Genomic DNA, 72,089 nt, shown 5'->3' with positions numbered 1-72,089 from the left:
GGTGCGCGCTGTGCTGAGCTGGAGAACCTCTATGTACGAGACCCTTCCGATGTGAATAGGTATGTGTGGCTCAGTGCTGGTAGACAGTACCTTCACTGTTTGCAGGAGAAATCTGCCCGCAGATTGTTTTTTAATCAACAGGTGGCCTTTAAGCTGGGAAACCAGTCTAGCAAACTACTGGCCCATCTTATTCATCAGAACTCGGCATCCCCGACGGTCTTACAGGTCCGTTCGGTGGACGGTTCTGTATTAACTATTACCCCCCTGATTTATGACAGATTTGTCACTTTCTACTCTGAGTTGTACACCTCTCAGGCCACCTATTCCCATCATAGCCTTTCTACATACCTGGACTCTATTGTTTTCCCGACCCTTGCGCCTGAAAGTGCTGCCTCCCTGGAGGCTGGTTTTACGGTGGAGGATATAGAGGAGGCTTTGGGTGCCCTGGCGAGAGGCAAGTCGCCGGGCCCCGATGGTCTTCCATTGGAAGTTTATCAACAGTACAAGGAGCAGCTGGCTCCTGTGCTGCTGACTATGTACAATGCCGCATTTGCAGCTAATGTCTTGCCTGACTCCTTCTATGACCCTCCATCGTTGTTATATTGAAACCGGACAAAGATCCCCTTGAATGTACCTCGTACAGACCTATCTCCTTGTTGAATCTAGACTATAAGCTGGTTACGAAAATGTTGGCGCTTAGACTTAATCGGGTGATTTTGGAGATTATTCATAATGATCAATCCGGATTTATGCCGGGCCGTTCCACCACCGACAATATTCGCAGGGCACAGGTACTTACGCAGATGGGGACGACGGGGGGTCGGGATTGGGCGTTTGCTTCCCTAGACACTGCCAAAGCCTTTGACTCGGTCGAATGGCCATTCCTCTTGGAGGTACTTGCTCGCTTTGGTTTTGGCCCTAATTTTATTAAGTGCATTTCCCTCCTTTACAGGTCCGCTAAAGCTTGCATGTCCATTAATGGAGTTCTTTCCCCATACTTCTCCCTGGGTAGGGGTACGCGTCAGGGCTGCCCTGTCTCTCCCCTTTTATTTGCCATTGCTATTGAGCCGTTGGCCCTGCAGATCCAACAACATCCGGACTATGCTGGTATTTGCATTGGCTCCCGGGAGGATAGGGTGGGCCTGTACGTGGACGATATGATACTCTTTATGTCCAACCCCTCTAGCACTTTACCCCTGGGGATTGATCTTATTGAAAGATTTGGAGGATTCTCCGGTCTTAAGATCAACTGGGGGAAGTTTGTGTTTATGCCGGTTCGGGTTGCTCAGTGGGGCTCATGCCTCCACGGCCTCAGGGTGGTAGACCAGTTTAAGTACCTTGGGGTGCTGGTGCATAAACAGTTTGGGAATGATTTCCTTTCTAATATTCAACCTCTGATTCCATACATTCGTGACAAGTTCAGAGTGTGGGCGACCCTGCCGCTTTCTGTGGCGGGTCGTATCAACCTCATCAGGATGATGATCCTTCCCAAATGTCTTTATTTACTATGCCTCTGCAGCAGTTCCCCTATCCTTTTTTAAGCAGCTGCACTCCCTGTTTCCCCCGTTCATATGGGGGAACAATAGGTCCAAGCTTAAGCTAATTACTTTGCAACGCTCTAGGGGGGAGGGGGTATGTCACTCCCTGATTTACACATGTACTATTTAGCGGGTCAACTGCGATATATATGTTACTGGGTCTCAGCACCTTCTCTACCGAATAGCGAACACCACTTGGCCCACTATTTACAGCTGACTCACTTATGGCTTGTGCTGGAGGGCAGATCGGGACTGGGGGGTCCGTGGCTACCGTTGCATAAACTGGCGCTCCAGGTTTGGTCTACTGCTAAACGTATTTTTGGTTATGTCGACATTATATTGGACCGCCAGCTGTGGCATGACCCTCTCCTGCCGCAGTTCTCTGCCCAACTAGATCCCTGGTTCTGGAGATCCCACGGGGTCTCCACTATTGGGGATGTGCATGATGGTGTAGCTTTTAGGGAGTTTCAGTACTTTGTGGATGAGAGGGCTGTGCCTAGACAGTCCTTCTATCGGTTTCTCCAGCTCCGGCACGCGTTCTCTGTACAATTTTCTAGACCCTCAGTACCCTTCTCTCGCTTTCCTGTAATAGGTGTGTTTAACACGCAAGGTCCCAGAGGCTTGATCTCTGCTCTCTACACTGTACTACTGAACGCTAGGATGCGTGGGGAACCTTTGCTAGTTGAAGCGAGATGGAAAGCTTGCATCCCTGACCTGACCGAGGAGGAGTGGAAGGCTGCCCTATCCTCCCACCTTTATGTCTTGCCCTCTATTAATAACCGCCTTATACAACTGTATATGTTTCATCAGTCATATCTTACACCAATTCGATTGGCCAGGATGGGTAGACATCCAGACTCGACCTGTCACCGCTGTGGTGACATTGACGTTGACTATATGCATGTGATGTGGTCCTGTAGACTGATATCTTCTTTCTCGACAGATGTTTTGCAGTTTGTGTGCTCTTTGGTGCAATGCCAGATCCCTTTGACCCCTAAATTCTGCCTCTTGGGACTTTTTGATGAAGAGCATTGGACCCCTGCTGAAATGACTTTTCTTAGAGAGGTCTTCTTTTTAGCCCGCAAGGCTATAGCCTTGCATTGGATGGACCCCAGATCGCCCCCCCTGTTGGGCTGGAAGGCCCTTGTGAACACTGCAGTGAACTTTGAATACTTAGTCTATAAACACCGCAAACAGCGCGCCAAATTTCATAAGATCTGGTCTGCCTGGTGTGCCTCTCCGTATGCTAACTATTCTATATCCCGGTTCTTGACAGCCAGGGACCACCTCACCTCGGCATCTTAGTTCCGCTCCATTTCCCGGTCCCTGCCCTCCTTTCTGCTCACCTTTGCCCATGTTCTTCCGACTCTCGTCCTCTTATTTTTCTTTCTCTTTTCTTTCTCCCCCTCTTTAATTTCTCCCTCTTCCCTATTTTCCCCTTCTTTCCCTTCCCCCCTTCCCCCTTACTCTTCCCCTTTTTCTCCTGCAGCTCTGTGGATGTGCGGGCTATGTCTGTTTGTTCGTCCCATGTCTGTCGTTTGTGTCGTCTTGTCTTTGTCTCTCCCCGCCCTTTGTAAAGTTCCCACTGATAGTGGAAGGTTGTTCAAGGTTCTATATGCGTTGTTTGGTTTAATGTCAATGTAAATGCTACCCACCTGGATTGTACACTGTGGCCTTTCCTGATATGCTTATCGCGACATTATTACTGCTATGACTTGAGTTCTGTATGCTCCTTTAATGTTTAACTCTCCTTGGTACACTTACATTGCAAAAAAAACAGTTTAAAAAAAAATGTAGGAGTGGAATTACGTCGTTCATGGCGTAATTCGAGCGACTAACAAAAATGTGGCTTCCTCAAAGGGCCTCAGCAAACGGCAGGTGTCACGTATGAGCTGCCACTCGTTAACATTGAAGTTACACAGGGGAGTACTCCTATCTGCTTGTATCATCAAAAAATATGTGTTGGCTTTTCTTTGTTCGTATAGTCTGTCCAACATATGGAGGGTGGAATTCCAACTTGTGGCAACATCACAAATGAGACTATGTTGTGGGATACCGTTCTGACGCTGCAGCTCAAGCAAAGTGTGCTTGGCGGTGTACGAGTGGCTGAGGTGCATGCACAGTTTCCTTGCCATTGTCAGGACGTCTTGCAAATGGGGTGAAGACTTGATGAACTTCTTGACAACAGATTCAACATGTGTGCCATGCAGGGCGAATGGTTCACACTTCCTTGTCGCAGCACGGCCACAATGTTCTTCCCATTGTCGGTCACCATGGTTCCCATTTCAAGATTTTGTGGAGTAAGTCATACTCAGATTTCTTCCCTAATGAACTTCAGCAGTTCCTCCCCGGTGTGACTCCGTTCGCCAAGGCAAACCATGTGAAGGACGGCTTGACACCGCTGTGCTCTACACACGTGGTACGATGAAGGGCCACCGAGATTTGGACGTGCAGTGGAGGCCGAGGACACTGGGGAGGAGGATGCGCACACTGTAAAAGGACCAACGGCCTGGGAGCGAGAGCGTGGAGGAGGAAGCGGTGTGACCTGTCCAAGTTACTGTTGTGGCTGTGCAGGTACAACATTTACCCAGTGGGCCGTAAAAGACATGTATTGTCAATGCCCGTAGTAACAGCTCCACACGTCGGCGCTGCCGTGCACTTTTAAACACACCGACAGGCTCAAGGACTGGCCCACCTTCTCTTGTACAAACTTATGCAGGGCTGGTACTGCCTTCTTCGCAAAGAAAGGCACAAGCCATCAATTCCCTGAATGCTGCAGAGTCCACCAGTTGGAAAGGGAGGGACTGCAACACCAGCAACTTGGACAGGAGCACATTCAGCTCATCCGTTGGATGAGTGGGCGCATACTGTTGTCTCTTGGACATGGCTTCGCCGATCGATTGTTGGCGGAATGGCTGACTACGAGCGGAAGAAGGAGGAGCGCAAGAAAGAGGGTTTGACACAATGCTCCCTTCGGCTGAGGTAGTGGAGCCTTGGCTGGATGACGGAGGGAGCGGGTGGCCACTGGGTGATGCGGCAGGCTGGATCACTACATCGGAGCCACGGTTATCCCAGGCCGCTTTATGGTGGGGAATCATGTGTTGACGCAGGGCCGTGGGGCTGAGATTGGGACTCTGGCCACGCTTCACTTTCTGCCGACAGATTTTGCATGTGACTACGCTAAGGTCCTCCGGATTCTTTATGAAGAACAACCACACCGCAGAGTAGCTGATTTTCCCACCCGCAGTCCGCACTATTTCACTGCTATTGGCGCCGTCTCCAGGAACCCCTGTTCCACTACCTCCCTGAATGGTAGCTTGCCGCGAAGCAGGTGGTCTCCCCCTGGCACGTTTGGTTCCTGAATTTCCACTACTGCCACCACCACGTGATTGCCAACCGTGCTACCGCCTCATAGACAAAGAGCAAATCTCTTTTCCTGATGATGATGAAGCCCCGGCTTCTGCACCCGGCTCCCAACTGCGATCGGCTTCATCATCATGAAAAGATGTGTGCACGTCACTGATGTCCTCCTCGTGTTCCACAACAGTGTCTGCCTCAGGACCCTAAACAATTGAAACACCGAATCCCACGTCACTCTCCGCATCACTATTTGCCCGCCTTGCGGAGCAAGCGACGCATGTCTCCTCACATTCTTGGCTGCCCATTAGCTGCTTACTGTCCTCTATTGGATCGTCCTTAGTAAATAGTGGAGCTGAACCCAAAGCATGAGATACTTCTTTGGGAGAGGGAACAGCATAGGACAAAGGCAATGGGATTACGGGGACTGCTCCCGGGCCATGCCAATTGAGGGTTGTGTCTGAGGAATCCACCGTCACCATAACTGGTAAAGACCAGTATATGGAGGGTTAACTTTGTTAATTTTTCAATAGATTCCCTTTGTGGAAATCCAAAAATACCCTGATTTCTCACAGTGACATCACAAACAGAGCCTATAAGAATGCTAGACACGAGATCCACGCTCATATGCCCGCCGCCTCTTGACAAAGCTACTTTGTAGCGAAACATGTTGAGGGGGGCAGAATAGGGAATTTTAATTAGGGATAGTGCTGTTACCTAAGGAAGCAATTGGATGTGATCTGCAGACACATCCAGCTACTACTTGTTAACAAGATAGAGCACAGCGGCACAGCTCTTATATTGATAAATCAATGAAAGCATAATAAAAGGGTACACAGCACTATCAGTTTTTAACTGTGTGGAAACTAATAAAGCTTATGGGAATAATTAAATAGGTATATGGGAAATCAGGGTATTTTTGGATTTCCACAAAGGGAATCTATTGAAAAATTAACTGAGGAACCGACTCTTGACTGGGGTTGTCACATGTCAATTGTGATGATGGGGATGAGTGTGCAAACCAATTGACGAGGAGAGATGGGTCGACGACATGACCGTTGGGTGTTAACGGGATCTCAGGCCTATTGCTGCAACTCCTGCTGCCACTCGCCCCAAGTCTGCTGCCAACTCTGCCTGACGTATGTAGGCCTCCGCCCCTTCTCTGTGCACGTCCTGGCACTTCCCTGCCTGACATACTTAGTGCGTTTATGAGGGTATAGAACATCAGCAGGCGATTACTTACAGCTGTCCTTTCAATGTATATAGGCACTAGACAGAATAACAGTTACTAAATAGTACACTCCTTTGTTGTATGTATGCCCTTTGCAATGATGAGCGCACTGGTATGCGTATTTCTAAAATACACCAGCAGGTGTATACTAATGTGTGGAATAGCACTGAATTTAGCACAGAGACAGAATAACAGGTAGTAAATAGTACACTACTTGGTTCTATGTATGCCCTTTGCAGTGATGAGCGCACTGTTAGGCTAGGTTTCCACTTGTTTGTTTTTTTTTGACAAAAACGCCAATAAAAACGCCCATTCTGCCGCATGGCTTTTTTTTGTGAAAAAACGCTGTGGCCAGATGTTAGCTGCAAGTCAAAAGTAAACTGCAAAATGCCAAATCCACTTGGCGTTTTTCAGTTTGGCGTTTTTTTTATCCTTTTGGCGTTTTTGGGCTCCTTGGCAGTTTTTAAAAAACGACCTCTTGTCGAGACTTTGGCGTTTTTTCGGGAAAATCTTGGCGTTTTTCTCCCATAGAAGTCTATGGGAGTGAAAAAACGCCAAGAAAAACACCATGTGGGTTTTAAATTTGGCGTTTTTTCAGGCGTTTTTTATTCTCTTTTGGACTTTAGCGATCCAAAAAAATGTTGGAGATACTTTTTTATTAAAATTTAGTAGGGTACCATTAAAAAATAATAATAAAAAAGATTCAGTAGTGATGGAAAAAATTGTATTTAACGAAATATATCTTTTTTATAACAACATTTTTATTAATTTTTAAACAGGGATCAATTTATGTGTGCGGGTAGGGCACTAAAAATGTAGCGGACAATAATAAAAATGTAGTGTGTGTGTTGTGTTTCACTTTTTTTTACATTTTTTAGGTAGTACTACTACTCCCAGCATGGAACACACTGTTCCATGATAGGAGTAGTAGTTACCTGTACTAATTGAAAGATCGCTGGGGTCCGTTGCGATCCTCCTGTATAATGTATAGATGCCGCTCTTCTATGGTCCCCTGCACTGCCGTATATATACACATATTCATATTTCCCGCAGAGAGCTGTGATTAGTCAGATGGTTCCAGCCAATCTCAACTCTGTGGGAAATAGGAATATGTGTATATATACAGCAGTGCTGGGGACCATAGGAGAGCAGCCGGCCACATCTATACATTATACAGGAGGATCGCAACGGGTGTCAGGAGGAGTAACACTCCCTGCGATCTGTCTATTAATGCAGGTACTACAGCTCCCAGCATGGAGCAGAGTGTACTCCATGTTGGGAGTATTAGTACCTGCAGTAAGGGACAGATCCCAGCGATGTCACTTCTCCTGACACCCGCTGCGATCAAAGTGACTGTCGGGATCAGCTGTTCTCAAGGCTACAGAGTCGGGAGATCAGCTGATCCTGAGCAGTGGGTATACATTGTATATCTACTGCCCAGCAAGAACTTACAGTGAGCCTGCAATGTGTATACAGTATACACATTGCTGGCTCACTTAACCCCTTGCTGAGCTGTGCGCTATGCACCAGCCCAGCAAGGAAAGAGTTAACTTACACTGCTAGACAGTGTAGGTTAACCCTTTGAGCGGTATACACTATATACAGCTATCTATAGATAGCTGTATATAGTGTATACAGAAGATGGAGAAGTCCCCTTACCTCCGTCCTGTCCCCGCGGGTCCGCGTAGCTCCGCCCCTAGTGATGACGTCATTAGGGGGCGGGGCTACAGACACGATCCAGGCTGGCAAGGGTATAAGGCTCTGTTAACATTGCCCGTATTGGATAATGTGAACAGACCCTTCTGGCAGTGTCTACTCAGACAGGGAGACCCCAGCTGTTGCTAAACTACAACTCCCAGCATGCCCAGACAGCCAAAGACTGTCTGGGCATGCTGGGAGTTGTAGTTTTGCACCAATTGGAGGCTCACTGTTTAGGTAGACATTGCATTATGGGCGCTCTCACCTGCAGAGAGCACAAAAAATGTCCTAACCTATTTTTTTTTTGTGTTTTTTTCTTCTCGTTTCAGATCCGTGTATGCAGAGGATTACGACAAATTCGATGGATTACGACGGATGAACAGGATTTTTTTATATTTTAATAAAATGGTTAACGAGGACTGTGGGGGAGTGTTTTTTAAAATAATTTTTTTTTTCCAATGTGTTGTGTTTTCTTTTTTATTGAATATTCAGGCTTAGTTATGGAGGCTGTCTAATAGACAGAATCCATGACTAAGCCGGGGCTTAGCGTTAGCCCCAAAAACAGCTAGCGCTAGCCCCAAAAACAGCTAACCCCCAATTATTACCCCGGTACCCACCGCCACAGGGGAGCCAGGAAGAGCCGATACCAACAGGCCCGGACCGTCAAAAATGGCGCTCCTGGGCCTAGGCGGTAACAGGCTAGCGTTGTTTAGGCTGGGGAGGGCCAGTAACAATGGTCCTCGCCCACCCTGGTAACGTCAGGCTGTTGCTGCTTGGTTGGTATCTGGCTGATACTGAAAATAGTGGGAACCATTTATTTTTCATTTATGAAAAAAAAACTCATAGGGTTCCCTGTACATTCAGTATCAGCACGATACCAACAAGACAGCAACAGCCTGGCGTTACCAGGGTGGGCGAGGAACATTGTTACTGGCCCTCCCCAGCCTAAATAACGCCAGCCTGTTACCACCTAGGCCCAGGAGCACCATTTTTGATGCTCCGGGCCTGTTGGTACCGGCTCTTCCCGGCACCTCTGTGGCGATGGGTACCGGGGTAATAATTGGGGGTTAGCGCTAGCTGTTTTTGGGGCTAACGCTAAGCCCCGGCTTAGTCATGGATTCTGTCTATTAGACAGCCTCCATAACTAAGCCTGAATATTCAATAAAAAAGAAAACACAACACATTGGAAAAAAAAAATATTTTAAAAAACACTCCCCCACAGCCCTCGTCAACCATTTTATTAAAATATAAAACAATCCTGTTCATCCGTCGTAATCCATCGAATCTGTCGCAATCCTCTGCATACACGGATCTGAAGCGAGAAGAAAAAAAACACAAAAAAAATAGATTAGGACATTTTTTGCACTCTCTGCAGGGGAGAGCGCCCATAATGCAATGTCTACCTAAACAGTGAGCCTCCAATTGGTGCAAAACTACAACTCCCAGTGGAAAAAACCAAGCGGAAACCTAGCCTTAAGCGTATTTGTACGCAGGAAAAACTAATTTTTTTCTTTAATACACCGGCAGGTGTATAACGTGTGGTATAACACTGAATTTAGCACAGAGACAGAAAAAAAGGTAGTATATGGTACGCTATTTGCTTGTATGTAGGCCCTTTGCAATGATAAGGCCACTGTTATGCGTATTTGTACGCAGGAAAAACTTTCTTTAATACAACGGCAGGTGTATAACGTGTGGTATAAAACTGAATTTAGCACAGAGACAGAGTAACAGTTGAAAAATGGTAAAAAGGCACTAAAGTCCACACTAATATGACTTATTTCTGAACAGCAGCAGGACCCAACAGTGCAGCACCACAAAAAAAATAATCCAGGGATTAAACCCTAAACATGAGGAGATAAGATGCTTCAGAAAGTTCAGGCAGCTTGGAGAGCTGTATGAGGCAGCTGACAGCTATCTGCCCCTCTCTGCTGCAATGCTCAATAACGTGAATAGGAGGTTTAGCAATCAATGATCCTTCTCAGTGTAACAGCACAGCACTCTGCACTCCTGTCTTTCCCTAATGCTGATGTGACTAGCAGTTGCAGTGTAACGCTGTGGTATGAGGCACGCACGCACGCACGCACGCACACACTCCCGTCCTCTCCATCTGAGTGCATAGATGAAATGAAGAGAGGCAAGATGGCCGCCGATTATATAGGGGCTGTGACATCACAGGGGTCAGTGAACACTGATAGGCTGCATCTCACATGTGATTCAGGGTCAGCCTGCCTACCTTCATTCCCGCCGCTGTTTCCCGCCCTCCTCACATGTGGATCCACCATCTTAGGTCTCCAATAGCCTGCAACGCTGTAAAATGGAGTTTAATGAAGCGATTTGCGCGAAAGAATCGCGGCGAATCAAATTTTTCATGAAATTCGTAACGAATTTGGGTTTGTCAACTTCGATTCGCTTCATCTCTAGCGGCAACAGAGAAAAATGTCAACGGCACCCGGGATTCCCAGCCAGTCTCCCACGCCGGTACTTGCCGGGCCCTAAGCTGGGTAGCAGTCTGCGAGCTGACGAGAGCAGGCGCGTTCAGCTTAGCATGGCCGTTGACAGCTCCTCAGGGAGCTGAAGTATTCCCAACCGGGGACCCGCAACGCTCCGGTGGGAAAGATGGCACCGACAATTTAAAAAAAAAATTACTTCCTGCCACGACACGCAGGCCGGTGTATTGAAGAAAATAGTGCCCTGCTACACCCGAAAGAGGAAGAACTCCCTGTGGAAGCTGTACCGAATTCCCGTTCCCCCTGCAGAAGACATTATGTTGGAACAAGCCGGCTTACTTAAGGTACTGTACCCCCTTCACTGTGTCACCCCTGTCCACCCACTGCTCTATACACTGTGCTGAGCTCCCACCGGAATTTCCTGACTTTTGTCTCTGCCAGGCAACTGCAGGAGACAATCTGCTAGTAGGACTGCAGACGGAAACAGAAGACAGACCCCTGGTAGGCAATCTTTTAGGGGTTAATTTAACACAAAGTTAAAATATTTATAAAGAGGTATATTCAAATGCTAATCTCGAATATATTAACCCCTTAAGGACGAAGCTCATTTTCACCTTAAAGGGGTATTCCGCCCCTAGACATTTTATCCCCTATCCAAAGGATAGGGGATAAGATGTCAGATCGCCGCGGTCCCGCTGCTGGGGACCCCCGGGATCATTACAGCAAGTTCGCTCTGTGCATAATGACGGGCGATACAGGGGACGGAGCCGCGTGACGTCATGGCGCCGCCCCTCGTGACATCACGGCCCGTCCCCTTAATGCAAGTCTATGGGAGGGGGCGTGACAACCGCCACGCCCCTTCCCATAGACTTGTATTTAAAGGGGCGGGCCGTGACATCACGAGGGGCGGAGCCGTGACATAACGATGCTCCGGCCCCTGTACCGCACATCATTACGTGCAGAGCGAACAAAAGCTGTCCGGGCATGCTGGGAGTTGTAGTTTTGATACAGCTGAAGACACCCTGATTGGGAAACAATGCAGTTTGTTTGTAATATACTGAATAGGCTAGGCCAGTGTTTCCCAATCAGTGTGCCTCCAGCTGTTGCAAAACTACAACTCCCAAAGGCTGTCAGGGCATGCTGGGAGTTGTAGTTTTACAACAGCTGGAGGCACACAGGTTTCGAAACACTGGTGTAACATGATGTGTATGCTGATTAGGCTAGGACAGTGTTTCCCAGCCAGTGTGCCTCCAGCTGTTGCAAAACACTCCCAGCATGCCCAAAAGCTGTCAGGGCATGCTGGAAGTTGTAGTTTTGCAACAGCTGGAGGGATACTGGTTTGTAAACACTAACATACACACACATAACAGGGACTACAACTCCTAGCATGTGTCATTCAGGAGTCTCCCCCCCCCCCCCATCACACATAGAATATAAATCATCCCCAGAGATTTATTCCCCTGCAGTCTATACATCCCCAGCCCGTGCACTTTGTTATCCTCCCCTTCAGATAACACTTATCTTCTCTGTCTTCTTTCAGTATAGACCTGCGTCCTCAGAAGTATGTCCTCTCTCTCTCCCCCTGCTCTGGCTTCTTTCTCTCATGCACACCTGCGTCCTCCAGGAGTGGGAGATGAGGGGGCGTGGCTTCTTCCTCTCATGCAGTTCTGAAAGAACAGAGAATAGAAAAGCCCTGACATGTTGTCCACAGCCTAATCCTAACATGGCCGACGTTGTGGACAACAGTCAGAGATCCAACACAGAACTACAGAACTTCCTGGCCCACAAACAGGTAAGAAAAAAAGACACATGCTACACAAACATATAATAAATGTCAATTGCAAAAAACATGAACATTAAAAGAAGATGCAATATAGCCAAAATCTTACCCACCGGAGTACCCCTTTAAATTCATTTAATCCTAAAGGACCAGTAGCATTAAGCCTAATGATCCATAGAGCTTGGGGGAGATTTATCAAAGGTTTAGACTATTTTTTCCTGTCTAAATTAGTCACACAGAAAGTCGCAGTCTAAATATGTGTGACTTGTTAGCGACTTTTGCTTTAGAGGATTTTTAGAACATGATGCATTCTAGTCTATGTCAGACCTGGTGCTGAATTTAGCAATAGCAACTTTTCGGCGAAAAGTCACATTGGCCAAAAGTATATACTGAAGCAGGAATATAGTCTAAACCGTAGATCTCAGTCTGTGCGCAGAATTTATCAAGAGCCGTCTACTTTTGATAATTTAAGCGCGCAATAGACCGGCCTAACGCTCTGTAGTTTGGTCTATTTTGATGCGGGAAATAGACAACTTTGATATATCCTATCAAATTGTAGTGCAATAGGAAGTTTTTGGCGATTTCTTTGCGGTAACCTGATGTATGTAAAATTCTCTCAAAGGAGAACTCGTGGAAAACTTTTTTTTTTAATCAACTGGTGCCAGAGAGATAAAGGGGTATTCCGCCCCTAGACATCTTATCCCCTATCCAAAGGATAGGGGATAAGATGTCAGATCGCCGCGGTCCCGCTGCTGGGGAGCCCCGGGATCCCCGCTGCGGCACCGCGCTATCATTACAGCACAGAGCGAGTTTGCTCTGTGCATAATGACGGGCGATACAGGGGACGGAGCAGCGTGACGTCATGGCGCCGCCCCTCGTGACATCACGGCCCGTCCCCTTAATGCAAGTCTATGGAAGGGGGCGTGACGACCCCCACGCCCCCTCCCATAGACTTGTATTGAAAGGGGCGGGCCGTGACCTCACGAGGGGCGGAGCCGTGACGTAACGATGCTCCGGCCCCTGTACCGCCCATCATTACGTGCAGAGCGAACTCGCTCTGTGCTGTAATGAGAGTGCGGTGCCGCAGCTGGGATCCCGGGGGTCCCCAGCAGCGGGACCGCGGCGATCTGACATTTTATCCCCTATCCTTTGGATAGGGGATAAGATGTCTAGGGGCGGAATACCCCATTAAACAGATTTGTAAATTACTTCTATTAAATTTTAACCCTTCCAGTTTTTATTAGCTGCTGTATACTAGAGTAAATTCTTTTCTTTTCTGTCTGACCAGTGCTCTCTGCTGACACCTCTGTCCATGTCAGGAACTGTTCAGAGCTGGAGAAAATCTCCATAGCAAACATCTGCTGCTTTGAACAGTTCCCAAAATGGACAGAGGTGTCAGCAGTGCGCACTGTGGCCGTGACAGAAAAGAAATGAATTTCCTCTGCAGTATATATCCTCTAATAAGTACTGGAAGGATTAAGTAATTTACAAATCTGTTTAACTTTCTGACATTAATTGATTTAAAATAAGTTTTCCACCGGAGTACCCCTTTAAAGCTTCTATCTTTGGATCAACTACGCTTTAGGTGAGTGCGACTTTTGTTCCTTCTTTGCTGTTGTATGGATTATTACCTGTTACAAGAGAAATTAGCACCCCTGACTGGATCCTAGTAGCAGTTAAATTTAGTCGTCATTAGAAGCTCGGAACACAGCAGCGCCTCATTGCTGTTCTGCCTCTTGTTCTTTGTGTTAATAATATAATACATTGCAGGTTTTCCATATGCACAAAAATCCCAGCATATATGCTATATGTGCATTTAACTGGGTTTTCCAGGCAAAACTAATAGTTGGGTATCAAGCTCTCTGTGCATTAGCTGGCATACTTGCCTTCAATGCTCCTGGTCCCTGTGCTGTTTTCCCTCCTTTTGATGATGTTCCCTTCCCAGTCAATCACTGGGATGAGCAGGATGCCATTGAAATAACAGCACAGGAGCAGGAACAAGTGGGACATAAGCTCTCTCTATTGACTGCAATGCATTATCGAGCAGATTCCGCTCAGAGAATTACATGTTCATTCTCTCACCGGATGTGATTCAGATGTGAATTTTCTGCTGAGGATATTCTGCAGTGTGTGCGGTGCAGCAAAGTCTCATTAAAGACGGTGGAAGCAGCTACATTGAAATTTCCTAGCAAAATTATTGCACTCAGAAATTCCATAGTGTGAATGGGCTTAACTTAGATTCGCCTCTTTAACGAAAAGCTTCCCCTAAGTTACTATGGTTAAATTGCCTACATTGTACAACTGTCCTGTTCTTACCGTAAAGAACACCAGCTCTCTGTACACCATGGCATCAAATCTGAACAAGCAGAGTTTTAGTGTAAAGCAGAGAAGAGGGGCAGAACAAAAGCCTAAAGGACCCATATACAGGTTTCTACTGAACCCCAAAGTTTTGAAGAGACCATCCGACCATCTAATGTGTGTAGGGTCCTCCCGACTCTCGGGGGGAAGAAAGGATCAGGTATGTTTAAATATTAAAGACTCCATCATCTTGTTATTGTAGACTCCTCTGTTGTCAGATGTAAACCTCCCCACCTGAACACGCTCTATTCTGCGCACATGAACTCTCAGACAAGTCAGTCGTTCATATGTATGTTGGTATTGGGACAGACGTTGTCTTACGTGTATGGTCACCAAAAACCAGGGAGCTCAGCTGGAGTTCCCTAATAGTTCAGAGCTGCAATGTGAAGACTGAGGGAGGACAAATAAAATACCTCCTGCTCTAATATGACTATGCAGCTAAGCCAAAGTTACAGATGTATCCTAACCAAACAGAGTATGAAAACCATAAATTCCTTTATTATAAAATACATAAATGTTCAGATAAAATGAACAGATAACAGTATGAGCATTTTAAGACTGAATATTCGGGGTAATAACATGAGGCAAGAAGGCCATTAAACTCTGCAAGGTGTCACAGATCTTCAATGTAACTACCTTCAGGAGGAGGCACTAAAGCCAAAATTCCTAACTTTGCAAGAAAACATCCCCATTAACATTAAAGTCTATAAAATTTACATAAAACATAACTTGTTCACAAAGCATTATTCAAGTCCATCCTCGATGCCTCGGATTCTCTTTGCAAGCTGTATATCCTCCTTACGGAGGGGGACCCTCTTTGCATGGATACTGCAGAGGTAGGCATGTTGAAGTATACACACTAGGAAGGCCTCAGATGCCTGTGGATACAAGGAGACATCAGCATATTACGTCCTTCTTAAAGCAACAGCATTTCTCCTGTGTAGCCTAATACATCAATGGCCCATTAAATCCTATCAGGAGAAAAGCCCACTCCATACACAGCAGGTGTCAGCTGACACACCACCGTGTGGGATTATCCAGGAATAGAAAAACTGGGATCATTCTTTTTCCAAAACACCTGTCCTTATTTTGTATGTGTTATTACGACTTGGCTCCATTTACTTCAATGTAACTGGGTTGCAGCAAGACATAGAAGCGCTGCTGGGGGGCAGACATATAGCGCTATATGTCTGGCCCCGCGAAGTGCTTCTATATGTCTTCCCCCTGCTAAGCTATATATATCTTGTCCCCCACTGCGTTTCTGCATACATATGCCCCCCCCCCCCCCCCCAAGCACTTTGTGTCCAAAGGATTGTATCAGCAGCACAATCGAACTGGCTGGGGAAGCAGGCGGCATTGCGCTGTGTTCCTCGGCCGGCCGATGCCTGCTGATAAAATCCTTTGACACATAGTACTGCAGGAGCCATATGTATATGGAAGTGCTACGGAGGGCCAGACATATAGCGCTATACATCTGTGGGAGTCTATAGGTGGCTGACTTTTCATACTAACGAATGAAAAACTGATGCAAAAGGGGATCCATTTTAGATTGCACAAGAAAATCTGCATCAGAACTGCATCAGGACATTTAAAATCCATTTCGGATAATGGCAACTGTTGAAGTTCAGAAAACTATTTACATCTACCTTTTTTAAAATGTGTGCGTGTCTAATCCCCAATTATTTTGGTTAATTTCATTAATAAAAAGTATTGCTTCATCTTCAGTTATCAATTTTCCGAAATGGATTTTAAATGTCCCATATGGACAATATCAGCGTGTGCGGAAAAACTGCAGTTCTGATGCAGATTTTCTTGTGCAATCTAAAATATTGCAAGAAAGATTTTTAGAAAAGGGTTACCCCCAAAAAATAGTGTCCACCGCTTTTCAGAAAGCAAGCACATTAGAGCGTAAGTATTTGGTTCAGAAAATAAATAATAAGAAAAAAAGAAAAAATGCTGTGATCCAAAACACTAATAACAAAAGGAAGTTTAATTTTATTACCACTTATAACAATAATCCCGATAGGATCCGGGGGATACTGACTAAACATTGGGGTATCCTACATGCAGATCCGATTTTAAAACAAGTTTTACCAAAGAGACCTAATTTAACATTTCGAAGGGCAAAAACCCTTAGAAATCAGTTAGCCCCAAGTAGGCTAAAAATACTGAATAAAGAGGTCATCTCTAAAGATATTATAAAAAATGCTAAATCAGGTACCTTTAAGTGTGGGACCTTGAGGTGTCTGTGCTGCAAATGGATCCCCTGTAATAATACATCCCAATTAACATCTTTTTCCACTCAGGAGGTAATAAAATGCAGGGATAATACAAACTGTGCATCCTCCTTTGTAGTCTATTTACTAACATGTAGATGTGGGATCCAATATATTGGGCGTACAGTGCAAAGTTTGCGAGCTCGAATGAATAAACACCGCTCTAATATTGCAAAAAAATTTATGCAACACAGTGTCTCAAGACACATCACCTTAAGTCACCCTGATAATATCGACTGTCTGTCAGTTTCTATAATTGAGCAAATTCCTGATAATAATCCTAATCGGTATCAACAGCTAATTAACCGAGAATCTTATTGGATTTTTAGATTTAATACCATGTGGCCTGAGGGGTTAAATGAGTGTATAGAAAAAACGGCCTTTTAATGTAGGTTTTACTGTGTGTTTTTATATATCAATGTGTTTTTTATGTATTTGTGCATTATTGCGTTTTTTTATACAAAATAATCCTTTCTGTTATTGGATAGGTCTATTCTCTATTGTGGAATATAATACATGTAGTATTAACAATAGTTATTATGTTTACCTGTGTGAGAATTGTGGGCATGGTGTTATCCAGGTGCGATACGTCACTTCCCTTATATACATCTACTGCATTCTGTCTTGTATCACGCCTGAAGAAAGGATTATTAATATCCAGAAATGCGTTGTGTGAATAGAATAAAAGACTTTAAGATACCTACTAGTATCCTGGAACTTATCTGCAACAGCGCGATCTCAGCCTCCGATTTTCTCCTTCCTTTATTGTCTCTTACACGCCGGTGGATCCAGCGTGGGAAGCCGCAGCAATTGCTATATCAAGCTTACATCAGCGTTGTGCCTGGAATATGCACAACCCCACAAGGTGAGTGCGTTCCTCACTCACCCATACAATCCGACCTGGTCTGGAAGATCCCACACAGAAGCGCTCTGTTGTTTTTTGTACAACAGCAACTTGGACAGGTCACACCGCTTCCTCCTCCACGCTCTCGCTCCCAGGCAGTTGGTTCTTTTACAGTGTGCCTCCTCCTCCTCCGTGTCCTCGGCCTCCACTGCGCATCCAAATCTCGGTGGCCCTTCATCGTACCACATGTGTAGGGCACAGCGGTGTCAAGCCGTCCTTCACATGGTTTGCCTTGGCGAACAGAGTCACACAGGGGAGGAACTGCTGAAGTTCATTAGGGAAGAAATCCGAGTATGGCTTACTCCACGAAATCTGGAAATGGGAACCATGGTGACCAACAATGGGAAGAACATTGTGGCCGCGCTGCGACAAGGAAGTGTGAACCAATCGCCCTGCATGGCACACGTGTTGAATCTGGTTGTCAAGAAGTTCATCAAGTCTTCACCCCATTTGCAAGACGTCCTGACAATGGCAAGGAAACTGTGCATGCACTTCAGCCACTGGTACACCGCCAAACACACTTTGCTTGAGCTGCAGTGTCAGAACGGTATCCCACAACACAGTCTCATTTGTGACGTTGCCACACGTTGGAATTCCACCCTCCATATGTTGGACAGACTATACGAACAAAGAAAAGTCATCACGGATTTTTTGATGATACAAGCAAATAGGAGTACTCCCCTGTGTAACTTCAATGTGAACAAGTGGCAGTTCATACGTGACAACTGCCGTTTGCTGAGGCCCTTTGAGGAAGCCACATTTTTTGTTAGTCGCTCGAATTACGCCATGAACATCGTAATTCCATTCCTACATTTACTCCAAAAAATTATTGAAAACATGGCTGGTCATGACAACGGAGATATTGCGCCTACATCAGAAGGCTACATGAGTCCTGTGGGGGATGAACTGGAGGAGGATGATGAGGGGCAGAGCGGAGCACAGTTTACGGTGGATGAGATGGCCGGTGTTTCTGGTCATTGGACAGCAGAGGAGGAGCAGGAGCAGCCAGAGGAGCTGGAGGGTTATTACAAGGGAGGAGAGACAGAGGACCCATACACACCGTGGCAGTATGCAGTGGAGATGGAGGCAGGTAGTCCCAGCGAGTCACTGTCACAAATGGCACGATGCATGCTGAGTTGCTTGCGTAGTGACCCCCGAATTGTCAAAATTCGTCAGCACGATGACTTCTTGATCTCCACCTTATTAGACCCTCGCTACCGGCCCAGAATGGGGGCCTTTTTTCACACCCACTGAGAGGGAGGACAAACTGACCTACTTCAGGGAGCTTCTACGTAGTCGGTTGGCCGATGCCTATCGGCCACATGGTACATCCATTCGCAGGTCTGACTCGGGGGGCCCTCTGCGCTCACCTTCCACTGCCACGGCTGCTGGGGAGGGGTGGCAGGAGCAGTACCGGCTCAATTAGCAGCAGCCTGAGTCTACAGTCGCTGATGAGTAGCTTCCTTCAGCCGCATAGTGAAGCTACTCATCAGCAGCAGGTGGACATGGAGCAGGACCTTAACCAGCAGGTGATGGCTTACCTCGACATGACCCTGCCAACAACCATTGAAGATCCGCTGGACTTCTGGGCAGCCAAACTCGATTTATGGCTGCAATTAGCAGAGTTTGCCCTGGAAAAGCTGTCCTGCCTGGCCAGTAGTGTGCCATCAGAGCGGGTGTTTAATGCGGCCGGGGCCATAGTCACCCCAAGGCGAACTCGTCTGTCCACTAAAAATGTGGAGAGACTGACGTTTGTCAAGATGAATCAGGGATGGATCAGCCAGGATTTCCAGCCACCAATGACAGATGGGTCTGAGTAGATTGACCATGCTCCTACAACAAAATTTTCTCAATTGTGGTTGGTTATGAAACCCTCTGGGGCAGACCTTGGGATTGTACGGCCCGCTTGACACATATGGCCCTTTGATTGGCTCTGACCGGCCCGCGCTGATTGGGGGACAACTATGCTGCCTAATCTGGGGACAATTATGCTCCTAATCTGGGTGACAACCACTACAATGTGAGCGGGCTCAGCAACATCAATTAGAAGAGGGGTGCTGCTATACGTATCAAATGTAATACAGTATCCAGAGAGAAAAAGAAACACGCAAAACAGCGCACACCCATAAATATCAAAATGTACTCTTTATTAATACATGAATCAAAAAAAGACAGACAAGATTATTAAAAACATTTCAAACAGGCCTAAAGCAGCCAAAGCACAAAACAGGGTGAGTCCCCTCAACAAGGGAACCCCACCCAGGGCACCTGCCTATTACAGTACATCAATATCGTCACTATGTTGTACATATAAACTACCACATAACACTATATTCATCTCAACAGCCCATATACAACCTGTATTCTCATGTAGCAGGTAATGATGAAATGACACAGGATGGTTAATGGAGGAGTTACCAGGCAAGTGCCCCCCTAAAGACCCCACGCGTTCCGTTGCCCGTCGGCAACTTCCTCAGGGGTGTTGTGCTTCTATTTCCCTACATCTGTCTTATATATGTTACATAATCAACTTAATTACAAAGGTCTGTTTGACCAGAAGGAGATACCTGTGAGTCTCTATGGTTTCATGTCCGAACGCTGCCGCTCAATTCTACTTCCGGGTCTCCTACCCGAGCGCTGTCGCTCGCTTGTACTTCCGGATCACATCCGTAGCTCCATACACCATCCACGCATGCGCACTCCATACTACAAACTTCCGGATCACATCCGTAGTTCCAAACACCATCCACGCATGCGCACTCCATACTGCAGACTTCATTGCATGCGCTTGCGCAATGCGCTCCAGAATACACTCCGTCATTCATTCATTCTCGTGCTACGTCCCGACATATCTCTATGTGTATCACTTGTAACCGTGCGCTCTATCACTATCACTATGGCCACAAATTAATTCATCCATTCCCCTCACTATGAACCATTATCTTTCACAATAGTAGTCCCTCAATAATATGTATTTCAATAAGCCGATCTTATATTATTCACATGGACATAAAAATACATAAACTTTATAGATAAATTTAAGATCATTATCTTAAGCTAGTGATAGCCATAGTGGCCATAGTGATAGAGCGCACGGTTACAAGTGATACACATAGAGATATGTCGGGACGTAGCACGAGAATGAATGAATGACGGAGTGAATTCTGGAGCGCACTGCGCAAGCGCATGCAATGAAGTCTGCAGTATGGAGTGCGCATGCGTGGATGGTGTATGGAGCTACGGATGTGATCCGGAAGTACAAGCGAGCGACAGGGCTCGGGTAGGAGACCCGGAAGTAGAATCGAGCGGCAGCGTTCGGACATGAAACCATAGAGACTCACAGGTATCTCCTTTTGTTCAAACAGACCTTTGTAATTAAGTTGATTATGTAACATATATAAGACAGATGTAGGGAAATAGAAGCACAACACCCCTGAGGAAGTTGCCGACGGGCAACGGAACGCGTGGGGTCTTTAGGGGGCACTTGCCTGGTAACTCCTCCATTAACCGTCCTGTGTCATTTCATCATTACCTGCTACATGAGAATACAGGTTGTATATGGGCTGTTGAGATGAATATAGTGTTATGTGGTAGTTTATATGTACAACATAGTGACAATATTGATGTACTGTAATAGGCAGGTGCCCTGGGTGGGGTTCCCTTGTTTAGGGGGCTCACCCTGTTTTGTGCTTTGGCTGCTTTAGGCCTGTTTTAAATGTTTTTAATAATCTTGTCTGTCTTTTTTTGATTCATGTATTAATAAAGAGTACATTTTGATATTTAAGGGTGTGCGCTGTTTTGCGTGTTTCTTTTCCTAATCTGGGTGACATCTATGCTGCCTAATCTGGGGGACAAGTATGCTCCTAATCTGGGGGACATCTATGCTGCCAACTCTGGGGGACATCTATGCTGCCTAATCTGGGTGACATCTATGCTGCCTAATCTGGGTGACAACTATGGTCCTTATCTGGGGGACATCTATGCTGCCTAATCTGGGGGACAACTATGCTCCTAATATGGGGAACACCGAAGCTTCTGGCATTGGGCCTATACTTTTTTGAAGTTTAGCAGTAGCTAAATACGTGCTTAATGCAAATGTAAACATTGATCTTTAAATGTAAGGGGTTATGAAAACCTCTTGGGTACTGCAAATGCATGCTCCAGACTCATTCTGTGTCTTTCAGGAACTACTTGCCTCCCTGGTGCCTCTGGCTTTGAGCCTTAAATTTTTGGATGTTTAGCAGTAGCTAAATACATGCTTAATGCAAATTTTAACAATCGTTAAATTCTCGGCGCTCTGCCAGGGCCTTCTCCTACCCCGCCTGGGCCGATCCGAGGACCTCACTAACCAACTCACTAACTAAACCAATCGCTCATAGCGACGGGCAGTGTGTACAAAGGGCAGGGACTTAGTAAACGCCAGCTTATGACCCTCACTTACTGGTAATTCCTCATTTTAAGATTAAATAATTGCAATCACAGATCCCTCTCACGAATTGGTTTCAGCGTGCAACACGCACCGGTCCTTGAAAGATAGAGAGACGCTAATCCGTTCAGTGGAGCGCTAGTGCGGCCCAGGACATCTGAGGCCATAACACACCTGTTATTGCTCGATCTCGCAATTGATCGGGCAAGGTAAGGGGTTATTAAAGCCTCTTGGGTACTGCTGAGGCCTACTCCTGACTGCTCCTGGTGCAATGTATGGGGTAATTAAAACACTCTTGGGTTGTGTTATTGTTAAATTTACTGGTAATTTAATCAGTAATAAAATTGAATTTTGCAGAATGCTAACCGTTATACAACGGAACGCTTGTTGCGTGAGATTTTGTAATGAAAAAAAAAAATAAATAAATAAATAGATGGAGAGGGATTAACTCTGCTTAATCATTTTTGGCGAATAGAATCCTTTTGCCATCTTATTTTTTGGAGACAGATGCACTTACACACATGCAGGCCCGGACTGGCCTACCGGGATACCGGGAATTATCCCGATGGGCCGCTGGTTCTGGGGCCGCTTTGGGGCCGGATTAACGTAGGGGCTCCAGGCCCCTACATGAAAATAGGTCCAGCGGGCTCAGGGCCGGTTTTGCCTGTAGGGCGCCGCTCTGCCTGTAGACGCAACTGCCCAGCAAAGCCCATATAATATCCCCGTCCCATGTTTGAGGAGCGTGGCAAGCGAAAAGCCGCACGCTCCAGCTCAAAACATGCCCTGCCCGTCCCACATGTTAATACAGGAGCGGAGCAGGGCTGAGAAACCGCACATCCCACCCAAACCCCAGCCCCGCATCACCCTACCGCCGCGCTCACCAATCTAATTGGCCTGCGGTGGGCCGGCACTGGAGGACGAGTGACGCCCCTGACGCTGAGCAGGGGGACGTCACTCGTCATCACCGGAGCGCGCGCCCTGCTGTGTCACACGCTGCCTCCTGCCCGCTGCCCTGAGTGATCTGAGAAGGTGAGACGGGAGGGGGGGGCAGGGGGGGGGGGGATTAATGGAGTGGGGAGTTAATTAAGTCGTTGTGGGGGTGGAGTAGTGGGGTGGGGGTTTAATTAAATCGTACAGGGGTGGGGTGGGTGAGGGGGTCAATTAAATCGTACAGAGGTAGGGAGGAGGGGGAGTGCGTTAATGAAATTGTACAGGGGGTGGGGGGGCAGTTAATTTCATTAAACCCCCACCTCCCCTGCCTCCTCATGTAATCACCTTACTACTGGAGTGACACACTGTAACAAACCTCCTCCTCATGTAATCTCCTTACTACTGGGGTGACACACTGTAACAAACTCACTCCTCATGTAATCTCCTTACTACTGGGGTGACACACTGTAACAAACTCACTCCTCATGTAATCTCCTTACTACTGGGGTGACACACTGTAACAAACCTCCTCCTCATGTAATCTCCTTACTACTGGGGTGACACACTGTAACAAACCCCCTCCTCATCTAATCACCTTACTACCGGGGTGACACACTGTAATAAACCTCCTCCTCATGTAATCTTCTTACTACTGGGGTGACTCACTGTAACAAACCTCCTCCTCATGTAATCACCTTACAGTGTGTCACCCCAGTAGTAACAAACCTCCTCCTCATGTAATCTCCTTACTACTGGGGTTACACACTGTAACAAACCCACTCCTCATGTAATCCTCTTACTACTGGGGTGACACAATGTAACAAACCCACTCCTCATGTAATATCCTTACTACTGGGGTGACACACTGTAACAAACCCACTCCTCATGTAATCACCTTACTACTGGGGTGACACACTGTAACAAACCTCCTCCTCATGAAATCACCTTACTACGGACTTCCGGTTCCGGCGCGGACATGTGAGGAGCAGGGAGACGGAGCTCCTCACCTCACGCCCCATACCCGCACAGTATCGGCTTGCAATAGGCCTCGCCACATACCTGAATCCCCCCATAGCGCTCGGCTGCCACGGGGGGAGAGGACAGAGAGGTGGTAGCCCTACTCTCCCTATTACCGGGACAGCTTCTGCTTTATTCACTGCACTGGGTCTCCTCACTACAGTCCCCCAAAATATTGGAGGAATATCTTTTCTGGACTTGTTACAGCTATCCAGGGGAGGGGTCGAACAGTGACTGTATCCTTCTACCTGGAGTGATCATCACCTCTATATCACTACACACCTAATATACTTGAAAGGGCATAACAAGCTTGTGCACATTATCCACTTGGGCCTGATACTGCGATTACAACCAGTCTCCATATGGACCGTTTTGTGCATAAAGGAGTACAAAGGCATATCTCCTCAGGACTTGGTACCCCCACCGCTGCTTCTACACCTGTGGCCGCTGCTACACCTTGCTTGCCCGGTGTAGCCATGGAAGTGTCCGACAGCCAAGCTCTCTTCACACAACCAGAGGTGAGCCAGCCTCTAGCACTCTCTCACCCCCCCCTCACCCATCGCGGATCAGGGAGCGGAGGTAGCCTTACCGGCTACCATGAATCTTCAGTCCTTGGCGGCTGCTCTTGTTAAGTTAATCACCCCTACAATCCAGGCCACGCTGGAAAATACCATGCGCGCCACACTGACCCAGATTCAGGCTGACCTATCGACTCAAGCGGGGTGAATAGGAGAAGCTGAGCAAAGGATTGTGGCTCTGGAAGATGAGAACAGTTGCCTGGCCACTAGATTGCGACAAACAGAAACAGACCTGTGTTACGTCAGTGAGAAATTAGAGGATCTGGAGAACCGTTCCAGACGGAATAATCTGCGCCTAGTGGGGATCAGTGAATCTTTTCCACAGTCAGACCTGCAGAACTTTTGTGAGAGTGACCTACCAAAGGCACTTGGCCTTCCGCACAAGTGTCGAGTGGAAAGAGCGCACCGATTGGGTCCACCTCCCTCCCCACGTCAAAGTTCCCACTCGGACCCTGATGTCCGCCCACGCCAGGTGATATTTAAATTGTTGGACTATAATGACAAGGTTGCACTCTTGAGAGCCTTCCGCAGACGAGCTACTCCTCTGACTTTCCATAACAAAAAGTTGTTGGTTTTCAAGGACTTCTCCACTGAAGTGACAAAAAAACGCAGAGCATATGGCAAAGTCTGCACGGAATTATACAAGGCAAAGAAACGATTCCAGCTACAATACCCGGCTACATTAAAAGTCTTTATCTCCGATGGAACTTTCAAGATTTTCCAGACACCGGCTGCAGCTGAGGCGGCTCTACAGGAGCTGTTGGTGGGTGCCGCTCGTTCGTCTCCTTCACCCCCTGGACGCCCTCCCTCACCTAGGGAACGCGAGGCACTGGTCTCCCGCCTTCATCGCCGGAGGGAAGACTCCACTAGATCATCGGGAGATAGCAGGAAGAGAAGAAAGTCGTCGAGCAGACGGAGCAGGAGTCGTAGTGGGCGATCTTCCTCCCCAGACTGAGCTATGTCCTTTGTTTTTTTTTTCTTATCATTAATATTTGATGGTATCTTTTCTAGTATTGGGGATTGTGCCTCTTCTCTGAAGTTGATCCTGCTGAATGTTTAGCTGAAGAACTGATTTTATGTACCTTGCAAGTTAATCGCATACCTTTTGCACCACTTCAGAATTTACACTCCTTCTATTGTGCATGGTTTAGCATACTCACATCTAGGTGTGTGGTACACATATTATATTTAAGGGGGGTTCCTCAGTTTTACGATACAATCCATCTCTGTTACTGGGCAATTTATTATTTCTAGTGTTCAGGGCGGGGTGGGGTAGGGATCCTTGTCTCCTCATGTGTCTGTAAAAGGTGAAGTCCCCTACCCATATGTGGGTCGCTCTAGGACCATCACGAGCGCCTATTTTCTACGGGTTTCTTCCTGTTATTTATGTTCTCCGTTCTGTTTTTCTTTTTTTGTTTGATAGTGCACTTACTGATGTCCTGTTAGTCAGTGTTCTTGTACTGTTTTCTACTCAACTGCCCCCCGACCTACCTCTCCTACTTCTAAATGTATGGCCTGGCCTTGGTCTGCTCTGGGGTGCTCCCGGGTGTGTCTCCCTTCCTATGTACGATTTCTCCCCCTGTCCCCCTTGCCCCTTCTTTATGCTTTTGTCTGGGTCTGAGGCCTCCCCTCTATCCCTCTATCTATAATTTCGTGGAATGTCAAAGGATTGAGATCCCCGCAGAAACGCATGTCTATCCTCCGCTTCCTAAAACGGCTACGGCCGGATATTGTCCTTCTGCAGGAAACTCACCTCCAGGATAGTGACTTCCATAGAATGCAAAAGATGTGGGTGGGTAAAGTTGTGGGTTCTTCAGCAGTGGAAGGTAGATCAGGGGTTTTGACATTGATCCACAAGTCGTTCCCATATCGTCTTCTCTCTCATGTCCATGACTCGGAGGGACGCTTATCTCACATTCAACTGGAACACCTTGACCACACATCTAACGTTTATAATGCATATGCCCCTAATGACGATAATGCCTCTTTCTTTGACTCTCTCACAGGTACTGTTAACCGTTCGACTTGGCCTTTTAAGATAGTGGGAGGAGATTTCAACTCAGTAGTGGATCCACTTGTGGACAGGAGAAGCGCGGCTACCCCCGTCCTTCCCCCTTTTCTCACTCACACTGGGCTGCAAGATGCATGGCGCCATCTCCACCCGGATTGCCTTGAGTATACCCATTTTTCCCATGCACACAACTCATGGTCCCGTATTGATTACTTCCTGATTAGTGCAACCCTGTGCCCCCGTTTATTAGCTGTTGACATTCAAGACATGGTCATTTCTGATCATTCCCCATTACTCCTGGAATTGCAGCCATCTAGTCCCAAAGGCTCCGACTATCTTTGGCGATTTCCCTCATATCTCGCTAAAGAGGAGTCTTTCCATGACCTCCTGAAAGGTTGGTGGCTGGAATTCGAGGCCGACAACTCAGTACACACTGACAACCCTACATTATATTGGGAAACGGCAAAAGTGGTCATGAGGGGTAAACTAATGGCTTACTGTTCTTCTCTTAAACGCAAAACTCAGGAGGGATATGCTGCCGCCAGTGCCGCCCTTTCCACTACTTACGCCCGATTTGTTGATGACCACACCCCATCAAATAAACTCAGTTGGCAGGATGCGAGTTCCTCATATGAATTATGGTTAGATAGAAGGGAATGCATTCATCGCTCCCATGTAGATGTCGAATTCTTTAAACATGGAAACAAGGCGGGCCGCCTACTGGCAAGGCTGGCTAAAGGGGCACATGCACAAACACTGGTTATAGCTTTACGGGATGCCCAGGGTCACATCCAATGGAGTCCTCAGGAAGTCACCACTGTACTGGGTTCCTTTTATTCCGACCTCTACTCTTCGCCTCCATCAGTGGGGAGTGAAGATATCAGTTTTCTCAACAGCCTGACTCTACCGTCCTTAACGGAGGAGCAGCGCTAGGGCCTTAATGCAATGGTGACAGTTGAGGAGGTGGGGGAGGTCATCAAGGGTTTGGCGAACGGTAAAGCCCCTGGACCAGATGGATACTCAGGAGAGTTTTACAAGACTCTCCAGGAAAAGGTCACCCCCACATTAGTAGCATACTTTAACGAGGTCCTGCGTTCGGGCTGTTTGTCCCAGGTGGCTAAGCTGGCATACATCAAAGTTCTTCCCAAGCCGGGAAAAGATCCCCTGGAGCCAGGGTCATATAGACCGATCTCGCTTATAAACCAGGATATCAAGATATTATATAAAATACTAGCAGACAGGTTGGCGCGTTATCTCCCAAATCTAATTGGAGATCACCAGGTGGGGTTTGTCAAATCTAGATCGGCAGTCACCAATATACGAAGTACTGGTGGCCATGGATAGTATTCGGGACCAGGCGCAGACATCCTCCCACCCTGCATTGCTCACTCTAGATGCTGAAAAAGCGTTTGATAATGTCCGGTGGGAATGGCTGCGCATGGTCCTAGACAAGTTTGGGATAACGGGCAACTTTCGTACCTTTCTGTCGGGCTTATATGAGGGTCTCACTGCTAGGGTGTACACCCCGGGTTTCCTTTCTCAACCCATTCAGCTACTGAGGGGCACGAGACAGGGGTGTCCCTTGTCCCCGTTATTATTTGATCTGGCAATAGAACCTCTAGCGTGGTCTCTAAGCACTGGAGATCTATTCAGCGGCATTAAGGTGGGCTCCAGTACACTTAAATTGTCCATGTTTGCCGATGATGTGCTTCTCTATCTTGGTGAACCACAGAGGGACGTTCCTAAGATTCTGGCCTTTCTAACTATGGTGGGACGTTTTACGGGTTACAAAATTAATGCATCTAAAAGTGTCCTGTTGCCCTTGGGGACCTCGGCCCCCAGGTGGTTGAACATGGCAGGGGAGTTAGGAGTTGCAGTCAGTACTTCCTATATAACCTATCTAGGTATTAACATTGGACACACGCCAGATACCCTGTACTCTTTGAATTACCCCCCCCTCTTCAAAAAAATTGTAACGGAATTGCGTAGATGGGAAAACTTGCCTCTTTCTCTCCTGGGAAGGGGTCATTTGATTAAAATGATTAGTTTTCCCCGGTTGTTATACCCACTACAAACACTGCCCCTCCTTCTGAAACATGATGATATTCGTCATCTTACCTCAGCTTTCACAAAATTTTTATGGCAGGGTAAGCGGCCAAGAATTGCACTGCAGAAACTCATGTTGCACAAAATGGATGGGGGGGTTAACTTCCCCAACGTTCGGGGTTATAATCTGGCGTGTCTCTTCCGCCATGTCATAGACTGGCTTCAGGGTTCAAACTTTTTCTCTAATGTACTGGTGGAGGGGGCACTGGCGGCACCATGGACTCTTTCTGCACTGCTACACACATCCTATACCAAATTGCCACCTTCAATTAAAAACTCGATATTGCTCAGGGATACTATAGTCTCCTGGAAGGAGATCCGGAAGCTATTTCGTCTTCCGTTTCTCCTTTCGAAGAGGATGCCCTTTAAAGGCCATCCTGAGTTTCCGCAGTGGGACTCCTCTCCGTGCTTTCGCCTCTGGGAGGACAGGGGTGTGAAGAAGGCGGGAAGCCTTATGAACGGAGATTCTAGAAGATGGCTCTCTCCAGCTGCTATTATACACACATTCCGACTTCCTCCTTCTCACCTCTTCTATGCCAACCAGATTTTCTCCTTTTGCTCATCAAGGTTGAGGGATCTTACCATTGAGTCTTTGACACACACACTACATAATGTCGTTGGCTCTGATCCACGGAAAACATCCCTCTCAGCTCTTTACTTAGCTTTTCGTGCCCGCTTCTATAAGCAGGATTCCAAGAAAATCTTTACTACTTGGTAAAGGTGGACAGGGGACGAGGGCATACACAACACGATTCTGGCGGGATGGGACTCAATAAGGAAACACGTTATTAATCAGAGGTGGAGGGAGACATATTTTAAATTGTCCCATGCAGTGTTATACGGTTTTAATATTCGCCCTACACCCTCCTTCCCTGACAGGATCACTAGTTGCCCTAAGTGTACCACCCCTCTCACGAATCTATATCATGGGGTGTGGGAATGTGCTCAGTCGGCGGCTTACTGGCGCTTGGTATGCTCATATGTCCGAGATCATTGGAATCTTTCACTACCTTTCATGCCCCAGACCCTACTTTTTCACCAATCTCGCCCACCGGAGGGGGAGGGGGGAGAAGGCCCAAAGCTACCAGGTATTGTTCACATTGTACTTCTGGTGGCTCTCAGATGTTTATTCCTCAAGTGGTTGGAGCCATTGACCCCGGACATGTCCTTATTAGTGGCTCAATTGAAGGTCTTTATGAACATAGATAGGTTAGATGCTGAACGCCATATCAATACAGGCACCAAAAGATTTTTTAAGAAATGGAAATCGTTCATAGTGTCCCATTTCGACCCCCCGGGGATAGCTGATATAGTGCGCCCTTTTAGACATACCGTTTGGTATAATGTAGAATCCTTGAGGGGTTCCTTAGGAGCCTTGCAACTACCTGATAGCTGAGTATTGGTCCCGATAGGGAGGGAACGCTGCCTCTGGGGTCGATGTCTCACGTACTGCTTACCATATGTTCTTAGAGACAAAGGATATCTTTATTATTTTTTTTATATGGTAAGGTTTTTCTTTTTAAAGTACGAGACATGTAGAGGGCGTCTTGTAGTTGATGCCCCGTTGCTCGGAGGGAATACCTCCTACTGCTACTAATTTTATGTCTGCTGTGATCTGTCTCCCTTTTAGGTGGGGGGGTGGGGGCGAGATAGGAAGGGTGAATATTTGTTATTACCAGCGTGACTTTTATGTGGAAACTGTACTTTTTTCTGCCCATGCATCACTGCACTTTCTCTTTGAATTGTTTTATTTGTTGAAAATAATTGTTTCAATTTCAATAAAAAATATATTTAAAAAAAAAATAAAATCACCTTACTACTGGGGTGACACACTGTAACTAACCCACTCCTCATGTAATCACCTTACTACTGGGGTGACACACTGTAACAAACCCACTCCTCATGTAATCACCTTACTACTGGGATGACACACTGTAACAAACCTCCTCATGTAAGGGAGAGGAGGGGAGGAGTTAATGAAATCGCACAGGGGGGCAGGAGGGGGGATAGTCAATAGAGAGCGCTGGAAATATGCAGGGTCTAACATGTTTGTCCTGCAGATGCTGAAGAGATGAAGTTTTGGCTGAAAGAAGACGCCGTGGCGGTCTGAGCCGGATGAAGAAGAAAAGGAAAGAGGACGACACTGATCAGAAAATATGTAATTGTGAGTCCCAAAATGTAACTGTAATCACTTATATGGTATACATGCCAACCAGGGTGCCTCCAAATGTTGCGGCCTTTGGCTGTCTGGGCATGCTGGGAGTTGTAGTTTTGCAACAGCTGGAGGCACCCTGGTTGGGAAACACTTATCTAATCGCTCTATGTGTGATATTGTCTGCGGAGCTGTGTATCTAATCACCCTATAGATACACAGATACTGGTTGTTGAGTCCCTGTATCTAATGCTATAATGTGTGATACTGTATGCTATACCTGTGTAAGGAGATTACATGAGGAGGAGGTTTGTTACAGTGTGTCACTCCAGTAATAAGGAGATTATATGAGGAGGAGGTTTGTTACAGTGTGTCACCCCAGTTCTAAGGAGATTACATGAGGAGAGGGTTTGTTACAGTGTGTTACCACAGTAGTAAGGAGATTACATTAGGAGGAGGTTTGTTACAGTGTGTCACCCCAGTAGTAAAATCAAAACCGAATGACCACGGATTCAGGAGTTTGTCTGGCGCAGAGAGGAACCATCAGGAATCCAAGTAAAATCAATGGATTAAATGCAACGCGTTTCGCTGCGCATGCGCAGCGAAACGCGTGGCATTTAATCCATTGATTTTACTTGGCTTCCTGATGGTTCCTCTCTGCGCCAGACAAACTCCTGAATCCATGGTCATTCGGTTTTGATTTTACCTCTACCCAGGAGGGCTGCAGTGGACCTCCTTTTACATCTCTTCTGCACTTTACCTTGTTGTGTGTGGGCGCACAACCAACTTTGGTAAGCGGTTTGGGAATTACCGTCCCCCACCCCCACTAACAAGATCTGCTGATCCCGCACATGAGGCGCCTTCCTCCCTCTCTCTAGACCCCAGTAGTAAGGAGATTACATGAGGAGTGGGTTTGTTACAGTGCGTCAGCCCAGTAGTAAGGTGGGGTGAGTAAAAGGGTGGAGCCAGTGGACGGGATCAAGGGGGCGGCAAAATTCACTTTCGCCTAGGGCGGCAAAAATCCTTGCACCAGCCCTGAGGGGTCTTACTTACGTCCCTGTGTGGTCAGCTGCCTGGGAGAGGCACTTTGAGCTCCGGCGTGGCGCATTGCTGCGCTTAGATGTGAGGTCACGTCACAGTGGGGGTGACGTGACCTCATGTCTAAGCGCAGCAGCGCAACGTCGGAGTTCACTGTGCCACCGATCAGTGCGCCCGCCACCCTGGCTGCTCTCTCTCTCGTACAGAGCCCCGCTTGTCCTCAGGTACAGAGCCCTGCTTGTCCTCAGTGTACAGAGCCCCGCTTGTCCTCAGTGTACAGAGCCCCGCTCGTCCTCAGTGTACAGAGCCCCGCTCGTCCTCAGTGTACAGAGCCCTGCTTGTCCTCAGTGTACAGAGCCCTGCTTGTCCTCAGTGTACAGAGCCCTGCTTGTACTCAGTGTACAGAGCCCTGCTTGTCCTCAGTGTACAGAGCCCTGCTTGTCCTCAGTGTACAGAGCCCTGCTTGTCCTCAGTGTACAAAGCCCTGCTTGCCCTCAGTGTACAGAGCCCTGCTTGCCCTCAGTGTACAGAGCCCTGCTTGCCCTCAGTGTACAGAGCCCTGCTTGTCCTCAGTGTACAGAGCCCTGCTTGTCCTCAGTGACTGCACCTAATATGGAGGAACTATACTGCACCTAATGTGGGGGGAACTATACTGCACCTAATGTGGAGGAACTATACTGCACCTAATGTGGGGAACTGTACTGCACCTAATGTGGGGGGGGAACTATACTGCACCTAATGTGGGGGGGAACTATACTGCACCTAATGTGGAGAGCTATACTGCACCTAATGTGGAGAGCTATACTGCACCTAATGTGGGTGAACTTTACTGCCAGCCTAATGTGGGGGAACTATACTGCACCTAATGTGGGGGAGAACTATACTGCACCTAATGTGGGGGAGAACTATACTGCACCTAATGTGGGGGGAACTATACTGCACCTAATGTGGAGAAACTAATATGCTTTAAAATGCACGATTTTACCTTTTATGAGCAAGAAAATGACGACGTGCTGTTATAATGACGCAACACTACGGGGATGATATGTATTTTTTCCAGGGCTAGTTTTTACACCCAGTCTGGCCATGCACACATGTAATAATTTTTTTAACCAAATTTCAAACATTGTGTGGTTTATTACTTTTGAGAAGAATGTCTTTGGGTGGTCCACCGTCCTGCATTATAGAATCTTCTGAACTGCTGTATATGCGCTTGTTTTAACAAAAAGGTATTTTGTCAGACAATTTCGAAAAAATATTGCGTTTTTTTGGGGTGGATTGTGAAGCCCAGGTGACGGGTATGTAGTGTGTACTCGTGCATCAGTCAACTCCAGTCTGTGTCCGTTAGGCAATATATGGGTTACTGTTGCAGCAGAGGTGGCGCCTTGGTCTTGGAATTTCAATTATTTAAAAAAATTGAACATATTGTGTGGTTTATTATATTATAGAAGAATGTCTTTTGGTGGTCCACAGAGTCTTCTGAACTGCTGTATATGCGCTTGTTTTAACAAAAAGGTATTTTGTCAGACAATTTAAAAAAAAATAGCGGTTTTTTTGGGTGGATTGTGAAGCCCGGGTGTGTACTCGCGCATCAGGCAACTCCAGGCTGTGTCTTTCAGGCAATCTATGGGTTACTAATGCAGCTGAGGTGGGGCCTGGGTCTAGGAATTTCAATTTTTTTAATAAAAAATTCAACAATTGTGTGGTTCATTATTTTTGAGAAGAAAGTCTTTGGGTGGTCCACCATCCTGCCTTATAGAGTCTTCTGAAATGTTGGATATGCGCTTGTGCTTACACAAAGTTGTAAATAAAAAAATTATACAATTTTGTTGATTTTGGGGCGGATTGTGAAGCCCTGTGTGTACTGGTGCATCAGCCAACTCCAGGCTTTGTCCTTCAGGCAATAAATGGGTTCCTGATGCCGCAGAGGTGGGGCCTGGGTCTGGGAAATTAAAATTTTTGGATTGCGGGTGCTACAAAAAAAGATGGACACACCCTAATCCGTTCAGTGGAGCGCGCCTGCGGCCCCGGACATCTGAGGGCATAACACACCTGTTATTGCTCGATCTCAGGAGAAGGGGGTTCATCATCGGGAGAAGAGAGTTGCAGGTTGCCCTTGAGTCAGCAAGGCGGTAGCACGGTTAGCAGTCAGCGTGGTGTGGCAGTAGTGGAAATTCTGGAGCCTACCGTGCCCGGGGGAGACAATCTGCTTCGTGGCAAATTACCTTTCCAGGAGTTAGCGGGTTACCAGCACCGGTCGATGAAAGATAGAAACATGCTAATCCGTTCAGTGGAGCGCGCCTGTGGCCCCAGAAATCATAGGGCATAACACACCTGGTATTGCTCGATCTCGCAATTGATCGTGCAAAGGTAGGGGGTTATTAAAGGGGATTATTATCTTGGGTACTGCTGAGGCCTACTCTTGACTGCTCCTGGTGCAATGTATGGGGTAATTAAACACTCTTGGGTAGTGTTTTTTTTTATTTTTTTTTACTGATAATTTTATCAGTAATAAAATTGAATTTTCCAGAATGCTAATCGTTACACAACGGAATGCTTGTTGCGTGTGATTTTTTTATGAAAAAAAATAAAATACGGACAGAGATTAACTCTGCTTCATCATTTTGGGTGAAAAAAGTCCTTTGGTGATCTGATCTTTTGGAGACAGATGCGCTTACACACATATTGAATTCGTTTTTGTGAAAAAATTTCAAACATTGTGTGGTTTATTATTTTTGAGAAGAATGTCTTTGGGTTGTCCACCGTCCTGCATTATAGAGTCTTGTGAACTGTTGGATATGCGCTTGTTCTTACACAAAAGGTATTTCTTTAAAACATTTCTAAAATGTTTTTTGGAGGGGATTGTGAAGCCCGGGTGTGTACTGGTGCATCAGCCAACTCCAGGCTGTGTCCTTCAGGCAATATATGGGTTCCTGATGCCGCAGAGGTGGGGTCTGGGTCTTGAAATTTCCAATTTTTTGATAGCGGGGGATACCAATGAGAAATCTTTGACAAAAATTTCATATATTGTGTTTTTTTTTGGGGGGGGGGGGATTGTGAAGCCCTGGTGTGTAGTGTACTCGTGCATCAGCCAACTCCACGCTGTGCCATTCAGCCACTAAATGGTCTCCTCTTGCTGCCAACATGTCCACGCTATGTCATTCAGCCACTATATGGTCTCCTGACACTGATGCCACCACCAGGCTCTGTCATTGTGCTGCTGTGCGGCAGTGATTCTAAGAGTGATGCCGGTAATCTGCATGCTATTCTGAATAACAGTATTATTTCATTACCCCAGCACACTCCATATGTGTTTTAGGACACAGCAAAGTGTTCTATACCCCTAAAGAGGCTGCATGTAGGCTAGAAATAGCCTTTTTTAACATTGATTCGCCGCGAATAAATTCGGATCAAAACAAACTTTTCTGGAAAATTCGGCGAATTGGCCGAATCGAATTTTTGAAAAGTTCGCTCATCTCTAATCACGATACATAGGTGGTGGTATACCCATCATGCTTGCCACGTTTCCAGGGGGATACAATGCATGGTTGCTTTTGCTGACACGCTTTCAGAGTGACTATATCAACGCACATATGCGACTGTATGCCAGGCATACATGGTGCAACTGCTGGAGAATCCACTAAGCAGTTGTTGCTTTGGTCATGTCTCTGAACAATATCGTTGTGAGACATGGGCGGTGGTGTTCCTGTCATGCCTGCTGCGTCTGCAGGGGATACACTGAACAGTCGTTGTTACCGATGCATTTCAGAGCAGCAATATCACAACTTAGACGGTTTACATGGATGGTATACACATCACACCTGCCACGTGTGCAGAGGAATACACTGCACAGTTGTTGTCATGGACACATCTTCAGGGCAACGGCGGCACGACTCACATGTGGCTGTATACCCTTTATGGCTAACACGGCTGGAGTAGGATGCACTGCAGGATTGTTGTTGATGGCACACTGTCAGAGTAACGATGGCATGGCGCATAAGGGTTGTAGTTCCTGCATTCCTGCCACACCGGAAGTAGGATACACTGCGTAATCAGTCACTAACACGCTTTCTGAGTATTAGTTTCATTTAAAAAAAAAGCCAGACCTGTCACATAGGCACAAGGGTATGCAAAGAACTGTCACACAGGTACAGTGTTTACGAAAGACCTGTCACGTCTACAGGCATGATGGTTATGAAAAGACTTGGCAAAAGGTGCAGGCATGGTGGTTCTCGGATAGAACTACAGGTTCGAGGGTTACGCAAGACACTGTCACGGTTACAGGCATGTTGGATATGAAGTTTTCTGTCAATCATGGCAGCACGTCACCCCAACGTTTCAGTTTGAGGCAGAAGTTCGGCGGTTTAAGGTTGGGTCAGTGTTCAAGATGGGGTTATTTAAGTGTAGTCGATGGCACATTATATTCAGATGACCTGGATAGGATGTGGAGAGCATATGCAACTGCATTAGAAGATTTAGATTAATTACTCACGACCACCACGTTCAGGTCTTCTTCAACTTTCACTTTTTAGTCATTTGTTGCTTTCAAAATCATCAAATTTTCATATCAAGATGCATGGGGTACGATGGTTTACATCCCAAGTGGGCAAGATGACAAATGCCTCAGCTCCAGCCTGCCGCGCTACGTTGCGGGGAACAACCCCTTAACCCCTCAAGGACTGAGCCCTTTTTCACCTTAAAGGGGTACTCGCCCCTAGACATCTTAGCCCCTATCCAAAGGATAGGGGATAAGATGTCAGATCGCCGTGGTCCCGCTGCTGGGGACCCCCGGGATCCCCGCTGCGGCACCCCACTATCATTACAGCACAGAGCGAGTTCGCTCTGTGCGTAATGATGGGCGATACAGGGGACGGAGCAGCGTGACGTCATGGCTCCGCCCCTCGTGACATCATGGCCCGTCCCCTTAATGCAAGTCTATTGCAGGGGGCATGACGACCGCCATGCCCCCTCCCATAGACTTGTATTGAAAGGGGCGAGACGTGACGTCAGATGTCTAGGGGCGGAGTACCCCTTTAAGGGCTCAGCCCTTTTTTGCAATTCTGACCACTGTCGTTGTATGCATTAATAACTCTGGGATGCTTTTACTGATTATTCTGATTCCGAGATTGCTTTTTCGTGACATATTCTACTTTATTATAGTGGTAAATTTTCATCATTACTTGCATCCTTTCTTGGGGAAAATTACCAAAATTTCATGAAAATTTTGCATTTTTCTAACTTTGAAACTCTCTGCTTGCAAATAAATGATATATTGATTCACATATACAATATGTCTACTTTATATTTGCATCATGAAATTGACATGATTTTACTTTTAGAAGACATCAGAGGGCTTCAAAGTTCAGCAGCAATTTTCCACAAAATTTTCAAAGTGGATTTGAGGGGTCTTATTAGATATACCCCATAAATGACCCCATTATAAAAACTGCACCCCCCAAAGTATTCAAAATGACATTCAGAAAGTGTGTTAACCCTTTAGGTGTTTCACAGGAATAGCAGCAAGGTAAAGGAGAAAATTAAAAATGTTAATTTTTTTTTACACTCATATGTTCTTGTAGACCCAGTTTTTGAAATTTTACAAGGGGTAAAAGGAGAAAAAGCCTCCCAAAATTTGTAACCCAATTTCTCTCGAGTAAGGAAATACCTCATATGTGGATGTTAAGTGCTCTGTGGGTGCACTACAAGGCTTAGAAGGGAAGGAGCAACAATGGAATTTTGGAGAGTGAGTTTTTCTGAAATGGTTTTTAGGGGGTATGTCACATTTAGGAAGCCCTTATGGTGCCAGAAGAGCAGAAAACCTCCCACATGGCATACTATTCTGCAACCCCCCCCCCAAGGCACGTAACAAGGGGTCCGCTGAGCCTTAACACCCAACAGGTGTTTGATGACTTTTCGTTAAAATCGAAAGTGTAAATTAATTTTCTTTTTTTTTCACTAAAATGCTGGTTTTCTCCCAAATTTTACATTTTTACAAAGGGGTTATAGGAGAAAATGCCCCCCAAAATTTGTAACCCCATATTTTCTGAGTATGGAAATACCCCACGTGTGGACGTCAAGTGCTCTGCTGGCGCACTACAATGCTCAGAAGAGAAGTCACATTTGGCTTTTGGAAAGCAGATTTTGCTAAAATTGTTTTTGTGGGGCATGTCGCAGTTAGGAAGCCCCTATGGTGCCAGAACAGCAAAAATAAAACCACATGGCATACTATTTTGGAAACTGCACCCCTCAAGGAACTTAACAAGGCATACAGTGAGCCTTAACACCCGACAGGTGCTCGACAAATTTCTGCTAAAGTTGGACGTGAACATTTTTTTTTTTTTTACAAAAATGCTGGCGTTTCCCCAAATGCTTCATTTTCACAAGGGGTAATTGGAGAAAAAGCCTCCCAAAAATTTGTAACCCCATTTCTTCTGAGTATGGAAATACCCCATATATGGATGTAAAGTGCTCTGCGGGCGAACCACAATGCTCAGAAGAGGAGGAGCACCATTGAGCGTTTGGTGAGAGAATTTGGTTGGAATAGAAGTGGGAGGCCATGTGTGTTTACAAAGCCCCCCGTGGTGCCTGAACAGTGGACCCCCCCACATGTGACCCCATTTTGGAAACTACACCCCTCACAGAATTTAATAAGGGGTGCAGTGAACATTTACACCCCACTGGCGTTTGACAGATCTTTGGAACAGTGGGCTGTGCAAATGAAAAATAAAATTTTTCATTTTCACGGACCACTGTTCCAAAAATCTGACAGACACCTGTTGGGTGTAAATGTTCACTGCACCCCTTATTAAATTCTGTGAGGGGTGTTGTTTCCAAAATGGGGTCACATGTGGGGGGGGGGCACTGTTCTGGCACTATGGGGGCTTTGTAAACACACATGGCCTTCAATTTCAGACACCTTCTCTTGCCAAAATCCCAATGGCGCTCCTTCTCTTCTGAGCAGGAGTGCCATTGGGAGTACTTTACATCAACATATGGGGTATGTTCTTACTCAGAAGAAATGGGGTTACACATTGGGGGGGGGGGTTCCTATTCTCCCTTGTGAAAATGAAAAATGTAGGGTAACGAGCATTTTAGTGAAAACATTTTTATTTATTTTTTTCACATGCAATTGTAATGAAAATTTGTCAAACACCTGTGGGGTGTTAAAGCTCACTATACCCCTTGTTACATTCCATGAGGGGTGTAGTTTCCAAAATGGGGGTCACATGTGGGTATTTATTGTTTTGCGTTTATGTCAGAACCGCTATGAAATCAGCCACCCCTGTGCAAATCACCAATTTAGACCTCAAATTTACACTTTTGAGCCTTGTTGTGCGCCCAAAGAGCATTTTACGCCCACATATGGGGTATTTCCGTACTCAGGGGAAATTGTGTTACAAATTTTGTTGTTTTTTTTTCCTTTTACTGCTTGTGAAAATTAAAAGTATGGGGCAACACCAGCATGTTAGTGTAAAAAAAAAAAACAGGCTGGTGTAGACCCCAACTTTACCTTTTCATAAGGGGTAAAAGGAGAAAAAGACCCCCAAAATTTGTAAAGCAATTTCTCCCGAGTACGGCAATACCCCATATGTGGCCCTAAACTGTTTCCTTAAATATAACAGGGCTCCAAAGCGAGAGAGCACCATGTGCATTTGAATCCGCCACAAAAATACCCTACAGCAGTGTTTCCCTAACAGGGTGTCTCCAGCTATTGCAAAACTCCCAGCATGCCTTGACAGTCAGTGGCTGTCAGGAAATATTGTGAGTTGTTGTTTTTCAAAAGCTGGAGGCTCTGTTTTGGAAACAGTCCCGTACAATTTTTTTTTTTACATTCACATTGGGGAGGGACCTCCAGCTGTTGCAAAACTACAACTCCAAGCATGCACTGACAGACCATACATGCTGGGAGTTGCAGTTATGCAACAGCTGGAGGCACACTGGTTGCGAAACACTGAGTTAAGAAACAAACTCCCAGTGTTTCGCAACCAGTGTGCCTCCAGCTATTGCAAAACTAGAACTCCTAGCATGTACAGTCTCTCAGTGAATGCTGGGAGTTGTATTTTTGCAACAGCTGGAGGCACACTGGATGCAAAACACTGAGTTAGGTAACAAACTCTGTTTCACAACCAATGTGTCTCCAGCTGTTGCAAAGCTGCAACAATCAGCATGCATTGACAGCCGAAGGGCATGCTGAGAGTTGTAGTTTTGCAACAACTGGAGGCACATTGATATAACTCCCAGCATGCCCTTTGGTAGTCTGTGCATGCTGGGAGTTGAAGTTATGCAACAGCTGGATGCACTTTTTCATAGAAAAAATATGCCTCCAGCTGTTGCATAACTACAACCCCCAGCATGCACAGACTACCAAAGAGCATGCTGGGAGATGTAGTTGGAACTCCAGCTGTTGCAAAACTACAACTCCCAGCATGCCCTTTGGCTTTGCATGCCGAGCGTTGTTGCTAAGCAACAGCAGGAAGTGAAGAGGCCTTACCTCCTGCGGTATCCTGCCCCGGAACGCCGCTGCTGCAGCCAATCCTGCTGCTCCTGTCACCGCTAACGATCCTGAGGAGACCCCCGCCGTTGCTGATCTCCGCTCCGATCACTGTCCTTAGCAGGTTCGTGATTGATCGGTTGTTCCGACCGATCAATCACTTGATCGCAAGGCAGCACCCGTGCCACCTCTCCTGCTGAGTAAGGGTGAATGGGGCTGTCTCGGGTAAAATGACTGACGTCATTACAAAGTAGAATTGGTGGCACAAAAAATAAGCCATCATATGGACTTTTAGGTGCAAAATTGAAAGAGTTATGATTTTTTAACCCCTTAAGGACCCGGGCTTTTTCCGTTTTTTCATTTTCAATTTTTCCTCCTTAACTTTAAAAAAATCATAACTCTTAAAAATTTTCACCTAAAATTATATATAATGGCTTAATTTTTGCGTCACTAATTCTTCTTTGTAATGACAGTCATTTTACCCAAAAATCTACGGTGAAACGGGAAAAAAAATCAATGTGCGACAAAATTGATGAAAAAACACTATTTTGTAAGTTTTGGGGGCTTCTGTTTTTACGCAGTACATTTTTTGTCAAAAATGATACTTTATCTTTATTCTGTAGGTCCATACGGTTAAAATGATACCCTATTTGTATAGGTTTGAATTTGTATCACTTCCGAAAAAAATCATGAATACATGCAGGAAAATGTATACGTTTAAAATGGTCATCTTTTGACCCCTATAACTTTTTTATTTTTCTGTGTTCAGGGCGCTTTGAGGACTCATTTTTTGCGCCGTCATCTGAAGTTTTTAGCGGTATGATTTTTGTTCTGATCAGACTTTTTTTATCACTTTTTATTCACTTTTTTTGTGGTATAAAAAGTGATCAAAAATGCGCTATTTTGGACTTTGGAATTTTTTTGCGCGTACGCCATTGAACGAGCGGTTTAAAAAGCGGTATATTTTTATAATTCGGACATTTCCGCACGCGGCGATACCACATATGTTTATTTTTATTATTATTTACATAATGCTTTTTTTATTTTTGGAAATGCCGGGTGATTCAAACTTTTATTATGGGAAGGGATAATTGAAAGGGTTAATGATTTTTTTACACTTTTCTTATGCAATATTATAGCTCCTATAGGGGGCTATAACATTGCATGTACTGATCTTTTACACTGATTGATCCATCTCCATAGGAATGGATCAATCAGTGTTTTCGGCGATTGAATGCTCAAGCCTGGATCTCAGGCTTGAAGCATTCATTCGGCGATCGGACAGCACAGGAGAAGGTAAGAAGACCTCCTCCTGTGCTACAGCTGTTCGGGATGCCGCGATTATACCGCGGCGATCCCGAACAGCTCCCTGAGCTAGCCAGGCACTTTTACTTTCGTTTTTAGCCGTGCGGCTCAGCTTTGAGCACGCGGCTAAAGGGTTAATAGCGCGCGACACAGCGATCAGTGCCGCGCGCTATTAGAGGCGGGTCCCGGCTTCACTATGACGCCGGGCCCGCCGCGATATGATGCGGAGTCACCGTGTGACCCCGCGTTATATCGCAGGACCGGGACTCATGACGTATGCATACGTCATGGGTCCTTAAGAGGTTAAAGGTAAGGAAGAAAAAACGAAAATGCAAAAACGGAAAAACCCTGGGTCCTTAAAGGGGTACTCCGGTGAATACCTTTTTTCTTTTAAATCAACTGGTGGCAGAAAGTTAAACATATTTGTAAATTACTTCTATTAAAACATCTTAATCCTTCCTGTACTTATTAGCTGCTGAATACTACAGAGGAAATTATTTTCTTTTTGGAATGCTCTCTGATGACATCACGAGCACAGTTCTCTCTGCTGACGTTATTATAAAAATAATAACGCTTTATTTATTGTTGTCCATAGTGGGATTTGAACCCAAGTCCCCAGCACTGCAAGGCAGCAGTGCTAACCACTGAGCCACTGTGCTGCCCTTTGCATGCATCTGCTATGCATCTGCTATGCATGGTTGCTAAAATGGACAGAGACATCAGCAGAGAGCACTGTGCTCGTGATGTCATCAGTGTTCCAAAAAGAAAGGAATTTCCTCTGTAGCATTCAGCAGCTAATAAGTACTGGAAGGATTAATTTTTTAATAGAAGTAATTTACAAATATGTTTAACTTTCTGCCACCAGTTGATTTAAAAGAAAAAAGGTTTTCACCGGAGTACCCCTTTAAGGGGTTAAGGACTCGGAAACGGGGGCGTATGCATATGCCCTGCGTCCCTGAGGGGTTAATCATGCCTACAGGTGAGGAGTCTGAGCTGGGTTATATACACTGGTATGTTACAATAGTTTAACTCTTTATGTGCTTGTTAGAATTAAACATTACATTTACATATATATATATATATATATATATATATATATATATATATATATATATATCAAGGAAGGATGCCGCAGCACACGGAAGGTTCAAAAGTGTAAACAGTGGTTTATTCCATGATAATACAAGTTAGCAACGTTTCTGCTGCCAGTGCAGCCTTTGTCAAGCAACAAAATGGTGACCATACAAGATATTTATATGCAAATGAACAAACAAATCAATCAAATCAATTAATGTGAATACAGTGTAAAAAATACATTTACGATATAGGGTAATTAAAACCACTATAATATACATATTGCACAAGTGCTCTGCAGTGATTTAAAATCAATATACATAAGCAAGGGCTGCAGGTAAAGTTATAAACAGTATAACATTGTAAATAGTCTTAACAAGATTACATGTGTACCTAATGATTAGAAGCGGGGGCTGAGTGGTCACATGATCCCGACTCGTCTCCATGCAAACCGCCGTTGCTGTGGGTAACAGCGGAGCTGTGGTGTATGTTGGTAGTCGCAAGACGCCAGGAGCGGCCGCGCGGCCCCACTGTGTCAGCTGACCAGGGTGTCACGTGACCGCTCCTTAGTCCGGGCATGCGTATTAAAGAAAATGAGCGTTGTACTGCCATGGTGGTTAAGGGAAAAAATGCTAACTCTGCTGATAATACTAACCCTAATTTTTTAGGAATAAGTCAATCTACAGAAAGAAATCCACCAGGCGGGGAGGCCGCAGACATAGACGGTCCCGTCAAAACCCGTGCACAGAGGAACTCCAAGGCAATTCAAGCCAAATTGCCATTCAAGAAAAAGTAGAACCACCATTAACGGTAAATATATCCTCTACTGTATTAACCTCTGATCAACTGACATTACTTGCTAAGGGCCTTAATTACTGTCCAACGAGTCAAACTGACTGGTTCCAATTGGAACTTGATTTATTGCAATTCTTTAGGAAAATTAAGTTAAAAATCTGGTTTTCTCAACACCCAGTTAGAGATAACATATTTGTACCTTCTAATGCACTGCAATCCGAATGCTTCAACTTTTCGGATTTTGACTTATGTATACCAAGCCGGTTCCAGCCTTCTATAGACTCCTGCAGTTTTGAAACATATTGCCAATTTGTTAGACGTGATATCGAACAATTTAAAACTACTCAAACAAATTTTTCTAATACTAATTTAACAAATGCTGAAATACATGCCCTCAATGAACTAGTCCATAACCACAATTTGGTGATGAAGCCTGCTGACAAAGGCGGAGCCATTGTGGTTATGGACCGAAGCAAGTACATTGAGGAAGCCAATCGTCAATTAAATGATACCAATACTTATCAAAATTTAACCTGTGATCCAACCAAACGCATCTCTGCCGGTGTTAAGATCATGCTGGACCGTGCTTTGGAACAATGCTTGATTGATAAAACATTATACAACTTTTTATACATAGAACATCCTGTCATACCTATGCTATACCTCTTACCTAAAATACACAAGTCTTTAGAGAACCCCCCTGGACGACCCATTGTGTCCGGGCGGGGCTCTATTACCAGTAACCTTTCAATCTTTGCAGATCAGGTTTTGAGACCATATGCCATGTCTGCAAAATCTTATCTGCGAGATACTTCTGATTTTCTTAGTAAAATTGCAGATATACATGTCCCGGAAGGGGCTTTTGTGGCCACTTTGGACGTGGTCAGCCTGTACACCTCCATCCCACATGATGGGGGTGTACGGGCTGTCAGGTCCATGATAGCATCAGATTATTCACCAGCACAAGTTGAGTTTATTATTGAGTTACTGTACACCATCTTATGTAATAATTACTTTATGTTTAATGACACCTTTTACCTCCAGACCACCGGCACCGCCATGGGCACGAACGTGGCACCTACGTATGCCAACGTGTACATGGCAGTGCTGGAGGAGGACCTCGTCTATGTGTCCCACCACTCCGACAATTTGTTGGGGTGGTGGAGGTACATAGACGATGTCTTCCTGGTCTGGAAGGGCACTGAGGACTCTTTGCTTTCTTTTCATCACTTTTTGAATTCCATCAATGAGCACATTAAATTTACTTTAACACATTCATGTAATTCTGTTAATTTTTTGGATACATTGGTATCCATTCAAGACCACAAGCTCATTACAAATTTATATGTTAAACCTACTGATACCAACTCTACATTACATTACAAAAGTAATCATCCTCGCTCCATGGTGCGTGCTTTGCCAACAAGCCAAATGCTGCGGGCACGACGCATCATTGAGCGAGAGGACGAAACAGAAGCAGCATTAGATCAAATGACAAAAAATTTCTTACAACGTGGCTACCCCCCACGATTATTGAGAGAAAGTAAGAAAAAAGTGATGGACATGAAACGACAGGATCTTATTTATAGATCCAGGAATCAGACATCCAATTCTAGAGTTGCATGTGTGACCACATTTGGATCACACTCCAGCCAGATTGCCAAAACCATTAATCGGCATTGGAAAATTCTACAAGATAGTTTTCCAGATATCCCTGAGTTTGCCGGCCCCCCCCTGATGTCCTACAGGAGGTCGAGCAACCTCAGGGATAGACTTGTGAAGACAGACATATCGAGACAACCCTCTACACAACGATACTTAACAGTACAGAATAAAGGATCTTATCCTTGTTGCCAATGCATTAACTGTCCACAGATGTTGAAGGGACCTAAATTTGTACACCCGTATAGTGGCAAGGTCTATCACTTAAAACATTACCTAACATGTACCTCCTCATATGTCATTTACATTTTGGTGTGCCCATGTGGTCTCATCTATGTTGGTGAGACCACATGGGATTTCAAAACTCGCATCAATCACCATCGATATACTGTGCGCAAAAAACGTCTAGACTTACCGGTGTCTAAACACTGCACAGAAAAAGGCCACTCGGAATGGGATCTCAAGTTTGCTCTTGTGGACCATATCCCCCCATTAAAGAGGGGGGGTGACCGCATTAACAAACTGAGAAAACTGGAACTCAAATGGATTTTTGAGACACAGGCACTTCGGCCTAAAGGACTCAATGTTGATTTTAGCATTACACCTCAAATTTATAATGCATAATTATGATGATAGAATATCTCGATGTAACCACATAGTAGGAAAGGTGACCTCTATGTATGTAATAATCATATCTACTATGACATAATTTTATTTCTAATTCTCTTTTATCGCATCTTGTCTTACAGATATACGTGGGCAGAGGGTGGTCATCAATGTCCCTGCTTGTCAGTTGCCGCCCTTTTGAATAAACTGTACAATGATTTGATTGGTGACTAATTCTGCCATGGTGAAGTAATAATTGGAGCACATTTCATTTAGTCTACACATTTTTTCTTTCATACATTCACACACTTACTATGTCTTTAGCTTACTTTTTTCCAATTCTCTTTATTTTTTATTTTATATTTATTTTTATTTATGTTTTATTTTATATTTATTTTTATTTATTTAATTCTTATTTCTTTATTATCATTTTCACTTCTGTATTTTATTCTTTTTATTTAAATATTTATTTTGCTTTTCTTATTATTATTTTCACTTATTATCTTTTACTTATGCAAGTAACAAATCTATATATATGGAGTACCCCATACTTACTACAGATACCAGTAATCATTAATATACCCGTGCTCAGTGTGTGAGAAAACGAATGCGGGGCTGCCCTTGGTGGATTCCCACCTCCATAGGCCTGATACTGGGGACCTAAACTTTACGGTTGACGCCGTTGGGTACCCCAGAGTGACTCCCCCATAATATTGGGGTGAGCACGGGCAACTGAGGTGTTGGGCCTTTATAGCCCGATGTGCGTGTTAATCATGTATGGAGCCGGGCTAGATTACAATCAAAATCATCTTCATTTATATTTATATTCTTTTTTACTTTTATTTTTTAATATTTTCTTATTTTTTTATTTTTACTTTTTTATTTTAATACTCTTTATATTCATATTTTCTATTTATTTATCCATTTTTATTTATTTATTTATTTTTTTTATATATCTCTCCATTTCATTTACATTATTATTATTATTTTATTATACTTTTATTTTATTTTTGTATTTTTGTATTTCCATCTTTGTATATCTCTTTATTTATCACCTTATATGTATTTATTTTCTACTTATTTTCAACTTGGCTCTCCTTTTCTCACATATACCCTTCCTTCTGAGGAAATACCCAGGGTATTAATGTCTATACACTTATATTTTTATCCACTATATATACACATAGGATCCTTTTTTCCTTTTCTCTCTTGCCCTGAGAGACTTCAGCTAGATAGATTAGATTTCCCTTTTTTTCCCTTAACCACCATGGCAGTACAACGCTCATTTTCTTTAATACGCATGCCCGGACTAAGGAGCGGTCACGTAACACCCTGGTCAGCTGACACAGTGGGGCCGCGCGGCCGCTCCTGGCGTCTTGCGACTACCAACATACACCACAGCTCCGCTGTTACCCACAGCAACGGCGGTTTGCATGGAGACGAGTCGGGATCATGTGACCACTCAGCCCCCGCTTCTAATCATTAGGTACACATGTAATCTTGTTAAGACTATTTACAATGTTATACTGTTTATAACTTTACCTGCAGCCCTTGCTTATGTATATTGATTTTAAATCACTGCAGAGCACTTGTGCAATATGTATATTATAGTGGTTTTAATTACCCTATATCGTAAATGTATTTTTTACACTGTATTCACATTAATTGATTTGATTGATTTGTTTGTTCATTTGCATATAAATATCTTGTATGGTCACCATTTTGTTGCTTGACAAAGGCTGCACTGGCAGCAGAAACGTTGCTAACTTGTATTATCATGGAATAAACCACTGTTTACACTTTTGAACCTTCCGTGTGCTGCGGCATCCTTCCTTGATGTCTGAATTGCCTTGACCGGGGCTCCACTCGCTGCTTGCACCGCTATCACATCATTGTGGGACGTGCTGCTCTAATTCTCCTGTGCTATATATATATATATATATATATATATATATATATATATATATCTCACCAGTCAGTTTTCATTACCAAAGCTACTGCATCTTGATATGAAAATTTGATCATTTTGAAAGCAACAAATGAATAAAAAGTGAAAAGTTGAAGAATACCTGAATGTGGTGGTCGTGAATAATTCATCTAAACTTCTAGTGCAGTTGCATATGCTCGCCGCATGCTATCCAGGTCATTTGAATATAGTCTGCATTGGTGGTGAACGATAGCACCATTTGCCTGTGATGGACTTTGTATATATGTAGAAACATTGCTTATATACTACCTGTAACCTATTGTTATCGAATGTCGATGGCACATTGTCTGCACATAATCCGTACCTGTCTACAAGCACGATGACTATGCAAGTTCCAATTACCCGCAACAGGCTGATGCTTTGGCTATCCATCACTAGGTAGAGCCTTCATTCACAATTAGTTCGTTGATTCTACTGTCATTGGTTGATTCTACTGGTTTTAGGGTTTCAGGGGTAGTGAATTTAGGGGGTGGGGTTGTTTATGAGGTTATGCATTCTACTACTTAACCTACCAGGTCAGGTGTTTTTACCCACTAAAGGGCTGCCATCGATCGCGACTATGGGTACAGTTAGCCGTTTGTTGTTAGGTTAACTTTCCATACATAGAGTGATAAACCTTATTTTTAGCACTGGGGTAGTATGTGTGAGTAAACGGAGGCTCCACTCCATCTCAAGCAATATTCAGTAAAAGAAGTAATTCACACTTAACGAATGTATGCGTTTTCAGAAAATGCTTTAGTATTTCAACTTTTTGTTACAAAATCGGAGAAATCTCCACTTTTTTGAAAATACTAAGGTATGAAAGTTACTTCACCCACAGTGCTCACTAATTAACGTCCGACAGTCCTGATCCAGCTGCCGATAAAATTTCACCCTTCCACGGGCATAACGGAGCTGATCCTCCTTCCTCTCACTATCTCTCAGGTTAACTTTCCATGCAGGTCCATAGGACGTAAACCTGAGGGGAAGTTTGCTCTGAACACATTACAGTTCATTCTCACATAAGGTCATTGATCACCACTAGAGATGAGCGAACTTTTCAAAAATTCGATTCGGCCGATTCGCCAAATTTTCCGATAAAGTTTGTTTCATTCCGAATTTTTTTGCGGCTAATCTATATTAAAAAAGGCTATTTATACCCTACATACAGCCTCTATAGGGGTATAGAACACTTTGCTGTGTTCTAAAACGCATAAGGAGTGGGCTGGGTTAGTGAAATAATACTGTTATTCAGAATAACATGCAGATTACCGGCATCTCTTTTAGAATCACTGCCGCACAGCAGCACAATTACAGAGCCTGGTGGTGGCATCAGTGTCAGGAGACCATATAGTGACCGAATGTCACAGCGTGGAGGTGTTGGCAGCATGAGGAGACCATATAGTGGCTGAATGACACAGCATGGAGGTGTTGGCAACATGAGGAGACCATAAGTGGATGAATGGCACAGCCCGGAGTTGCCAGCAGCATGAGTAGGCACTAGGCCATCACAATCCCTAATATTAAAAGATGAATTAAAAAATTTAAACCGAAGATTTTGGATAGCGGGTGCTACCTATGAGAAAATTTTAAATTCCCAGACCCAGGCCCAACAGCGGCATCAGTAACCCATATATTGCCTGAATGACACAGCCTGGAGTTGGCTGATGCACGAGTACACACCAGGGCTTCACAATCATTTTCTTCTTTTTTTTTTAAATTAAAACAAATTTTGAGCGTCCCGGACCCCATCGTGTGGGTACGAAGGACCAAATCCAACAAGCCCCCACAGCAACATCAGTAAAGCATATATTGCCTGAATCAACAGAAATATATAGAAAAAGACAGAGGAGACACAATGCGCATCTATGCGTAGTAAAAAAAAAATAAAAAATAAAAATAAAAAAAAATTATATATATATATATATATATATATATATATATAGATATAGATATAGATATAGATATAGATATATATATATAGATATAGATATATAGATAATCTGAGTGTAAAAGAAAATAATTAAATTAAATAAAAAATGGATGTCGGCTCCAAGGAAGGGGGGGAGCAGCCATTTCCAGATTTGTGTTTTCAGTTGTTATGTTAGGTTTGCTCACCTTTCTGTGTTGTACCGTGGGCACAACACCAGTAGACGCTTGTTTCCAACTATTCTGGGGGACACAGATTGGAGGAGTGCTGCCGGCACTAGACCCGTTCTCACCGGCGGAGGACGGTCACTGGAATGGAAGAATATCGGTCCCGTGGTCCCGAGAAAAAAGAGAAGTGCTTCTGTGGGCGCTCACCTCCGTCACAGATGTAGTCCGTCACAGGTATGTGGAAGTTTCCGAGAACTTGGTAAAATAAAACCGCTTGGACACGGATGTATTTTGGAAAATAAAAAGAAGGTTTATTCCTTCAGCATGCAATACAGCAACGCGTTTCGAGGGGCAGGGACCCCCTCTTCATCAGGCTATCTGATTGGGCAGTGTGGATGTCCTTTATTTATACCTCATTTGCCCGCGAAAATCACATGTGTGTGTTACATAACATGAAAATGAAACAATAAACAAAAAAAGAAAAAGAAAAAAAAAAGAAAAAAAAATTTAAATAAATAATCAAAATAAATAAATAAAATCCATAGAAAAGAAGACATTTACATTAAAAATAGAAGTGAGCATTCTGTAAAATAACCCACAGATGGTCAGTTTGACTAACCATTGTATTATGCACCTTATCTTGTATTGCATATGTGATATGTAATAATTCTGCAGACGTCGGGCCATTTCAAATGCTCTCCCTTCAGAGATCTACAGTGGCTGGGTGAGAGGTCTGAGGCACCGACCGCCGGTCTGTCCACACATCCGTCCTCCTGGCCGCTTATTGGATGGGGGACCGGCGTCAAACCCATTTCCCCACACAGGGATGATTACATTTATTCAATGCGTATGTGTATGTACATACACACACATCCATACGCATGGTGGATTGATGTGTACTTATCAGCTGTTTGTTTTGTTTTAATTCAGTTTGTTTGTTGTGGTTGTAGTGTCAGTTGTTAACTATCTCATCTTTTTAAGATATTAATTCCACCGCTTCATTCAGGCCATGTGGTTGTAATGTCTGGAGGCTGTAAATCCAGAACATTTCTTTGCGTGACAGGATTTCAAACCTATTTTTCTTTCCCGGTGGAATGTGCTCAATTGGGGTTATGGATATGGCTGTCATGTTTCCCTCATGCATCAGGCTCAGATGTCTTGATAGGCTATGGTGCATGAATCTCTTCTTTATGTTGGAACGATGCTCATTCAATCTCAAATGTAATGGTTGTGTTGTTCTTCCAACATATTGTTTACCACATTGGCACTCTATGAGGTAGATGACATATTCCGTTTGGCATGTCATCAGATGTTTGATGGGGAAGGTTTCACCCGAATGGGTACTGGAAAAACATTTTTGGTTATGGCGTATGGTAAAGCAACATAGGCATCTAGGTTTTCTGCATTTGTATGTTCCCACGTTTCCAAATTTGTCGTTTTTCTGGGAGGATTTGTTGTGGCATTTGAGATTGCTTGGGGCTATCATACCCTTTATGGTTGGTGCCCGCCTGAAAGTCAATCCCGGATTTTTTGGGAGAATTTTTCCTAGATGTGGATCACTTAGTAGTATTCCCCAATGTTTCTTCATGATGTTTCTGATTTTTGTTTGACCCACTGAATATGTGGTGATGAAATTGCATCTGGTTTTTTCCTCATTCTCCTTTTCTTTTTCTTTCTTTTGTAGGTGGAAGGCTCCCGGGTCCGTTGCCTCAAGGCATTCCTCTTGGGTAAGTGCACAGGTTTTTTCATATGCATTTTCAATTAATTCTTTCGGATATCCTTTTGCTATGAATCTGGACTTTAAGATTTTGGACTGTTCGGAAAAGGTGGCAATATCTGTACAATTTTTTCTTACTCTCTTGAATTGTCCAAAGGGGATGTTTTGTTTCCACTTCTTATAGTGGCCACTGGTAAAGGATATATAATTATTGGAATCAACTTTCTTGAAAAAGGTGGATGTGATGAATCTATCCCCTTTATGGGTGATGTGGAGGTCCAAAAACTCAATTGAAGTGGAGGAAAAAACGGGGGTGAATGTCAAACCCCAGTGGTTGGTATTAATATCCGTGACAAAAGATTTGATGTTCTCTGGGTGGCCACGCCATAATAAAAACAAATCATCTATATACCTTTTGTATATAGTAACATGTTTTTTATACAGGGGATGTTTTTTTTATCACCTGTTCTTCAAAGCAACCCATAAAGAGGTTCGCATATGATGGTGCCACTCTGGTCCCCATGGCCGTCCCCCTTATTTGATGGTATAGGGTGCCATTGTATGAGAAAAAAAATTGTATTCCAGAATGAATTTCAGACAATTGGTAAGGAAAATTACCTGTTCGTTTGGGATGTTTTTGTCTTTTTCCAGAAAGGAAATGGTGGATCGAATTCCCAGATCATGTTGGATATTCGTGTATAACGACGTTACATCCATGGTGAGTAAAACCATGTCATCTTCCCAGGGTGTATCATTTAAGATGGTGATCAGCTGATCTGAATTCTTCAGGTAACTTGGTAGATCTGCCACATATTCCTGCAATATCCTATCTAGATATTGGGACATGTTACATGTGGGACTATGTATCCCAGAAATGATGGGTCTGCCCGGGGGGTTTTGAGTGTCTTTGTGTACTTTTGGTAGATGGTAATAATATGGTGTCCCAGGGTTAGGATTAAAAAGAAATTTCTTTTCATTCTTTGATATGATTTTATCCTCCAGAGCTATGTTTAAAAGACTTAGAATGTCTTTCTGTAATTTTGGAAAAGGATCTGTGCTGATCGTTTTATAGTAGTTATTGTCTCCAAGAATCCGGTTGGCTTCTTTGTTGTAATCTGTGTAATTTTGGATTACTATGCTTCCTCCTTTGTCGGCCGCACGAATGACAATGTCTTCATTCTTTTTCAGATTTCTCGGGGCGTTTTGCTCACATTTGCTCAATCTTCCTTCGCTTTGTTTTCTTGGGAAAGCTTCTGGTAGGCTTTTGAATTCATCTGCCACCATTTCATGGAATGTTTTTATAAAATTAGTTTTTATATGAATTTCTGGGTGCTTCCCCAGGAGAATTTGTTCATCTTTTTTCTCAGGTCCGTTCAGGATCCTTCTGGTTTTTTGGAAGGGAGAAATGCCGTTTTAAAGTTAGGCGGCGTGTGAATCGGTGGAGGTCTAAAAATAGATAACATTTTTTGGGGTTATAGGGAGGCAACGGACCCGGGAGCCTTCCACCTACAAAAGAAAGAAAAAGAAAAGGAAAATGAGGAAAAAACCAGATGCAATTTCATCACCACATATTCAGCGGGTCAAACAAAAATCAGAAACATCATGAAGAAACATTGGGGAATACTACTAAGTGATCCACATCTAGGAAAAATTCTCCCAAAAAATCCGGGATTGACTTTCAGGCGGGCACCAACCATAAAGGGTATGATAGCCCCAAGCAATCTCAAATGCCACAACAAATCCTCCCAGAAAAACGACAAAACTGGAAACGTGGGAACATACAAATGCAGAAAACCTAGATGCCTATGTTGCTTTACCATACGCCATAACCAAAAATGTTTTTCCAGTACCCATTCGGGTGAAACCTTCCCCATCAAACATCTGATGACATGCCAAACGGAATATGTCATCTACCTCATAGAGTGCCAATGTGGTAAACAATATGTTGGAAGAACAACACAACCATTACATTTGAGATTGAATGAGCATCGTTCCAACATAAAGAAGAGATTCATGCACCATAGCCTATCAAGACATCTGAGCCTGATGCATGAGGGAAACATGACAGCCATATCCATAACCCCAATTGAGCACATTCCACCGGGAAAGAAAAATAGGTTTGAAATCCTGTCACGCAAAGAATTTGTTCTGGATTTACAGCCTCCAGACATTACAACCACATGGCCTGAATGAAGCGGTGGAATTAATATCTTAAAAAGATGAGATAGTTAACAACTGACACAACAACCACAACAAACAAACTGAATTAAAACAAAACAAACAGCTGATAAGTACACATCCATCCACCATGCGTATGGATGTGTGTGTATGTACATACACATACGCATTAAATAAATGTAATCATCCCTGTGTGGAGAAATGGGTTTGACGCCGGTCCCCCATCCAATAAGCGGCCAGGAGGACGGATGTGTGGACAGACCGGCGGTCGGTGCCTCAGACCTCTCACCCAGCCACTGTAGATCTCTGAAGGGAGAGCATTTGAAATGGCCCGACGTCTGCAGAATTATTACATATCACATATGCAATACAAGATAAGGTGCATAATATAATGGTTAGTCAAACTGACCATCTGTGGGTTATTTTACAGAATGCTCACTTCCATTTTTAATGTAAATGTCTTCTTTTCTATGGATTTTATTTATTTATTTTGATTATTTATTTATTTAATATTTTTTTTTTCTTTATTGTTTTATTTTCATGTTATGTAACACACACATGTGATTTTCGCGGGCAAATGAGGTATAAATAAAGGACATCCACACTGCCCAATCAGATAGCCTGATGAAGAGGGGGTCCCTGCCCCTCGAAACGCGTTGCTGTATTGCATGCTGAAGGAATAAACCTTCTTTTTATTTTCCAAAATACATCCGTGTCCAAGCGGTTTTATTTTACCAAGTTCTCGGAAACTTCCACATACCTGTGACGGACTACATCTGTGACGGAGGTGAGCGCCCACAGAAGCCCTTCTCTTTTTTCTCGGGACCGATATTCTTCCATATATTGCCTGAATGACACAGCCTGGAGTTGGCTGATTCACGAGTACACAGCAGGGCTTCACAATTCCCCCCCCCCCCCCCCCCCGCAAAAAAACACCACAATTTTACAAATTTTTGAAAAAGATTTTGGATAGCGGGTGCTACCTATGAGAAAATTTGAAATTACCAGACCCAGGCCCCACAGCGGCATCAATAACCCATATATTGCCTGAATGACACAGCCTGGAGTTGGCTGATGCACGAGTTCACACCAGGGCTTCACAATCCCCCACAAAAAACACCACAATTTTAGAATTTTTAGAAAAAGATTTTGGATAGCGGGTGCTACCCATGAGAAAATTTTAAATTCCCAGACCCAGGCTCAGCAGCGCCATAATTTTTTTTATTTGAAATTTAAAACAACCTTTGCGTGTCCCGGACCCTAGCGTGTGGGTACGAAGGACCAAATCCAACAACCCCCCACATGGCTCATGTGGCCTTGAGATTTAGGCGCAACGTCTCCATATCCCTGACCGGCCATTGTTTCCAAGACTTGTCGCCAAGGCAAACCATGTGAAGAACAACGTGACACCGCCGTGATCTGCACACATGGTATGCTGAAGGGCCACTGAGACTTGTTCGGGCAGTGGAGGCTTAAGACACAGTGGTGGATGTGGAGGCGGAGTAGCACACTGTCGCAGGACCAACGGGCTGACAGAGTGTAGCAGGAAGCAGCATTGAGTACACACCAGGGCTTCAGAATCCCAAAGAAAAAAACAACCATTTTTAAAATAATTTTAAGAATATTTAGGACAGCGGGTGCTACCTATATATTGCCTGGATGACACAGCCTGGAGTTGGCTGATGCATGAGTACACACTAGGGCTTCACAATCCCTCCCAAAAAATCCAATTCCCAAGGCCCAGCAGCGCCATCAGTAAACCACATATTGCCTGAATGACACAGGCTGGAGTTGGCTGATGCATACGCACGTAAGCTTCACAATCCCTAATAAAAAAGACAAACATTTTTGCCGAAAAATGTTAATGAAAATTTAGGACAGCGAGTGCTCTCTATATATTACCAGAATGACGCAGCCTGGAGTTGGCTGCAGCATGAGGAGACCATTGAAATGTGTGATTTTTTTATTTGAAATTTAAATCAAAATTTGTGTCCCTGACCCCGCCGTGTGGGTACAAAGGACCTAATCTCACAAGCACCCACAGGGCTCATGTGGCCGTAAGATGTAGGCGCAACGGCTCCATAGCCCTGACAAACCGGCCATTTTTGGTTCCTCTTGACAAACGTGAGTCTCTCCACATTTTTAGTGGACAGACGAGTTCGCCTTGGGGTGGCTATGGCCCCGGCCGCACTAAACACCCGCTCTGATGGCACACTACTGGCCGGGCAGGACAGCTTTTCCAGGGCAAACTCTGCTAGTTGTAGCCATAAATCAAGTTTGGCTGCCCAGAAGTCCAGCGGATCTTCAATGGTTGTTGGCATGGCCATGTCAAGGTATGCCTGGTTCAGGTCCTGCTCCATGTCTACCTGCTGCTGATGAGTTGCTTCACTATGCAGGTGAAGAAAGCTACTCATCAGCGACTGTAGACTCAGGCTGCTGCTGATTGAGCTGGTACTGCTCCTGCCACCCCTCCCCAGCAGCCATGGTAGTAGAAGGTGAGCGCAAAGGGTCCCCACGAGTCAGACCTGTGAGTGGAAGGACCATGTGGCCGATAGGCATCAGCCAACTGACTACGTAGAATCTCTCTGTAGTAGGTCAGTTTGTCCTCCCTCTCAGTGGGTGTAAAAAAAGGCCCCCATTTTGGGATGGTAGCGAGGGTCTAATAAGGTGGAGATCCAGAGGTCATCCCACTGATGAATTTTGACAATTCGGGGGTCACTATGCAAGCAACTGAGCATGCATCGTGCCATTTGCGCCAGTGACTTGGAGGGACTACCTGCCTCCATCTCCACTGCATACTGCCACGGTGTGTCTGGGTCCTCTGTCTCAACTTCCTCATAACCCTCCAGCTCCTCTGGCTGCTCCTGCTCCTCCTCTCCTGTCCGAAGACTAGAAACACCGGCCATCTCATCCACCGTAAACTGTGCTGCGCTCTGCCCCTCATCCTCCTCCTCCAGTTCAGCCCCCACAGGGCTCATGTAGCCTTGAGATGTAGGCGCAATGTCTCCAGTTCCGTGACCAGCCATGGTTTCAATAATTTGTTGTAGGAAATGTAGGAGTGGAATTACGTTGTTCATGGCGTAATCCAGGCGACTCACAAATAATGTGGCTTCCTCAAAGAGCCTCAGCAAACGGCACTGGTTCACATTGAAGTTACACAGGGGAGTATTCCTATCTGCTTGGATCATCAAGAAATTGGTGATTGGTTTTCTTTGTTCGTATAGTCTGTCCAACATATGGAGGGTGGAATTCCAACATGTGGCAACGTCACAAATAAGACTATGTTGTGGGATACCGTTCTGACGCTGTAGCTCAAGGAAGGTGTGCTTGGCGGTGTACGAGTGGCTGAAGTGCATGCACAGTTTCCTTGCCATTTTCAGGATGTTTTGCAAATGGGGTGAAGACTTGAGGAATTGCTTGACAACCAGATTCAACACGTGTGCCATGCAGGGCGCATGTTTCACACTTCCTTGTCGCAGCGCGGACACAATGTTCTACCCGTTGTCGGTCACCATGGTTCCCATTTCCAGATTTAGTGGAGTAAGCCATACTCGGATTTCTTTATGAATGAACTTTAGGAGTTCCTCCCTTGTGTGCCCTACACACATGGTACGATGAAGGGCCACCGAAATTGGGACGTGCAGTGGAGGCCGAGGACACGGTGGAGGATGAGGAGGCGGCGTCGCACGCTGTAACAGGACCAACTGCCTGGGAGTGAGAGCGTGGAGGAGGAAGCGGTGTGACCTGTCCAAGTGGCTGTTGTGGCTGTGCAGGAACCACATTTACCCAGTGGGCCGTAAAAGACAAGTATTGTCCCTGCCCGTAGTTACAGCTCCACACGTCGGCGCTGCCGTGCACTTTTGAACACACCGACAGGCTCAAGGACAAGCCCACCTTCTCTTGTACAAACTTATGCAGGGCTGGTACTGCCTTCTTCGCAAAGAAATGACGGCTTGGGACTCTCCACCTTGGCTCGGCACAAGCCATCCATTCTCTGAAAGGTGCAGAGTCCACCACTTGAAAAAAGGAGGGACTGCAACACCAGCAACTTGGACAGGAGCACATTCAACTTCTGCGCCGTTGGATGAGTGGGCGCATACTGTTGTCTCTTGGACATGGCTTCGCCGATCGATTGTTGGCGGAATGGCTGACTAAAAGCGGGAGAAGCAGGAGCGACAGTAGGAGGATTTGACACACAGCTCCCTTCGGCTGAGGTGGTGGAGCCTTGGCTGGATGAAGGAGGGAGCGGATGGCCACTGGGTGATGCAGCAGGCTGGACCACTACATCGGAGCCATGGTTCTCCCAGGCCGCTTTATGGTGGCGAAGCATGTGTTGACGCATGGCCGTGGTGCCGACATTGGGGCCCTGGCCACACTTCACCTTCTGCCGACAGATCTTGCATGTGGCTACGTGAACCTCCTCCGGATGCCTTATGAAAAACTTCCACACTGCCGAGGAGCTGATTTTCCCACCCGCAGTCCGCACTAATTGACTGCTACTGGCGCCGTCTCCAGGAACCCCTGTTCCACTACTAGTGTTGCTCACGAATATTCGCAATTCGAATTTTATTCGCGAATATCGCATATTCGCGAATTCGCGAATATAGCGCTATATATTCGTAATTACGAATATTCGTTTTTTTTGTTTTTTTTTTTCTTCACAGTACACATGACAGTGATCACCCCTCTCTGCTTCCAGCTTATGTGATGTAAGAAGGCTCTAATACTACTGTGTGAGACTGGCGTGCGAATTTTCGCATATGCGAAAATTTGCGTATGCTGATTTTCGCGTATGCTGATTTTTGTATATGCAAATTTTTGCATACGCAAATTTTCGCACACGCAAATATTCGCATATGCGAAAATAAATCGAGAATATTACGAATATGCGAATATTCGCGAATATTCGTGAATTCGAATATGGCCTATGCCGCTCAACACTATCCACTACCTCCCGGAAAGGTAGGCTGCCGCGAAGCAAGTGGTCTCCCCCCGGGCAAGTTTGGCTCCTGAATTTCCACTACTACCACCACGCTGACTGCCAACCGTGCTACCGCCTTGCTGCCTCATGGGAAACCTGCAACTCTCTTCTCCTGATCATGATGAAGCCCCTTCTGCACCCGGCTCCCAATTTCGATCGGCTTCATCATCATCATCATCAACAGTTGTGTGCATGTCACTGATGTCCTCCTCAGGTTCCCCAACAGTGTCTGCTTCAGGACCCTGAACACTTGCAACACCGCCTCCAACGTCACTCTCCGCATCACTACTTGGCCACCTAGCGGAGCAAGCAGCGCATGTCTCTTCCCCTTCTTGGCTGTCCAGTAGCTGCTGACTGTCCTCTATTAGATCGTCCTCAGTAAATAGTGGAGCTGAACCCACAGCATAAGATACTTCTCTAGGAGAGGGAACAGCATAGGACAAAGACAATGGGAGGACAGGGACTGCTCCCGGGCCATGCCAATTGAGAGTTGTGTCTGAGGAACCCACCGACTGTTGACTGGGGGTGTCAGAATTCACTTGTGATAATGTGGATGAGCGTGTTAACCAATCAACGACGGCAGATGGGTTGCTGGTGGAGACATGACCGCTGGCTGATAACGGGAGCTCAGGCCTCTCGCTGCGACTCCTGCTGCCACTCGTCCAAAGTCTGCTGCCAACTCTGCTTGAAGTATTTAGGCCTCTGCCACTCCTCTGTGCACGTCCTGGCACTTCTCTGCCTGACATACTTAGTGCGTTTATGAGGGTATTACAATACGCTACACTACTCTTTAAACAGTATTTGTCTATAACAGTAGCAGGTGATTACTTACGGCTGTCCATTCACAGTATGTAGGCCCTTGACAGCTTATCAGGTACTAAATGATACAATACTTGGATGTACCTATGCGGTATGCACTGATGAGGGCAGTTATATATGCGTAACTATACGCAGAAAAAACTATTTAAAAAAAAAAAAAAAAACAGCCGGTGAATACTATTGTTTGGACTTGCACAGTATGTGTCCCTTCACAGATTAACAGGTACAAAATGGTACAAATGCACTACAGTCCACTGAACAATCACGTATTTCTGAAAATCCAGGGATTAAACCCTTAATTGCACTCTGTCACACAATTCTGAACAGCAGAAGTTTTGTGGAGCAAACAAAAATAAACTCAATTGGTCTGAAAAATTAGGAGATAAGATGCTTCAGAAAGTTCAGGCAGCTTGGAGATCTGTATGAGGCAGCTGACAGCTATCTGCCCCTCTCTGCTGCAATGCTCAATAATGTGAATAGGAGTTTTAGCTATCAATGATCTTTCTCAGTGTAACAGCAAAGCACTCTGCACTCCTGCCTTTCCCTAATGCTGATGTGACTAGCAGTTGCAGTGTAACGCTGTGGTATGAGCTATTCACACACACGCAGTCCCGTCCTCTCCATCTGAGTGAGTAGATGAAATGAAGAGAGGCAAGATGGCAGCCGATTATATAGGGGCTGTGACATCACAGGGGTCAGTGAACACTGATAGGCTGCATCTCACATGTGATTCAGGGTCAGCCCGCCTACCTTCATTCCCGCTGCTGTTTCCCGCCCTCCCATAATCCCCTGCCCCATGTACTCACATGTGGATCCGCCATCTTAGGTCTCCAATAGCCTGGAACGCTGTAAAATGGAGTTTAATGAAGGGATTTTTCATGAAATTCATAACGAATTCGGGTTCGTCAACTTTGATTCGCTCATCTCTAATCACCACCTTGAGAGGTAATCATCGGGAATTCTCAGGTCCCTCTGCGCGGTGGGGAAGCATTGACAGCATTACCACACAAAGTTCCTCCGCACATTATTCAGAAGTTAGGATGGAGGTAAGGCTGCTATGCTACCTATGTCCCATATCCTCACAACAAAATGGCTGATGTCTTCAGATACCTGGTATTGTATTTCCAACAAATTATTTTATTCCTACACAGTTTTGTATTTTTGATCACTATAGACTAAACCCTCGATCGTGGTTTTGGGCACAGTTCCACCGCTTTACATTACAGTGTTATGCATTTGTGTTATTAGTTTCATTACAGGAACCACAGAAGAAGCATTATCTACTGGTGTAGGTAAGTCTCGCCAGTCACATAAGGAGCCCAGACCACAAGTGGTAAGCCTATCTGGCTATATTTGTGGGAGGGGCTTGAATAATTCACGCATGCCCCCCCCCCCCCCCCCCCCCCGTCACACAGGTGCGTGCATATTTGGGGGAGGGGCATAGGGTATTTAATGCACGCACCCTGTCACACAGGTGTGTGCATTGCATTCGGCAAACCCCCCCCCCCCTTCTTTCTTTATAAATTAATAGGGTATGCCCACTATAGGCTAAACCCGGTTATGGGCACAGTTCAACCGCTTTACATTACAGTGTTATGCATATGTGTTATTAGTTTCATTACAGGAACCACAGAAGAAGTATTATCTACTGGTGTAGGTAAGTCTCGCCGGTCACGTAAGGAGCCCTGACCACAAATATACTTGGCAACATTTAATGTACTTGTGATTCATGAGACGTTATCACATGATGTACATAAATACATGTATGTAAGTTATAAATCCATCTTCTATTTTTCATGGTAGTAAAGTAATTGTAGTTCTATGTGATCCTTAAGGAATGTGTCATATATTATTGAATGCAGGCTATACCAGAAGCACAATGTCCAAGACAATTGCAAAGCTTTAAACTTTTAATATATTGTTCCTTGTGTAATTAGAAGACACTTTCCCATTCACTTGCTTTTAAAATGAATTCATTTAACTTGCTTTAAAAATAAAATTAATCAACATAAATATAGTAAGTTTAAAATGTAATAGCTCTGTTATGTTCCCTGCCACAATTAATACAGTGAGTTTGGTCTCCTTCTGGCCTGGCAGGAGACCAAACTCAGGAAGTGTTTCTCTGCACTGAGCTTGATTGACAGCTGCACAGAGCCTTACTGACAGCTTCACAGAGCCTTACTGACAGCTTCACAGAGCCTTACTGAAACATGCACAGAGACTGAGGTCTTCTATTCATCACAGCGCTGCAACAGTGTGAGTGGTCCCCCAGCAGGCTTCAGTGATGTCATGCCTGCTGGGAAATGCCCACTTCCACCTGCTGGGAGATTGTACTATGTGAGCAAGAATAAAGGTAAGATACAAGATTTTTAAAGCTCTGAATTTTTTTTAATGGTAAGAGGAGTGTTAGGAGTAGTAAGCAAACATAGCCTGAGTAAGTTTAGTAAAGTTTATTTGGTGACAGGTACCCTTTAGGCTTTCCCTAATAATCCCATCGGAAAAAGTTAGACTATGTAGTACATGGTGACCTTACGCACTAATACATCTGGGGTGGTGTAGCTATAAGAGGCCGCAATGCTATTGGGCCCTTCACTGCCACTATATATAGCATATGGTAGGTAGTAGGCCCTGTTACGTCCACTGCAAGAGATTAAACTTACCCATTTTAAAGACATTATGGCTTTCCGGTTTAAAGCATTACGGTCATTAAAAAAAATTTTTACCTATTGATCAGACATGTCAAAAGTTGTTGATTCAATACAGGCATATGTCGGCACTTCCATGGAATCTGCCGTGGTGCCCGAGGAAGGGTAAAGCCACAGGTAGAAGAAAGATTAAACCCAGCACTCACCAGTAATGCACAGCAAAGATTTATTATGCCATAGTGTAGTACAAGGATGTATTCCAGCATGGGCACCTTCCTCAGCTGTCTGCCTACACACAGAATGATACTGGCTCACAATAAATAGATGAGGAGGCGCCGGATGATGATGTCAGACATCAAGGAGTCACGTGACCCAGCGTCATGTGACAAAGGGGGAGGGGAAGAGGAAGAGGGAGTACAATGCATAATAGGGAAGTTCAAAGATGTAATGGCTCAATTTGGCCAGTAGATGTCACCAAAGTCAAGTGCAAAATAAAGGGAAAATAGTTCATAGGTGTAATGAACATGTTCCACCAGAAGATGTCGCCAGAGTACCGGTAAGTGTAGTGGTAAAGAGTGAAAGCAGTCCAGTTTCTTGAGAAGCTGCTGTATCTGGATAATACACTAGAAAGTCCACATAATAGGCTACAATTTATGCAGAGACGGGCTAGTAAAATAAATGGCACAAAATTGAGCATGTAAAGCAAATGTCACGTATGGGCAGGGAAGGAGTGCACTCTATTCTCGCCCGCTCCCCTATCCCTTCCTAGTTAATTACCTGCCCTAAATGACAGGTCCCTAACCATGAAGACAGTCCCTTCCTGTGTACGTGAGGGGCGTAATAGTCAAAACAATAAATTACAATGAAACTGACTAGGTCCGAGATCAGTGGGATAACAGACAGACTAACAAATATAACTAAACACTCACACAATAGTCCAGAGTCAACTAACCGCGTCAAAGCCAGAAGAATTCAGAAGTATCAAGTCGCTAATATCAGAGAGAAGTCAAAATCAAAGCCAGAGATCAAAGATGCCGGGTATACAGAAGAAACAGGGAAAATATGCTAGTTACTGAGGCAAATAGACTCTTTCACAGGCGCTGACTTAGAGCCAACTGCTGCGTTAAATAGGCAACTCACAGGTGCTCTCATCAAGCGCTCAGCTGACCAGCTAGACAGCTAGGTGTAACCCGGCAACAAAATAAACAAAGAACCTTTTAACCCTATAGGTTCTGACAGTACCCCCACAAGGGGCCACGGACCCTTAAATTTGGGTTTAGGTTGTCCGGATGAGAATCGTGGAACCTTTTTATCAAAATGGAAGCATGAATAGAAAAGGCTGGAACCCAAGATCTCTCCTCCGGACCATAACCTTTCCAATCAACTAAATACTGGACAGAATTCTGTACCTTTCGACTTTCCAGCATTTTGGAGGAGGTGGAACCAGGACTGGAGACTGAGTAGGAACATAACGTTTTAACAAAGAGCAGTGGAACACATTATGAACCTTAAAAGAAGAAGGTAATTTTAATCTGTAACAAACTGGATTAATAACTGCAATTACCTCATAAGGTCCAATAAACCAAGATGCCAATTTTTTGGGATGGAACCTTAAGACGAAGATTTTTAGTAGACAACCACACTTCACTGTAGACAATCACCAACTATTACCAACTTTAAATTTTATGCCACAAGTAGGTCTCTTGTTGGCAGATCTTTTTTGTAGTTCTTGGGCATTTCTCAGATTCTTCTGAACCTGGGCCCAAACTGTGCACAGTTTACTCAGCAAGAGACAGAAAAGATACACATTCATCCTGTCTATCTGCTACATAACATCTCAGGTACTGTTCCACATTTTGATTCAACCTTTCAGTTTGACCGTTGGGGATTGGGGATGAAAAGCAGATGAAAAAGATAACTGAACCCCAAACTGTTTACAAAAAGCTTGCCGAAATGTAGAAACAAATTGTACCCCTCGATCAGATACAATATTTTCTGGAACCCCATGATATCTAAGAACATGTCTTAACCCCTTAAGGACCAAGGACGTACTGGTACGTCCTTGGTCCTGCTCCCGTGATATAATGCGGGGTTACACGGTAACCCTGCATCATATCACGGGGGGCCTGGCGACATAGTGAAGCCGGCACCCGCCGCTAATAGCCGGCAGCTTTCACTTTCGCTTTTAGCCGTGCTAAAGGGTTAATAGCGCGCGGCACCGCGATCGGCGCTGCGCGCTATTAACCCTTTAGCACGGCTAAAAGCGAAAGTGAAAGCTGCCGGTTAACTCAGTGGGCTGTTCGGGATAACCGTGGCGAAATCGCGGCATTACGAACAGCTTACAGGCTACCTGCCTCCTCGCTGTCCGATCGTCGAATGACCTCTCAGTGCCTGAGATCCAGGCATGAGCAGTCATGCGTCAGAATCATCGATCACTGGTTTACTATGAGAAACCAGTGATCAATGATAAATATCAGTGTGTGCAGTGTTATAGGTCCCTATGGGAGCTATAACACTGCAAAAAAAAGTGAAAAAAAAAGTGAATGAATATCATTTAACCCCTCCCCTATTAATAGTTTGAATCACCCCCCTTTTCCCATAAAAAAAACACAGTGTAAATAAAAATAAAGATAAACATATATGGTATCACCGTGTGTGGAAATGTTCGAATTATAAAAATATATCATTAATTAAACCGCTCGGTCAATGACGTGCACACAAAAAAATTCCAAAGTCTAAAGTTGTGCATAAATAAATAAGTCCTATCAATGCAAAAATGGTACCATTAAAAACTTCAGATCACGGTGCTAAAAATGAGCCCTCATACCGCCCCATACACGGAAAAATAAAAAAGTTATAGGGGTCAGAAGATGACAATTTTAAACGTATTAATTTTCCTGCATGTAGTTATGATTTTTTCCAGAAGTACGACAAAATCAAACCTATATAAGAAGGGTATCATTTTAATCGTATGGACCTACAGAATAAAGATAAGGTATCATTTTTACCGAAAAGTGTACTATGTAGAAACGGAAGCCCCCAAAACTTACAAAACAGCGTTTTTTTTTTTCAATTTTGTCGCACAATTATCTTTTTTTCCGTTTCACCGTAGATTTTTGGGCAAAATGACAAAGTAGAATTGGTGGCGCAAAAAATAAGCAATCATATGGATTTTTAGGTGCAAAATTGAAAGAGTTATGATTTTTTAAAGGCAAGGAGCAAAAAACGAAAATGCAAAAACGGAAAAAAAAAACAGTCCTTCTGGGGTTAAAAATAAGTCAGCAACAATTTTGTCCGAAGGGAGATTTTTCAAAGGAATGAGATGACACTGTTTACTAAACCTATCCACCACCACCCATAGAACAGTATTTCCCTCAGGTGGAGGCAGATCAGTCATAAAATCCATAGAAATATGAGTCCAGGGCCTTTTAGGAATGGACAATGGACACAACTCCCCTGCAGGACGTGTCTGAGGAGTTCTTGCTCGGGTACAAACTTCACAAGAAGCAACAAAAGCTTCCACATCCCTGTTGAGGGTTGACCACCAAAACTTCCTTTGAAGCAATCTCTTTGTACCTTGGATACCAGGATGACCTGCTAACGGGGAACAATGAGACTCCTCGATTATACAGAGGCAAAACTGACTAGGTACAAAGATCTTGCCTCTAGGAGTCTCTGGAGGAACCAAGCCTTGATTGCTCAAAATCTCAGAAGTTAAATCAGCAGACACTGCAGAAATAACCACACCTTTTTGAATAATAGTCTCTGGATTAGAGTCTATAGACTGCGAAGCACTGAAACTTCGAGATAAGGCATCAGCCTTGAAATTCTTAGTACCTGGTCGGTAAGTAATAACAAAGTCAAACCGAGTAAAGAACAAGGCCCACCAGGCTTTACGAGGATTGATACGTTTTTCAGGTTCCAGGAAGGTTAAATTTTTATGGTCAGTGATTATAGTGACCCGATGAACTGCCCCTTCAAGAAAATGTCTCCATTCCTCAAAAGCTCACTTGATTGCCAAAAGTTCTCAGTTTCCAACATCATAGTTTTGTTTAGCTGCGGAAAATATACGAGGAAAGAAGGCACAAGGGTGTAATTTAGTCAAAGAAGCAGTTCGCTGTGACAAAACTGCTCCAGCACCAACTTCCAAAGCATCTACTTCAACAATAAAGGGCTTAGTCTGATCCAGTTGAACTAAAATCGGAGCAGAAATGAAGTTTCTCTTAAGATGTTCAAAAGCGGCTTCCGCATCCTGAGACGAGTTAACCAGATCTGCCCCTTTACGAGTCAGATCAGTCAATAATTTTGCAACAATAGAAAAATTCTTTATACATTTTTTTATAGTAGTTCGCAAAGCCAAAAAATCTCTGTAGTGCCTTTAAAGAAGTGGGACGCACCCAGTCAGATACAGCCTTAACCTTCTCTGGAGTTAAGATATACAGTAAAAATTTTACCTCTTTGTCACCAAAAACACACATCTCCAAATTAACAAACAATTTGTTTTGGCGCAGTACCTGAAGAACAGAGCGTACATGATCCACATGAGATGACCAGTCTCGAGAGAAAATTAGAATATCATCTAGATAGACTACAAGGAATTTACCCCAAAATTAGCGAAAAATATTGTTGACCAAATTCTGAAAGACTGCAGGTGTATTAGAGACCAAAAGGCATTACCAGACACTCAAAATGGCCCTCAGGGGTATTAAAAGCAGTCTTCCATTCTTTATTCTGATCAAGCTATAAGCCCCTCGAAGGTCCAGTTTAGTGGATCAACATGCCCCCTGTAATTGATTAAACAAGTCTGGAATTAAAGGCAATGGATATTGGAGAAACGGATGGGCGAATATTACCCTTTTGTAAACTTGACTGAATATAATCCTTCATAGCTACCCTTTCAGGACTAGATAATTATAAATTTGCCCCTTAGGATACTTGGCATCTGTTACAAGTTCAATAACACAATCATAATCTCGGTGTGGGGGCAAAGCAGAGGAGGCCTCCTTGGAAAAAAATTCACAAAAATCAGAAATAAATTTGGTTAGGTTACTTTGGACCACATCGAAAGTTGCAACAGATATAGTAATGCATTTATTTATACATTCGGACCCCCACTTGATGAGTTCCCCAGAGGACCAATCAAAAACAGGATTATGTTTTCTTAACCAAGGTAATCCCAGAACATAAAATGTGATTTTTTTTTTTTTCAAAATGCAGAGAACCCACCAGTAATCCCACCTCTGGAGTGGAAGAACTGACACAGCCCCCTGACAAGGGTGTACAATCCACTCCAGTAATGGGAATCGGGCTCTCCAACAGTTTCAAAGGTAAATTCAAAGACTTAATAAAATTCAGATCAACAAAATTAGCAGCAGAACCAGAATCAACAAAGGCTTTATCAAATATTTTTCTTTTTTGAAAACATATTTGAACGGGTAACAAGATTTTAGAAGACAATTTCAGAGATTACCTCCCGATTGTCATTTAGGCGCTGCCGTTTTCCCGGCTGCTGGCGTTTGGCGCAATTCTATATCCAATGTCCTTTCCCTCCACAAAAGAAACACAAGGCACTTTGACACATAGAATAAGCGTACCCAGGACAGCAATGCCCATGTGGGAACACACTCCCCAGAGTAGGTGGAGGTTTAGTGAGGCTGAGAAAACTAAAAGTAAAAAGAGAGAATTGGTAAGGAACAGTAAATTGTTACATCAAGGCAAATATTTTATACCAATTTGCTAAATTGCGGTTTTCTTTAAAATGTTCCCACATAAATAATATTTGCTTGGTTGCGCCGTACATTTTATGGTAAAATAAGTGATGTAATTACAAAGTACAATTGGTGACACAAAAACAAGCCCTCAGATGGGTCTGTGGATGGAAATATAAGAGTTATGATTTTTGGAAGGCGAGGAGGAAAAAAACGAAAATGCAAAAATAAAATTGGTCTTGTCCTTAAGGGGTTAAAATGAAATGGTACAGGCAATAACCAATTGTTACAACGTATGGTGGACTTCTGTTTAAGGATCCTATCCTTGACAGGTTGCATGGTTTCAGCTATGTATAAAAGTCCACAAGGACATTATGTGCTATAAATAAATTTTTTGTTTTTTTGGGTACCCTTAATGTTATAGGCTTTGCCTGTATGAGGATGGAATGTTTTAATACCTTTCAGTACATTGCTACACTGAGCACAGTGTAGACAAGGGTATGTGCCATGTCTCTGGGTATGAGGTGTGCCCTGTCTCATGATAGATGTAGTGGACCTCTGGTCCACCCTTACTACACTTATCGAGATAAGGAGCCTTTTTGTTACAAATCAGAGGGGGGGGGGGGGGGAGTTTGAAATTCAGTGAGGTTAGGATAAGCCTTGTTCAGAATGTGCCAGTGTTTGCACACCATGTTGTCAATTTTAGGGCAGAGTGGGTGTTATTGATGTATGAAGGGAATACGTTTGTCTGTTGCTGTATTCCTGGTGCGAAACCTGCCCCCTCATATGCAAATGCCTACGTGGCCTACTTTGAGGAAAACTTTATCTACGGTAACTAGAGCTTTAAAACCCATGTCAAGATGTGGTGTAAATTTATCAGCGACATATTTTGCATATGGGCGGGGCCTCATGCTATGCTCATGTCATTTTTCGATTACCTTAACTCGATATGGGGTGAGTTACAATTTACTATTGATAGGGATGACCCTTATGTTTCTAATGACTGATCAATATATTAATATTAAAATGCCATTGCTGCTGGAAAAATATCTGTTCCCTTACCCTTTAATTCAGATACATCAGAATGCTAAATGCAAAACATTTCATCTTATCGCTTTGCCTGTAACTAAGAAACCTTGGGATGGAGACTCTGAATACAGGACGTCTAAACATTAGACTTTGTGGAAAGATGAAGAAATCTCAAGCTAGAAGTCTTGCAAGATAAAGACTTATGCTACGCCACAAATGACTAATCAGCATATAGAATGACGCATAGTTTTATCCTTTAACCCATATACTCAGAATATTATCTGCTCATGACTAGTGTTGCTCGCGAATATTCGCAATTCGAATATTATTCGCGAATATCGCATGTTCGCGAATTCGCGAATTTCGCAAATATAGCGCTATATTTTCGTAATTACGAATATTCGTTTTTTTTTGTTTTTTTCTTCACAATACACATCACAGTGATCACCCCTCTCTGCTTCCAGCTTGTGTGGTGTAAAGAAGGTTCTAATACTACTGTGTGAGACTGGCGCGCGAAAATTCGCATATGCTAATTTTCGCATATGCGAATTTCCGCGTATGCTAATTTCGCATATGCTAATTTTCACATATGTTAATTTTCGCATACGCGAATTTTCGCGTATGCGAAAAATAAAACAAGAATATAACGAATATGCGAATATTCGCGAATATATGACGAATATTCGTCCATATATTCGCGAATATTCGCGAATTCGAATATGGCCTATGCCGCTCAACACTACTCATGACTCTGGACCGAAACCTTGTCATGACGCCATGCAAAGACTAAACATCTGATGAGCAGAGAACTTTTTCCAAGAAATTAATGGACACTAGATATGCTAATATATACTGTAACATATTAATTGTGATGTCATAATCAATCCTCCTACTTTTCACAATGTTAAAACCAATTGTTTCTTCATGAATTAAAGCAGAACTCCCCGGGGTACCGAGGAAGGAACCCATACCAACCTGGCCTGGTGTGAATTCTCTTACGTTGGAAATTAGTATAGCGGTAGTCACTCACAGATTAAGGCCGCACATTAACTAATCCTTAACACTATGACACAGGGCCAACAAAGCGTGAGCTTCCTTGACCCTTTCGTTATGAAAGACACCCATGGGGGACTCACGACCGATCGATATAAAAAAATAGTACAGATAGGAACAGCCTACTACATTATCAGAGTGCTCACCCCCAAAGCACATGTAACCTCCCAGTATGGGATGTGGCTCCGTACTGTCCTTTTGTCCTGTCAGGCAGAGTCCCTGCATGTCCCCAGGGCTCCCCTGCAGCATCTCCCACTGTACATATAGGTTTTGTATATTAAGAGCATTGTACCTTTAATTGTTAGTCACATGTTTGTGTCACATGTTCATTACCCACAGAACCCCCAGTGACCAGGTGACCCCACAAGTGACCTATGGGCTCCTTGCACAACCCCCCTATATAACAAAGAGAGGAGGGCCCGTGTGTCTCCCCCTCTAACAGCCAGCATACTGTTTCCAAGGGAGATCCCCAACTATTCTGTTTCCTTTCCTTTTAAACACACTTCCCTTTCCTGATACCTCATTAATCAGGCCACAGTTGGATTCTCCAGAGTTAGCAAGGGAAATACACCCTTTCCTTGCCACACTGCCACATATCCCCCGCCCCTGCTCAGACCACAGGGAAGGAGCACTTTTATTCAAAAGGCAGAGTCCAACTGCCTTTCCTTTTCCTTGGACAACTTTTGTCCCACAGTCTCTGAAGTCCTGGACTTTTTTCTTCCGGACTCTTACCAGCCACCAATTACAAGTCTCTCGGTCACACCTCTCCAGTACCAGGTTCTTCACCCTGGTGTGGGCAGGGTTCTTGAAATTAAGGAGAGAGAGGACTGATGCTTCTAACCTTTGTCTTCTTTTGGCTTGCCGGACCTCTGCCTCTGCTTCAGAGAATCTTTCGGCCTCAGTGGCTTCACCAACCACTGTCTTGTTCTCTGTAGCTTCAGAGGACCTCAGACACGGGTCCATCTCAGTTTCAACTTTAGAGGACTTCCCACCTGGTTTCACCACAGTTTTGACTTCAGTGCATTTCTCACATGGTTTCACCTCATCCCTTCCAGCTTTCTCTTCAGGGGCACCAGCTTCCTCAGGTTTGGCTTCAGAATCTTTGGCTCCTTCAGATTCTTGTGTAGAATCAGTTTCTACTACTGTTTGGCTCTTCTCTGCAGCTTCTTCAGGCTTACTCTTCTCTTCACCTGTAGCTTCAGTGGTGCCATTCTCTTTACTCATAGCTTTTGAGGTTGACTCTGGTTTAGCTTCTGCTTCAGAGGATTTCCCTGCCTCAGCATTACCTTCAGAATTTTTGGTCTGCTCTGGTTCAGAGGATTTCCCGCCTGACTCCTCCTTAGTCTCCACTTCAGAGGATTTCACTCCAGGTTTCAGCTCAGTCCTAGCTTCAGAGGACTTCTTACAGGGCTTCACCTCAATCTTAGCATTAGAGGACTTTTTACCGGGCTTCAGAGAAAGCATCCCTGTATCCCGTAACTTCTGCCCCAGAAGCCTTTCTTGAGCCAATTCCACCATAGCTTTGGTCTCTGCTCTCTTTTAGAACTTCCTGGTCCTCTTCCTTTTTCTCACATTTTCGCTACTTACACTGGAGCTTAGCGGACTTCATCCTCTCACTGTCAAGTAACTCTGTCAAGTCCCTGACAGTATCTTCTGAAGACAGCAATTGTTTCCTCAACTGTTCATTGTCCGCCAGCACAGCCACCTGCTCGTAGAGTTGTGCTCCCAGCAAAACCAAGGCAGCTACGTGGGACCATCTGCCCATTTCGTTCTGCGCTTCCAGGCTCTCTTTTAAGATCTTCATGTCATCTTCCAGCTTTATATATTTCAGCTGCTCACTCTTGAGTTGTGCAGAGATCATCTTCTCACTGTCCAGCAACTGTTTCTTGGTCTTCTCTAACTCATTGATACATTTTCCACTCTCACCAATCTGTTCAGATAGATCTGAGATCTCCTGTTGCAAGTTCTTGTTTTAATGTTTCAGAATCTCAACTTGTTCCAGGGCCTCCTCATACTGCCCACTGAGCAAGTCATGGTCATGACGAGTAGATTGAAGAGCATGTGCAAGGGCATTCTTCGCCTTGACTTCCTCCTCAAGTTGTCAATTAGCTTT

At 44.5% G+C, this 72,089-nt stretch overlaps 1 long non-coding RNA gene and 1 pseudogene across 1 annotated transcript; both read right to left on the bottom strand.

Moving 5' to 3' along the window:
- Window positions 1-10,264: 10,264 nt before the first annotated feature.
- On the bottom strand, window positions 10,265-10,384 carry LOC130352463 (5S ribosomal RNA; annotated as a pseudogene).
- Window positions 10,385-14,912: 4,528 nt separating this feature from the next.
- On the bottom strand, window positions 14,913-62,492 carry LOC130305323 (uncharacterized). Its single transcript, XR_008854926.1, has 3 exons — window positions 62,393-62,492; window positions 43,715-43,799; window positions 14,913-15,290 (listed from the first exon to the last, which is right to left on the bottom strand). It is a non-coding gene; the product is annotated as an uncharacterized LOC130305323 (long non-coding RNA).
- Between the last annotated feature and the right edge of the window lie 9,597 nt (window positions 62,493-72,089).

The sequence above is a fragment of the Hyla sarda genome, chromosome 1, assembly GCF_029499605.1.
Source record: "Hyla sarda isolate aHylSar1 chromosome 1, aHylSar1.hap1, whole genome shotgun sequence".
In the NCBI taxonomy this organism is placed as follows: Eukaryota; Metazoa; Chordata; class Amphibia; order Anura; family Hylidae; genus Hyla; species Hyla sarda.
This window is presented reverse-complemented; position numbering and strand designations above follow the sequence as displayed.